This window comes from Peromyscus maniculatus, chromosome 5, assembly GCF_049852395.1.
Source record: "Peromyscus maniculatus bairdii isolate BWxNUB_F1_BW_parent chromosome 5, HU_Pman_BW_mat_3.1, whole genome shotgun sequence".
Taxonomy (NCBI): Eukaryota; Metazoa; Chordata; class Mammalia; order Rodentia; family Cricetidae; genus Peromyscus; species Peromyscus maniculatus.
Genome location: NC_134856.1, coordinates 27,460,032 through 27,529,476, shown reverse-complemented (window position 1 = coordinate 27,529,476; position 69,445 = coordinate 27,460,032). Strand labels below are relative to the sequence as shown.

General features: G+C 44.3%; 1 protein-coding gene and 1 long non-coding RNA gene across 2 annotated transcripts; one reads left to right on the top strand and one right to left on the bottom strand.

Moving 5' to 3' along the window:
- Positions 1–19,247: 19,247 nt before the first annotated feature.
- On the bottom strand, positions 19,248–51,125 carry Reeld1 (reeler domain containing 1). Its single transcript, XM_076573593.1, is given in 9 exon segments — positions 19,248–19,520; positions 21,142–21,373; positions 21,714–21,958; positions 23,844–23,907; positions 24,341–24,673; positions 32,994–33,106; positions 38,470–38,480; positions 45,359–45,523; positions 45,526–51,125. Coding segments are annotated over 9 exon segments (1,467 nt in total). The 5' UTR covers positions 45,557–51,125.
- A 2,121-nt stretch (positions 51,126–53,246) lies between these two features.
- Positions 53,247–54,414, top strand: LOC121829377 (uncharacterized). The gene is made up of 2 exons (XR_006072165.2): positions 53,247–53,790; positions 54,162–54,414. It is a non-coding gene; the product is annotated as an uncharacterized LOC121829377 (long non-coding RNA).
- The last annotated feature ends 15,031 nt before the right edge of the window (positions 54,415–69,445 follow it).

Sequence of the window (69,445 nt, the reverse complement as noted above, 5' to 3'; positions counted from 1 at the left end):
GAAGTTGGAGCAGAGCCCCGCCTCATCTCACGAGTGAGAACCGTAGGGATGGCAGGGTTGACAGGAGGCCGGGGGAGGAAGTCCCTGAAGCCTTGTCACAGGGCCTGGCTCTGATTATTCAACAATGGACGGGGCCCGTGCAAATCCAGTTGTCTGTGTGCAGTGAGACCTGTGCGAGCCCACGTCGGTCTCCATGCTCGTGACTTCTGTCTATACAAGCAGTTTCTTATGGAGACTATCAAACATCACTGGAAGTCAGCAAGTGGCCGGGACACGAGTCTGTTTCCTTGGTTAATGAAGACACTGGGTGCTAAATTTTAAATGGCTGTATCCCCAGAGCACAGAAAGACAAGGACATAGTCCCAATCCTCCAGGCCCACCTGTGCTACTGGTCTTGTCTTTTCCTACCTACCCCAAACATCCCGAGTCTGGTAACAGAGGGAGCTGCCCTTACCAGTCCCATCAACACCTTTGGAGATGCCCCGAGCGGTAAATGGCAACTGCCCTCTCTGAGGGCTGCTCCGTGAGTGCCAACTAAAATGTCCCTTCTCCATGAGGTCTCATACTCACCCAGCACTGATTTGGCTTCATCCTTCACAGTCCCCTCTAATGTTGTCATTTCCAGGGATCTGTGTCGTAGATTTTTCTCTCTACCCATCTTTGGGAGCTTCAAGGCCAATATCAGTCAACTGTCCTGCTCCAAGCAGGAACAGCCAAATCAGGAGTTCTGGTCTGCTATTGCCAGTTGCATTATGGGTATCCCTCCATGGACGTCTCCAAGCATCTCTGATTCCACATGCCCAGATGAAACTCAGTAACCTCTTTTCTTCCCTGCTGTGGGATGTTTTGTGTGCGGTGAACATGTGTTGCTCTAATTAGTTGATAAATAAAACGATGATTGGCCAGGAGCCAGGCAGGAAGTATAGGTGGGATAAGCAGATGAGGAGAATTCTGGAAAGAGGAAGGCTGAGTCAGGAGACGCTGCCAGACGCTGCCAGGAGAGGCAAAATATAAAAGTGCCGGTAAGCCACAAGCCATGTGGCAAAGTATAGATTTACAGAAATGGGTTAGTTTAAGATATAAGAGCTAGCTAGTGAGAAGCCTGAGCCAGTAGGCCATATCATTTATAAATAATATAAGCCTCTGTGTATTTATTTGGGCCCGAGTGGCTGTGGGACTGGTGGGTGAGAGAGATTTGTCCTGACTGCGGGCCAGGCGGGACACAGGAAAACTTCAGCTACACTTCCCTCACTCCATCCTCCCCGTCAGGTTCCCGTTGGCATAGCAACCATCTGATTCTCTTCCCCTGCAACCTTCACAACCCACTTTCTGTACTCAGAAAGTTTTCTATTGATTTCATCTACAAAACCGCCCTTTGCCTCCACCTCCCTCCACGGCCTCTGTCACAGTCTCAAAATACGTTTCCTGAGCTGCTCTTTCTCCTTCAGGAGCACCTGGCAGCCTGTGACACACTGCTGACATCATCTCTCTACCATATGTTAGGCATTCCACTAAACACACACTACAAAGGAGTTACACCATTTTCCTCCTCACACTACAAAGGAGTTACACCATTTTCCTCCTCACACTACAAAGGAGTTACACCATTTTCCTCTTCACACTACAAAGGAGTTACACCATTTTCCTCTTCACACTACAAAGGAGTTACACCATTTTCCTCTTCACACTACAAAGGAGTTACACCATTTTCCTCTTCACACTACAAAGGAGTTACACCATTTTCCTCCTCACACTACAAAGGAGTTACACCATTTTCCTCTTCACAATTTTGACACTGGTGCAATGATTCCCATTTTACAGATAGAAGAGAGAGGCCCATGCAGCTGAATACCAAGCTCCATGGCTTGTAAGTGGCAAAACACAGATTTCCCTGGGTCTTGGATATGGCCAACCCTCATGCTTCCAAACCCGAGTCTACACAACTTCTTTCCCTGTGGAGTCATCCATCAGTGTGTACTACTCAGTCCTCAATTCTCCCTCTGAATGATGGATTTCAGTGGGACCTTACTTGTATATGTCTTAGGAACTCTGATTAACAGCAGAATGCCTGATCCGTTGGCCTTTTTTTATTTTGGAGTTTTAGATTATGAAACAGTATCTTTGGGAGGTGGCATGAGATCCAGTCAACAATCAGTGTCCAGAGTCACTGCACTGGTCAATATGCAAAAGCTCGCAAAGCCTCCCCCACTTTTTTTTAAAATAACAATCCAGGTTGAGGAGATTGCTCAGTTGGAAATAAACTTGCCACACAGCGTGAGGACCTGAGTCTGAGCCCCAGATCCGACACAAAAAGCAGGATGGGTAAAAATCCGAGCACTGGAGAGGCAGAGGCAGGAGGATCCCTGGGACTCAATGACAGGCCACCTACCTGTAACCACCAAGCTCCAGGTCTATGAGAGACCCTTTTCTAAAAATAGTGAAGTGGATATCTCCTAGTGAATGACACAGAGGTTGTTCTCTGGCCTCCACGTCAACACACACATATGCACACACACACATTTAGTACCAGTGATGATGCAATCAACCCAGAATTGATGAGACCCCACAAACTCCCTCCAGACCCATGTTCCTTATGCCCTTGGCTGGTCTATAAACATGCAAAGATCCTGGGAAGACTCAAGCATCCATCTTGGGAGGAGCTATAGCTTCTGGCCCTTCCTCTGCTCTCCATTTCCTAGCCCCCAGGACATGAACCACTGGGCCCAGTGCTAAATTAGGGTCTAACCAAAATTTATGTGTGTGAGGAGGAAGCAGAGGCAGGCACTGCACAGATCTGAGTTGGGCATAACAACCCCTTTACCTCTGGGTCACGGGTTCAAATCCAGCCAAGCCTAGCCTGACAGAAAATCATTACCAGCTCAGTGTCAAGCCCCTTGACAGATGGGAAGTGAATTTCCGTCTCCATCCAGCAGGCAAGTGTCCACACCACACTCGGCACTAGGTCATTCTCAGCTCTGGAGACAGAGTGGAAGTCATGTGTCGTTACCCGGTGACAGGCCGGGCGCTGAGGTCAGGCAGACCCTGCCTTTTTGTGTCTGCCAGGACCTTGACAGAGCCCCCTCCTTGGCCCTCTCATGAGCGCTTGATTAACTCGCTGGCTTTTCTTTGCCCCTGACAGTGTTAGCAAGCCATCTGAAGTAATGGAACAATTGAGAAAATCCCATCTTGAGCATCAAAACAAAGGCAGCCCAAGTCACAACAGAAAATATCGGGAATGCATTTTCATCCCAGTCCTGAATTGAGTTCAATCACTTGGCAGCCTCAAAAATTACACATTTTAGTAATAAAGGAAAACTATTTCCTTGTTCCTTCTTGGTTTGACCAACACCACACTTTTATTCGGGGACATGGAGGGCCTCGAGTCTGGCTTGCCGACTGCAGTCTGTCCACTCCCACCAGGGCTCGGACTCCTCAGCAATCACAGCCAGCATCACGGGAGGGAATGGTGGTGGGGGGCGGGGAGATGCAGGGCTCAAACACAGGGTCCGAGAGCTGGGGAGCAGTGAGGAAGGCATGTCATGTCATGAGGAGCCTGAACCAGGGCTGTTCTGGGGATCCTCTCAGACTCCACACTGGCCCCCTGTCTGAGCTCACCCCTCCACAGCCTGCAGAAATCTCAGCTTGGCAGGGCTGGGTTGAGCTGGGCTGGATTCCCGCACACATGTCCCTGTGAAAGGCTTGGGGCTACTGAGCGGTGCAGGGCAAACATGGCAAGGCCTAGGAGCTTCATGGTTAAGCTCTCTGAGTGAGTGCCGCTGGAGATAACTCCCTCTGAGGTATCATGTGAGCCAGCTTCCCAAACTTAAAAATATCCGAGATAGATCAGCTTATAAGGAAAAAGGTTTATCTTAACCAACAGCGTTAGACGTTCCAGTCCACGGTCAGCTCCCCACTGCTTTTGGAGCTGTGGCTGTACAGCACCTCCCAGCAGGGGCGTATGGAGGAGACTGCTCGCTCATGGTGGTCAGGAAAGGACCTAACGTCCTTCAGTAAGACCCCATGCCCTAAGGGTCCACCTACCTCCTCATAGCACCAGAGGCTGAGTGCTAAACCTCAACACACCCTTCCCAGAGTCCTCTGATCCAGCAGCCTAGAGGGACTTCAAGTCCAGAAAGAGACCTCTTCCTGTTGCTAGCTGATGTTGCTCTTTGGCGGCCCTGCCACCCCGCTCCCAAATAAATCACACACAGAGGTTTGGTCTTAATTATAAATGCCCGACCTTAGCTTGGCTTGCTTCTTGACAGCTTTGCTTAACCTTAATTATCCCATCTACCTTTTGCTCTGGGCTTCTCCCTTTTTCTATTTCTGTATATCTTTCTTTCTTACTTACTCTGTGGCTGCTGTGTAGCTGGGTGGCTGGCCCCTGGTATCCTCCTCCTTCTCTCACTCCTTTCTTCCTCCAGATTTCTCCTTCTATTTATTCTCTCTTCCTGCAAGTCCTGCCTATCCTTTTTCCTGCCTCACTATTGGCTGTTCAGCTCTTTATTAGACCAATCAGGTGTTTTAGACCAGCACAGTAACATAGCTTCACAGACTTAAACAAATGCAACATAAAAGAATGCAACACATCTTTGCATCATTGAACAAATGTTCTACAGCATAAACAAATGTAACACACCTTAAAATAATATTTCACATCTTCCCTTGCTGGGCACACACAGGTCCTGGAAAACCTGCCAAAGGATATTTTCCCATGCACACACATTGCACTTTTCTTTACACACCTAGTGGGGGGAACTTCCCTAGCCAGTATTGTTCTGGTAAAAGCAGAGCATGAATTGACCTGGTTCCATATGTCCAGATCTCCTTAACCTCTCCCAGAACTGAGAGACCTGACAGCACCGTACAGTGGCAGTCTGGGCCTCGGAGCAGCACAGCAGAGCAGCTCACCTGGTGCCTGAAACCTGCCTGGTGTGTCCTGGGACCTTCTGACCAGCTGCTAAGAGCAAGCAAACTAGGAACCTATGAGCAGCCGTCACAGGAAGTCTTCTCTTCCTCACCACCCCTCAGCTCTGGTTGTTAGGACAGCAATGGTTGGTCAGCTGAGCAGGACTCATCTCGCACCTCGGGTTCGGTAGCTGTTTCCTTCTGCCCAGCCCCCCTACCCCCACCCCAGGAGGCCCATGTGACTCAGGAAGTAAACCAAACTTACAGGGCTCATGGAACCTCCTGAGGAAGATTCTCGGGGACGTTCCCCACGGTTATGAAAGAGGTACGGTGTTACTCGGCAGAGAGGACTGACCTCCGGGCAGCCGGCAGCTTGTGCTGGGACCTTCAGGGCTGTAGCATTCGTGAGGCTGTAGCTCTGGTGATTTGGTGCTGGAGTGCACTTTCTGTGATACAGCAGCCTTTGAACTGCTAGAATCCCATAAATCCCACGCTTCTGTGTGATTACTAGTGCACTAAGCTAGACTTGAACCGAATGCTTTCTTTGGTGCCTTATCTGGGGTGAATAATTGTAACACTTAGATTGGAAGAGAAAGACCAGAGTACAGGAGGAGGTGAGAGATTATTCCCAGGAGAACTTGCAACATCTGGGGTTATCTTACCCCATTGTTCAGTCTCTGGAAGCAATACAGCGGAAGGAGGGTCCCATTCCTAGTATGCTCTGACCCTCCCTCCACCAGACACCTGGTATTACTAACTAGAAACAAGCCTTGTAGCTGCTGCTTACACATGCCAGAAGTTTAGAACGCAGCTTTCCTGTTGGACCTCAATTTCTAAGGAAAAGGCGGCTCTAACCTCACGTGCGGGCACCATGGTGACATCCTTTCTGATACAAGTGGCTCCCGCCAGTATGGAACAGACTCAATGGAGTGAGGAGCAGGGTGTTGTAGAAGCAACCTCTGACCCCTGAGCATGGAGAAGAGCATGGCCCCAGGGTTCTCTCCTCACTATTTCGTCTTCAACTGTCTCTGCCACCAGTGCCTTGAGGCCCCCTTTTCTGGCCCCACTTTTCTCCTCCAAACCCCCAGCCTACCTTTCAAAGCCACTTTTCTGGAGCTGCTCCCTGCCTACATGTAAAGGCCCACAGGGGGGAAAGGTGGGCAGGGGATGACCCTGCGGAAGGGTAGGACCATGAACAGGCTGTGGTTCTGAGCACTTGATGCTGTGGATATTGCTCTGTATTTAAAATAAAATGCTGATTGGCCAGTAGCCAGGCAGGAAGTATAGACAGGACAAGCAAAGAAGAGAATTCTGGGAACAGGAAGCCTGAGTCAGGAGACGCTGGCAGCCGCCGCCATGAGTACCAACATGTAAATTACCGGCAAGCCACAAGCCACGTGGCAAGGTATAGATTTATAGAAATGGGTTAATTTAAGTTGTAAGAACTAGATAGCTAGAAGCCTGAGCCATTAGGCCAAACAGTTTAAATAATATAAGAGACTGCGTGTTTATTTTATAAGTGGGCTGTGGGGGCTTGGCGGGACCGGGGAGAAGCTCTCCAGCTACAATTTGAAGCAGCCCTGACCTTCTAGCAGGCTGCAATGCTCCCAGAAAGGGGCACACCCAGCTGGCCCAGCCCCAGCAAACACCAGGGAATTGCCCGCGCCAACAAAGGGAAGCAGTGCTGTGTGCTAGGCTTCCCCTTTCTAGCCTGGATCCCGGAGGAACCATCAAGGACTTGCCTTGACATTGCTACAGTCTGCTTCTGGGGTCAATGAAGGAGTAGCATCCTAGTGACACCCAGCCACCCTGGCACGGGCAGATGCTCAGAACGGAAATGAATGGCTGACTTCCAGCCTGAGTTGTAGCGCATGGCTGGCTGTGAGGCCGCTCAGATCACTGCCTGGCCTGGCTTCTGTCTGTGTCTCTAAGCAGGGGAGCATGGTGATGACACCCACCCTAGGTGCAGGAGGAAATGGGGCTGCACAGGATGACGCAGCTGGGAGACTTGAAGGCTCCAGAAATAGGTTTAGTGGCTGAAGAGCAACTTTATCATTTATTGCTATTCAGTTCACTGATGAAGAAACGTGGTAAGAATAAACTTGTCTTCCATCTCTCCTAGCCATGGCATTCAATGGAGATGTTCTCTTTTGGGATGGAGATATATATATATATATATATATATATATATATATATATATATATATAGATAGATAGAATGTGTCTATATATATATATAGATAGATAGATAGATAGATAGATAGATAGATAGATAGATAGATAGATAGAATGTGTGGGTGTGTGTTCCCCTAAATTATACAGTGTAGGGGTGGGGTGGGTGCTTTCCACCAACCTATAAACCCTGACTCCATGAAATGTACCCAGGATCCTTCCAGACTCAGACTTGGTCTGTCTTATTTACACGTATTTACCCATGGAGTGAAATACCCATGGCTGCCTGCCTGGGAACTATTTTTGGTTGTTTGGACTCTGGCTTCCCCTATGATCCTTCCTGGTTCTTTTCTGAGGATTTCCGGCCACTGCTTTCTTGGGAGAGAAGGGCTGAAGCTGAGTCTCAGTGGAGGACCCCACACACACACAAAATCAGGGCTTCACAGCTCTTCTGGGGTGATCCTTGTCCACCAGGACAGCCGGTGTTGGGGGAGGGTTCTGCACCCCCCCTTCCCATGTACAGGAGGACCAGGCGGTGACAGCGTCTTGCTTGGCCTCTTTCTCTAGCTATGCTCATGGAAGGATGAGACAAATGCCTGCCCTGAAATTTTAGACCGGCTCTTTTCTTTAAAACAAAACAAAACAGCACTATTTCCTAGACAGAGCAATAAAATATATATTTATAAATATTTTCCAAGACTGCCCTCTAGTGGAAATCTACGTGCAATAACACATCTTAAAAATTAGCACTTGGGATCCCAAACTTCTCAGTAAAAACAAGCATTGAAGGGAGACCTTCACACGTGCTCTGAAAGCTTATCACACTTCCTTTGTGCCTAGAGGGGTGCCGGGATTTCACTGAACAGTGCCTTGTTTCTATCAACACACACACACACACACACACACAACTGTCTTAAGTCTTTAAAAAGAAACCCTGCGTAAGCTGGGAATCGTGTTATAAGGATATTTTAAAACTGGAAGTGCAGGGACATGTCGGGAAGGACAATGGCAGAATGTGCCCGTTGTGTCCCTAGGCAGTGCGGGTTTGACTGGCTGGTGCTTTTATTTTGGCTGAGGCGGAAGCCAAGGCTGCAGGCGCGTCCAGCCCCGCAGGCCACACACACTGCTGGGATTTCACCTTGGAGGATGTGGGACAATGAGTCATTTGTGCCTCTTCCTGGCTGTTCCTGGCCAAGGTCAGCTTTCCCACTGGAGCCCAGCAGCCTGGCCCAGTGCCCAAGCTGTCTGGAGCCTTTCAGTGGTGCAGAGGCCAGGGAGAGGGTTGGGCTCCGGGCTCTCCCAGCCCCACTCTCCCCGCCCCTCAGCCCCAGGGCCCCAGTTCAGGCTCCGAGGCAGCCTGGTCCACGTCATAAAACCTCATTCACTCTGCTCCATTTGGCAGGAAAGGCCTCCTCTTGGAGGCCTGAGGAAGTGGGTTGTCCTGTAGAAAGGGTCCCAGCTGAGTTCTGTGAGAAGACATGAGTAGTTCCTGACCCAGCTCTCCTTTGCTGGTGAGCTCCCTGAGGACAAATAATTCTTGCCTGTTTGGACTGGTTCTGACACCTTGTAAACCACTGTCACATAGAACAGTATTAGCCAACTGGGGTTTTCATGGGTTTGTCCATTTGACAAACACACCCTGAGCAGGGCCTCCGTACGAGGCACTGTCTGGACTCTGACCAGCAAGATGGACAGGGGCCCTGACCTGGGGAAATTGCAGTCGAGTGAGGATAGACAACTTGTGAGCACCTAAATTACTTCAAGGGCTGTGAAGGAAGCAGAGTAATAATGAAGAGCCAAGAGACACCTACGGGGATGCAGTATTCAGACGGGCTTTCTCTGAAGGTTACGCTTAAGCACCTACTGTGTGCCCAACAGTCATTATATTTGGACCCAGAAAACAGCCTGTGCTTTCTGAGGTTTCAGGACGTAGGAGTGAGATGCTGATTGTGTATGGTACCAAGGCTGAGCGCCCAGACCCACTGTGGCTCACAGTAAATCTGCCAAGTAGATTATGGCATCTGTCCTGTACAGAAGTGAAAACTGGGTTTAAGGGATAGGAAAATTCAAACCTGTTGATTTCATCCACAGCATCACAAAGGTTTGAATTCAGTCGTATTTTGTTCCCGTGTGTGGTGTGTGTGTGGGGTGGGGGTGGACTGGTAGAAACAAGGTACAACTCAGTGAAACTCCAACCCCCTCGGGGCACAAAGGTTTTGTGTAGCTCCTACACAACCTCAAGCAGGTTAACAGGACACTGCTTCACCTGTTCCTGAGCACCTGCATAAGCTCCTGCTGGAGCAGAGGGGGAGGGGGAGATACCACACTGGCTCTGTACCCAACCAGATGTGTCGTCATTTTACTAGCTCTTGGAAGTGGCGCACACATCTAGCAGTTGATTTCAGAGTCTACAGCACAAGTCCTGAGGGCATGGCCAGTCTCCTCCAGAGCTAATTCAGATCTAAGTCCATACCAGGGGCTCTCTTTAGTTCTCTTTCAAGTGAATGGATCTCTTGACTCTGGGAAGAAGACACTCTACTTAACGATACTCGTCACTAACCTGACCCTGAGCAGGAACAGAGAGGAAGGAAAGGCCATCAGATGTGACCTTTTACTCCCTTGGCCACTGGTAGAGAAAGACACAGCCTAGAGCAGGCTGTGTGCAGAGGTCTCTCCCCTGAAGGCAGTACCCTCAGCCCACCTGGCCTGGCTGTCACGCCATCGACTTCTGGAGCGACAGGTTGTTGACTTGGTGCTGACTGAAAACCTGAATGGGGTTTTCAGAGAACAGGGTGCTCTGAACACAGTATTCAACCTGGGGTCTCGGACTCCTGGACTTCAGGGGGGACATGCTCTGGAGAATGGCAATGAAGAATGAGGGCCAGTAAAGGGCAGGTGAGCAGCTGCCTTTGAGGAAGGATCTACTTGGACCTGCCTTAGGTGCGGGTTTCCGTCAAGAGCTGGTCCCTTCTGAGGAAGCACTCTGTCAGCAGCTCACTCACTCCTTAAGGCAGGGTCTGGGTTTTATTGTCCTTAGCCTCAGTACGATCATGTCACATCGTAGCTGTGCACTGTTGACCTACGTGACCCAAAGAAACTCAGGACGAACAGCTGAGCTGTCTATTAACATGTCAGAGTGGACGCTGGCCACTAGGCTCTCTCAGCTTGTCATATCATATTCTCTCAGTACCTGCTGCAGTCTCAGCACTTCCCACCCTGCCCGCACCCTAAACCTGTCCAGTCTCCAGCCTCGCTTCCCTTCCTCTGCTGCTGGTCCTGTATCACCCCGCCAGCGTTCTCTTGGTTCCTCTCGGTCCTCGGCTCCTCTCTTGTCTGCTTCCCTCCTCTTCCCTCTCTCTTTTCCTCTCTCACTGCCCACCTCCCTGCCACCCTCATCTCCCCTCATGGCTTGGTCTATCCTGCTGGCCGTGTTCAGTCTGGACCCTTCTCTCTCATATCCACAATAACAACCTCTCAGCCATACCTAGGGACGGTCCTGTTCTCGTTCTCACTGGGTTGTCTGGATCCTTTCAGTGGTGACCACAGTGGCTTTCTTCCACCTAAGCACCCGCTTTTCACTGCTTTATTTCTTGATGTGCAGCCTCGCCATGGTATTGCCAACCAACTCAGGGAAGGCCGGGCAAAAGGTCTTCAGCTTCAGGAAGTTCTTCCCATGGACAGAGCAGCCTCCATGGGTCCAAGACAACTGTTGTTTTCTTTCCTTTTAAAATGTTTACACTAACTTTTTTAGAATTTTATACATGCGCATTGTATTTTGATCATATCCACTCCCGATCCTTTCCTAACTCTTCCTAGATGTGCCCCCACCTACTTACTCTCTCCACTTCATGCTCCCCTATTGTAGAGTATCATTTTAAGTAGGCAAAGACGTGTTGCATTTGTTTATGCTGCAGAATATTACTTTAACTGTGTAAAGATGTGTTGCATTTGTTCGTGCTGCATGTGTTTAATGATGTAAAGCTGTGGTGCTGTTTCAACCTTGCCTGCCTAAGGCACCTGATTGGCCTAATAAAGAGTTTAACGGCCAATAGCTAGGCAGGAGAAAGGATAGGCAGGGCTGGAAGGCAGAGGGAATTAATAGGAGAACTCTAGGCTCAAAGGAAAGAGAAGAACAAGAGAAGGCGGTGAGAATGAGGGGCACACCCAGGGCCAGAAGCCAGGCAGATGACAGACAGACAGACAGACAGACGGCAGACACAGAGAAGCAGCGAAAGTAACATACGCAGAAGTAAGAAAGGTAATAAGCCCCAAGGCAAAGGGTAGAGGAAGAGAAACAGCTTAATTCGAGTTAAAAGAGCTAGCCAGAAATGTGCCTAAGCTACGCCGAGCATTCAAAACTAATGTTAAGTTTCTGTGTCATGATTTGGAAGCTGGTTGGTGGCCTAAAGAACAAGCCTGGTACATTCTCCACTTAGTCCAATATGTGCTGTCCATGGACTCACTGAGTCACGGCTGACCTACCAGGGACCACACTCTTAAAGCAAACAGACCCTCCGTCCCTCAGAAGTCACCAGATGTCAATAAGTCTTAACCCAAGAGGTTCGTGTTCCCCCCAACCCCAGCCCCCCCCCCATAATGAACTGGGCTGACTGTGCAGGTGGCCACAGCTGAAGCGAGTCTGTGAGGGCAGAGGTCCTGTCTTCACTCTGGTCTTCTCTGACCTCCGGCGCTAACCATCTTTCAGCACTCCCACTCTGTAATGGTCCCTGAGCTCTGCCGGAGACGTGTGGTGGAGTTGTCCACGTGTGCACGGACACTCTAGATACACGTGGACCAGCGTGTTTCTGTGTTAACCACCCCCCTGCACAGACACTTCTCTAGCGAGGTCCGAGAGCCACACTAACCTGCGGGTATAGAGACGTGAACGTAGAACCATACTATGTCCACTTAGCAAAACAAGACAATTGCCCTCTTCACAGCCATGACTTCTCTATACCCAGGAAGAACTGGGAGAATGTGGGTGTTGATAACGTGGCTGCTGGAGCCCTCGAGGGCAGCTCTCCACGGATGTCTCTAATGGTCTAATTCTTAGCCAGAAGGCAGAGAAGCAATTGACTTGTTCCTGTTACGGAGCTCGCTCACACACTGTCCCTCCCTAGCAGAAGCGGAATCTGTTCAACTCCTGTCCGGCTCACTGTCCGTAGCAGAAGTTAATTCAGCTTCCTGTTTGTGACACACACTGTCCTGGATTCTGGGAGAGAGCAAACATACCGAGAACCTTGTTCTCATGAAGTTCACTGTAAGCTGAAGCGGCGGTGTTTAGAGCATCTGGAAAATCAAATTTAAAATATGTGAGTACAGACGCCAGTCCCGAAACATCAGATTTGCTTGTGCTGAGACCTTGATAGCAATGATGTGTTGGGGTGGTTTAGAGTCTGTGAGGGAAGCCCTGAGGGTCTACAGACACTCCTCCTCTGTCATTTATGAATGTTGGAGCCATCTCCTCTGTTTCAGCCCGCTTTCTGTTACTATACCAAACACCCTAGATAAAACACTTACGAAGAAGAAAGGTTCACGGTCTGTTTGACTGGCCCCGTGGATCTCCTGCACAGTGGTTGCCTGTGGTAGAGCAAGCTGCCTACCTCAAGCAGCTCAGAAGCAAAGAGGAAGCAGAAGGGACCGGGTTCCACCATCCCCTCCAACGGTACACCCCACAATTCAAGATCTCCCACTGGACCCCACCACCTAAAGGTCCCCTGTCTCTGATGAAGCCACACTGAGCACCAGACTGTTACCCACAGACCCTTCGGGGAGGTGTGTTCGTGATCTCAACTAGAGGTCCCCAGTTCCAGGCTGAGGGAAAGTTTGCTGCTGGCTTTTCTTTGCTTCTAGAATCGCACTACAGTGTACTGTTGTACTTTTCTCTTCTGAAGACAGTCCCTGCCGACTGAGGTCAAGCAATCTGGTTTCCAGATGCTCAGTCTTTGCCCTGCACCTCCCCGGGCTGCTAACTGCCTACCTGCCTGCCTGCCTGCCTGACTGCCTGCATGACTGACTGCTTGACTGACTGCATGACTGACTGCATGACTGACTGCCTGACTGACTGACTGCCTGCATGACTGACTGCATGACTGACTGCCTGACTGACTGACTGACTGACTGCCTGCCTACCTACCTGCCTGCCTGCCTGCCTGCCTGCCTGCCTGACTGACTGCCTGCCTGCCTGCATGACTGACTGACTGACTGACTGACTGACTGACTGACTGACTGACTGACTGACTGCCTGGCCCCTCTTTTCACAGCAGCCTCTTTGCTGTCTGGCTTTTCTCGATGGTTCTGATAACAACGACCCATGGGTGGGACAGAAGACATGTCCCCTCCAAAGCGCCCTCCCTCCTTCATAGCCCACAGCTTCTCTTCTTCCTGTTCCCCCCTCACCATTCTTCACCTCCATTCTTTAAGCTTCACTTCCTCATGGGAGAGGGGCCAGGCTACCACTGAGTACCGGAGACAGAAATTAGGCTTCATAAAACTCTTACCATCTTTACCCAGGTATGGCAGACAGTGAGATCTGAAAAATGCCCCCATGTGGGGCGTTTACCAACCACCCCCACAGCTTCCCAGAGTTTTCTTGAGTGCAATCAGCAGGAAATATTAGATAGAAGGCTTTATAGCGGAGAATATCGCAGAGATAAACAGATAAAAAATAAAGGACAGCCTCGAGAGGGCCTGGAACCTATGCCAACGGGCCCCGACTGTCTCTGGCCCAGGGTTTTTATAGAGACGCCAAGGGGTGGAGCAAAAGACCTCCTCCCCCAGCACAGCCAAGTGCAGAGCATCTTAGACACCTGCACTCAGGCCCGTGGTCCTGATCATCCTCTATTCGGACCTGCTGGGTAAAGCCATGAGGAACCCGAGAATGGGCTCCCACACCCCCACCCACGGGTGTTAAGGAGAGGAACACGTGTTGGTTTCTTTGTTTGCCTGTTTGACATAATAGGAAGAGTTGATGTTCAGCCCCAGAAAGGCTGGGCAAGCAGAGACACAGCTTAACCAGAGGGCTTGTGCTTACACACGCCCTACAAGTAATAATAACAACATAATAGTAATAGTGCTTGGGCTACATTTGGAGCTTGAAATGATCGCTGACATTTCCCTGATGAGGTTAAACAGCCTGGCTCAGGAGGCTGCACATTTGCATAATAAAGATCAGAAGACACTGCCTTCCACATCTCTCAGTACCAGTAGCCTGGTGTCCTTGATTTGGGGACACCACAACCTGCTGTACCTCCATATGCAGTCCTGGGCAGTGATTCCAATCTTTGCCTTGCATGTGAAATGTCAGTATTTTTTTTCTTCTGGTCTGGGAGAACAACCAATTATGTCTCTAAATGAGAAGGTGCTGTCTGTAATGATAGTGTCATCTGAAAATGCAGAGGCACTGTCTGTGACCCATGGTGCTAACCCAGGGAAAACATCACTCTAGATAGAATAATTAATCATTAGTCAACAGAGATATCCCTATTGGTTCCCTGCCTCTCAAGCAACCTTGCCTTGTCTGTCTATAAATCAAAGAAATGCATTCCTTAATATCCCATAGAATATATTTCCAGGCAGCCTCTTTCCTCTATAAAGTAACAAAACACTTTGCAAAAAAAAAAAAAATCTGTTATCAGCCAGGAGAGGAAGATGCTCCCACGGTTCCATTTGAAGGAAGGAAGACGTGGGGCCCAGAGAGAGGAAGGTAGTGGGGTGGCAGAGTAGGCCACTGAAGGATGTCTTGTGGAAGTGTCCCTCAGCTGCATAGTGGGGTGACAGTGGCCATCACCTGTCATGTGGACACACTGACCCATCCCTTTGTTCTCTCTTCAACTCATGGCCTGCTACAAGTGTCTGTCCCCCAAATCCCAGCACCCTGATAGGTCTCACGGCAGCTGTAGGTGAATCACATCAGCCCATATTTCTACTCCGTTCCAGACTTTCCAGAGCCACAGAAATATTCGCGGCATCCAGCAGACTCACCAAACAAATGAGCCACCAAGTTTGGTGCAAAAACACACAGGTCTCGGAGTCAGGGACAAGGGAAGAAATCAGAAGACCAGCCCAGACCCCAGTCTCAGTGGCCGTGTTCTCACCCGTGAAGAGGTGCTAGTTGCTCTATGCCAAGAGTTGATTTTCACAGTACAGACAGTGGGCATCTTCACCCGTTAAACACATGGTCATTGACGACTCGCTGTGTATTAGGAAAAACGCAGTAGGGACTCTGCATGGGGACACGGCAGTGAACAAAACACACCCGCATCTCTGCACAGGGACACGGCAGTGAACAAAACACACCCGCGTCTCTGCACAGGGACACGGCGGTGAACAAAACACACCCGCGTCCCTGTGAAGCGCGCGAGTCTGCGGGGTGCTGAGAAGACACTCAGGTAGTAAGTCAGGGCCCAGACTGTCCTAAAGTGGGACAGAGACACAGAGTAACTGGGAGGTGGCTGTAGACAAAGGGATCTTCTAATGAGGCAACATAACAAGATTCTGAAGGTTTGGGCTAAGGGGAATTCCAGACAGGGATTCAAGATCCAGAGAAACAGAGTCCTGAGGTCTCATGGGTACCATGGCCGCTCTGGGACTGTGTGGAAATCGGCAACAGGCACGGTTGGCAGCCAGGTGTCCGAGGACCTGATTAACCCTACCAGATGCTCACGTCTGATTCTGAGAGGGAGAGAAATCCATTAGGGATGTCAAAGACTGTGACATTTGGAAGTGAGTTTTCCTGGCATCTCTAACCATCGTTGTCAACTGAAAAGGAGTTTCCCAAAATATCTAACATTTTCCTTTTGCATTTAGAAAACCGGATAACCAGAGCCTGGGGAGATGTAGCATAAGGGCCAGAGCCCAGTCCCCAGCAGTATGTGGAAAGCCTGGTGTAGTGCTGTAGTGCACACACTTTAAATCCGAAAGCTGGGATGCTGTGGGATGTTCTGTAGGTCCTGTGGGAGCCCTTCTTGGGTTCCTTGTGGCGTTACCCAGCAGGTCCGCATAGAGGATGATTAGGACCATGGGCCTGAGTGCAGGTGTCTGAGATGGTCTGTACTTGGCTGTGCTGGGGGATGGTCTGTATGTCAAGTTGCTCTGATTGGTCAATAAATAAAACCTGATTGGTCGTGGCTAGGCAGGAAGTATAGGCGGGACTAACAGAGGAGAAATAAAAGAACAGGAAGGCAGAAGGAGACGCTGCCAGCCACTGCCAGGACAAGCAGCATGTGAAGATGCTGGTAAGCCACGAGCCGCGTGGCAAGGTATAGATTTGTAGAAATGCGTTACTTTAAGATATAGGAACAGTTAACAGGAGGCCTGCCATGGCCATACAGTTTGTAAGCAATATAAGTCTCTGTGTTTGCTTGGTTGGGTCTGAGCGGCTGTGGGACTGGCGGGTGACAGATTTGTCCTGACTGTGGGCAAGGCAGGAAAACTCTTGCTACACTGGGAGGCCCAGACAGGAGGACCCCTAGGGCTCACTGGCCAGCCAGCCTTGTCTGACCAGCAAGCTCCAGGCCAGTGAGACCTCAAAATAAGTGACAACACTGGAGGTTGTTCTCTGGCCTCCACATACATGCATTCACACACAAGCACACACATGTACCACACAAACACTTGTGCATGCACACATGCATGCACACATCCACACATGCACACATCCATGCATGCACACATACCATATCCACATATGTGCATACATGCACACACATCCACATGCATATCCACACATATCCACTATACACCACACACACACACACACACACACACACACACACACACACACACACATACACACAAGCATGCACATACACATGCTCCAGTGCACAGGATAACCAAAGCACTCATGCATTAAACTCTGTGCTCCATGAAGAGCCTCCTGTTGCAAGGAGAGCTGGCTGCTGGGACACCGCAGGCCCTGTGGCCAGGCAGAGCAGAGTAAGTTCATCTTTGGAAGAGTACTGTTCTCAGGTTTCATGCTCTCCACTTGAATTAAAGACGTTCCCATCATGTACCACTTTCAGGACAGGGATAAGCTGGGGTGAAGTCACATTAAAACATCTACATCCCAGAAAGTCTGGTTAGAACCAAGCAGTCCAAGCCAGGAAGAAGGACTAGCCATCGTCTGCAATTCACTCATAAATCGCCAGCACGCCCCAGACAACCTTCAAGTGAACCAGGGCACTTGTTTAAACAGTTATTGGCTCCAGCCACAGATGAGCAAAGTTTTATAGTACACGGCTGCGATTCACCAAAACTGTATCCACAAAGGCACAACTAACTAATTAGAAATGTCAGAAATAGCTTCTGATTGAAAAAGAAATTTCAGGTCCACCCTGACCCCTGAGCTGTGGCCATTAAATCAAGACAATAGATATAAAAACATTTGCTCAAAATAGTTCTCAGCAACTGGTGTTCCAGGATTCTTCCTGAAATGTGTGTTTAGCCCCGAACCTCCTTTCTTCTAAGAAACAGTTGGCTGAACGATCCTATGGCTGTTCTTACAAGACAAAAAAAAAAAGCTATTTTAAGACGTTGCATTTGAACCCTTTGCCTTTTTTTTTTTTTTTTAACTTTTAATGGCTTTGTGCGTTAGTAATAACCTTCAGATTAAGTGAGCACTTCCTACCCCTCCCCTCAAGGGTTTCTCTGAACCACGTGAAGAGGACCTTCAAAATCACAGTAACCAAGGGCTTCCTGATGTTCTACAGGCGTAGTGGACTCCAGCCCTCCTCAAAAGAGAGTTTAGTTAAAATGCCTCAGCAAAACTATCTGCTCCATGGCAAGCATGACACCAATGGCTACCATGAAGACTAGCATGGCATGATGGCCTCAAGGGACAGGGAAGAGGGGCTGAGTGTGGGCTGCTGGAAAGCGTCACTTTACATGGGGTACTCTTTTTAATGTGCTCGTTCCTGTGTGTGAGTGCAAGTGTGTGTCGGGTGTGTGTGTGTGTGTGGATGTGCACATTTGCATGCATGGACATGTGGGGACCAGAGGAAAATCTCGGGTGTCATCTCAGAAAAGTCATCTACCTCCTTTGAGACAAGGCCTCTCATTGGTCTGGAGTATACCCATTTGGCTGGCTAGAAAATCCTGGGGATCCATCTGTCTCCTCCCTGGCACTGAGATTACAAGATTATGCCACTATATCTGGTGTTTCTTCATGGGTTCTGGGGATCACACTCAGGTACCCCACTTACAGAGGCAAGTACTTTACCAATTAAGCTATCTGGCCAATCCCATAATAATATTAATAATTAGGGAGTAGTCATGGGAAGGGAATGGCATTTGTGTGTGTGACCAAAGAATGAAGTAGATTTAAAGACAGTGGCTTCTGTAGGATGTCACTGAGATTAGAAGCATGTCAGGTTAGTGAGCTGTTTATAGTCAGGCATCTAAGTACTGTACACATTAATTCTGCTAATATTGAAAGGATACTTTGTGACCCACCATTCTGGGGTGATACTGAGCCTCAAAGATCTGCCATAACTATTCTACATCAAACCTAATGTACCTGGAGAGGAGACTGCCTAACCTTGTGTGTTAATTCCTCTTCCTGTTGCTGGGACTGAATGCCTGATAATTAAAACCTATGGGAAGGAAGATTTATTTTGGCTTACAGTTGTGGAGGAATTTCAGGCCATCTCTCTCTCTCTCTCTCTCTCTCTCTCGCGCGCGCGCGGGGGGGGGGGGGGGGGGGCAGGTCAGAGGCATGGTCAAATCATGGTCAATTAAAACTTTGATGGCTCTCCTCTAGAGATCTACTTGTACCATCAAGGCCCCATTTTTAAAGACTCCAAAATAGTGTCACAAGCTGGGGGCAAGCTTTGAAAACAGGAAGCCCTGAGAGACATCTGAGATCCTAAATTTTAGCACCCTGAAATCCAGGGATTTCTCTTGCTTCTTGGCTGCTCTGCAGGGGAGTTGAGCCCAGGCATTCCCCAGGGAAAGTAATGCCTGCCTGTGTTGTCACATAGGTCCTCACAGTAGAGGGGCAGTCTAGTTGGAAGGTGCGATGAATTAAAGATATCTATAAAACCGCTGCTTCGTGTCCCATGAAAAGAGAAATCTGTGGTCCACCCCTCTGAATGGGGCTGGTCCTGGGCTTACCGTGACCAAGAGCAGCAGTGGCAGAAGAAAAACTGTGCGACGCCCAAGGCCACGTCTTAGGAGAGCTGGGACTTCTGGTTTTGTGACTCGGAACCCTCCTTCTGAGAAAAGAGCTGTGTAAGAAGCCGCAGCAAGGAAGCAGCTGCTCCCACCTTCATCGGCAGCTCCGGGTCAGCAGCCAACAGATGCTCTCTGGGGAGTACTGGCAGACGCTGCAGCCCCTTCACAATAAAAGAAGAACTTCCCAGCTCCCCCCAGGTGGCCCCAGAATCCTGAGAGCTGTAAGTGATGGGGCCAGACATAAGGGCCTGCAGCTGTAATCCTAGAACCTGGGGAAGTGAGGCAGGATTGTTACAAGTTTGAGATGAGCCTAGACTACCTAAGTGATTCCAGGACAGCAGAGTGAGACTCCACCTGAAAAAGAAACAGGAAATTAGTAGTGCTGCTGGTTGTCTTAACTTAGCTCATTTTGGGTTACTTTGTTCCATATCAATGGATAAGAAGCGCTAGAGCATTTTATTTACAACACACACACACACACACACACACACACACACACTCACTCCCTCTTGCACAGGAAGATCTCAAAGGTTTTCATGCATGGTACACCTGGTGTGATGTGGCTAGGCGGGGGTCTACCACTAGTGAGATCTTTGTCTTCATTTTCGGGAAGAGAGCTATATATGTCTTTTTGTTAGATGTTTAGAGGGAATATTTGTGGCCCTCATGGAACACAGTAAGTTTGTTTCTTGCCACAGTTCTCTTGGAACATATTCGCTTGTGAACATACAATTTGCCTAGGTTTTCATGTACCTAATGATCCAAGGATGCGGGAAGGCAGAGTCTGTCAGTTAGTACCCAATGAGCTAAAGTCAGCGGGGAAACCCCAGAAGCAATACCTTTCTCACATCCAGTGTACACAAAGTGTCTTTGCAGGTGAACAGGGCACACTGAGTGTTCTTAGAACCCCTGAGCCTTTCCCTTCCACATTAGTGGAGTGCTGAGTGCGATACCATGAAGTTTCTATCACCTCACTTTAGGACTTAGGTGGAAGGCAAATACTTTGTCCACTGGTGGGTTTTATGTCTCCATATTCACACGGATGGTCATTCTGCAATGGGTTTATCTGGAAAGGCAGCTAATCCTACTACGTTCTCACACACGGATACCAATGTATGTGGTCTCGAAGCCATTGTTTGGGTACCAGGCCATGCCTGCACAGCCCTTGCTAGACCAAATGAGCTTCCTAAAGTTAGGAGAGCAAATGGTCTTCATGCATGATGCTTTCTTCCTGACATCCTCTGATAAGCAGGTAACAGCTGTTCTTCAAGCTGGTCAGGTCGTTTTTAGCCTCACCTTTTGCAAAGGGCAGCATAGCTTCAAGGTGCTGGGAAATGTAAGTCCTTCATCAAGCATAGAGGCTGAGAAGCCCCACATCCATTGCACCTGATGGAAAGGTTTCTTACTCTACTCTGGGGCTCATGGCCCGGGGCTGTGTGGATACATTCCTCAAGAGTGCTCCATTAGCTCTCTAAAACTGTGTTTGCTCTGGATGTGCACCCACAGATCCCAGGACCCTGTGCTTCAGGCAGACAGGCTGCCCTCACTACAGCCGCTCCACTGAATCAGACCTCCAACTAGTTCTGGAACTCTAGCTTTGAAAAGGACACTCGTTTCCGGGTGGTTCAGAGGGGCGCGGTGAGGGTATAGCTCTTTCTTTCTTGCAAGAGCTAAAGCCCAACCCGACTTTTTCAAAGGGTTAGAGGAGATGAGTCTCAGACACCTCGGAGGACAGAATGTCTATTTCTGCAGGTTCCTTAAGGCAACAGAGGAAGCTCCTCGGCCACAGGAGTCGAGTTAATGAGCAGGTTATACAATATTCATTGTGTTGAGTTTAACTCTTCAAACAGAACGTCTAATTGCAAGAAGGAACAAAAGGAGCGCAATTACAGGCGTTAAGACAACAAAGCTGAAGGAGGACCCCTCTGTTGATAACCTGCCTGTCCGCTGCTTCCTGCGCCAACTGCACGCTGACAGAAGGCGCAGTGCATCCCTGGCCTCATCAGGAATTCTTATTAGCTCGGTGGTGACTAAGACACTCTGTGATGCCTCTGAGGGGACGGTTTTCTTGTCCCCTGCAGAAAGAGAGATTCGGGAAGATTCCACTTGAACCAAGACATAGCTGTTCACCTGTCTTCTTCTTCTTCTTCTTCTTCTTCTTCTTCTTCTTCTTCTTCTTCTTCTTCTTCTTCTTCTTCTTCTCCTCCTCCTCCTCCTCCTCCTCCTCCTCCTCCTCCTCCTTCTTCTTCTTCTTCTTCTTCTTCGTTTTTTTCGAGACAGGGTTTCTCCATTTAGCTTTGGAGCCTGTCCTGGGTCTCACTCTGTAGACCAGCCTGGCCTTGAACTCACAGAGTTCGGGAGCCTCTGCCTCCCGAGTGCTGGGATTAAAGGTGTGTACCATTGCCCAGCTCACCTGTCTTCTAGACATGCACTCTCCCCTCCGTCATCCCTGGCAACAGCACCTGCGGTACGTCCACCAAAGGACCCTTTCTGTCCACTTGTGGCAATACCGGCAATACAGATAGCAAAGTCCAGCAGCCAGGGTCAGAGCCAGGGTGATTGACAGACAAATCAGGGTTCTTACCTGAGGAGTCCTGAGCTGGGTCTCCAGGTGGGCCCTGGTTTCCTCTAGCTTCACTCCAGGTCTTATGCTGGTCTTGCTAAGGTATCCCATACCACTGCAGTTTCCTCCTCCAGTCCGTATTCCCTGTGCTCATATCAGAAGCTGACTGAGGGTCTAGATGCACATCTGATGGGCTCCTGGATGTGCCGAGGGGATGGAAGTAGGGGTTGGATTGGCTACCTTAGCCCCATTCCCAATGAAGGTTCAGGAGACCAGAAATGCTGAGGCTTGGAAATATAAGCAGTGTACAGAGCGGGCCCTGTCATGGACCTATTAGAGACTGTCATATTGGCCTGCAAAAGAAAAGTGAAGTCAAAGGAGCTGGTCTTCGCCTGATTCACAACTAGACTTGCAACTCGAGTCCCATAAAGACTCCCAGTAGCAGTTGAAAAGCTAGCCTCCTGCTTGCTGTAGAAGAATCAGAGTACAGGACTAAGTGGGTGAGTATGCATCTGTAATTGACAGGGATGCGGTAGCTGTGGAGAGCCCACTAGCATAGGGGCTACTTGCAAGGACAAATTTGGATCTTTTAAGAGGCTTCCAAACCCAAACAGAGGGTTATATCATTTCTGGTGACTATGAGCACTGAAGATACCTGCTGTGGTAGACCTCAGCAGGGAGGACTGTTTATCCTTACCGTAGGTTCCAGGAACATTAAGTGAGAATATTATGCCATGTTTTAGTTTGAGACATTTGACCTCTGAGATGGCAAAGGGGAAGTAAGTCATGGGGTGTGTGCTTTACATTGACCATTGATCTGGTACCACACACAGTGTTTGGAGGCCAGTGTTATAAAAAAGGGAAGGAGGAGGTGGGGGGGAAAGAAATTATTAAGCGAAGCTAAGTGGGAAAACAAAACACTGAAACCATCAATTTTCTACAATCGCCAATAACTTCAGAGACACTGCAGACGCTGGAAAGGCTGGTATTGATCAGGATGAGGACACTCTGCATCCTACACTTGCTTTCTCTCTGGCTTCAGCTGCTCATCCATTAACCCTTTCCCAGCCAACACTTCCAGATCTGGGGCTAAGTTACCAGGCCTTGTTCCCCGCCCGCCATGCTCACTCTTTTTTTTTTTAATTTTATAATTAATTTAATTTTGCATATAAGCCACGGATTCACTTGTCCTCTCTTTGCACCCCCTCCTCGCCCTCCCCCCAGTCCACCCCCCCATTCCCATCTCCTCCAAGGCAAAGACTCCCCTGGGGATTCAGCTCAACCTGGTAGATTCAGTTGAGGCAGGTCCAGTCCCCTCCTCCCTTCACCCAGGCTGAGCAAAATGTCTCAGCATAGGCCCTAGGTTCCAAAAAGCCAGCTCATACACCAAGGACAGGTCCCAGTCCCACTGCCCAGGGGCTTCCTAAATAGTTCAAGCTAATTGACTGTCTCACTTATCCAGAGGGCCTGATCCAGTTCCATGGGTGCTCCTCAGCTATTGGTTCATATTTCATGTGTTTCCACTAGTTTGGCTATTTGTCCCTGTGCTTTTGATATCTTTTGCTTATATAATCCCTCTTCTCTCTCACCGATTGGACTCCTGGAGCTCCACCTGGGGTTTGGCTGTGGATCTCTGCATCTGCTTCCACCAGTCACTGGATGAGAGTTCTGTCATGACAGTGAGAGTGTTCAGCCATCCGATCACCAGAGCAGGTCAGCTCGGGCTTTCTCTTGACCACTGCCAGTAGTCTATTGTGGAGGTATCTTTGTGGATTTCTGGGGACCTCTCTAGCACTTTGCTTCTTCCTATTCCTATGGGGTCTTCATTTGTCATGGTATCTCTTTCCTTGTTCTCCCTCTCTGTTCTTGATCCAGCTGGGATCTCCTGCTTCCCTAAGCTCTCTTTCCCCCACCCTTGCCCTTCATTACCCCCCCCCCCACATCCAGTTTGCTCATGTAGATCTCATCCATTTCTCTGTTGTTGGGTGATCCCTGTGTCTTTCTTAGGGTCCTCCATGCTCACTCTTACCTGTTCATCCTTAACCAAGGGCAGGCAAGTTTCTGAAGAATCAAAGCTTAGATCATCCTGAGCCCTAAAGGGGGACTTGAAGGGATGAAAGGGGTCATAACATATCTGAAGTGGAAAGCTGTTTTCTCTTGCTGTTGTGTGCTTTAATGGAAGGAGATTTCCTTGGAATAAATCCCAAGTTACCAGAAAGGAGATCTGGGGGAAAGGCATGAGAGAGTAGCAAAGAACTCATGAGTCCTGCCTTTTGTTTAGTACATTTACATTTGAAATTAAAAGTATATTTAGATAGTAAGTGTATTTTATGTATTGCACACATCTCAGCATTCTTTTCCCCAAGTTATTATCATACCTAGCTTTTCTAACCAACAGCTCTGCTTCTATGAAAATACATCATACACCTAAGGGAAAATTTGGCCACCATCTTTTTTTTTTCAGACTCCTAAACATCCAAGTGATTAGTCCTGTCCAACTCAGTGGCTCACTCCATCAGCTTTTACCTATGGTGGGTGCTTGGGATGGAAACAAAGCTGTACAGGGAGCCTTCTCTGAGGGTCACAAGCCTCTCTAACCTGTGGATATCCAGGGACAGTTATAAGGTTGGGTTGCTCCATCTTCTGGGTTGCTGGCCACTGCTGCTTCCAGTAGATGTGTGTGAAGATGACTGAGACAGATTCTCTGCATCCCCAGGGAACATTGTCACTCTAATGCTGGCAGCAGCAGTGTCTAGGATGCTCTCATCTTCAGCTCTTGTAAGGACAAAAGCAAGACTTCTGAGAATGTCTGTATTAGGGATAAAGGGGCACTGGGGATCAAACAGAGAATTGAAGATACTCTGGAGAGACAGAGAGGGCATTTTGTCTGGTATTGGCTGGTACAAACAACCATGATAACAGGGTATAGTGGAGACTCTAATGTGCTTTCAGGATTTTCATGAATGAGAATCATTAAGAAGTGTCAACATTCAAACAATTGGCACATTAACATAAACCCTGACAAGGTACCAAAGTACCTATTTCTTACATCTTTTTAAGAGGAAGTCTCTTGCCTTTCTGGACTTGTACCATTGTGCAGGGAATACAGGGACCATTGGACCACTCCCTACCAAGACCCTCACAGCAAGGTACTGAAAATCTGACTGGGCAGGAAGGGATAAAGAAAGAACAGACACAGGACACATGAACAGAACAGCTGAGGTCAGGTGGGCTGTGTTCCCTCTGACGGAGGGCACCAACCTCAGAACATGTATTACGTGCAGCGCAGGGTGAGAAATTTAGCTGGTCTCTGAAAACAGCAGGGCGAAGGTGGATATACATGCTAGTTTTGCACACATTGCTCAATGTTCATAAACATTTGTTTTTGCACACCACCATCAACAGTGACATTCCAACCATGTCTAACAATACACATTCACTCAAGGCTTTCTCAGCTCCCCACAATTCCCCATGAATTAGGAAAAAGTAGAACCCTGAAAATCAGATTTAAAAAAAAGGTTAGCACTTTCTGCCATAATATTAACACTGAGTTCCCCTTGTGGCAATAATGACTTCAGCATCTCACTTGTGTAGAGACAAAATCACTCCCTTCTACTGTCTGACTTCCCATTGGCATCTAGCTAATGCTGTTGGGCAAATGGAGAGTTACTGGGTACCCTTTCAAATGTGAGGGCCCAGAGCAACAGAAACAGGGCAGGGAGTGTGCAAGAACACACTGCAGACAGAGAGTATTGTCTGGATTCAAGCTCCATGCAGCCCTTCCTGAACTTGGACAAGTATCCTCAACAACTACTTGTTTTTCTTTGCTTTATTTAAAAAGACTTCTTTCATTCAAGTGCATGTATGTGTGTAGGAGAGTTATATGCACATGCGTGCTGGTGCCTGGTGAGTCCAGAGGTGGGTGATGGATCCCCTGGATCCTGGAGACAGAGTTAGAAGGGGTAGTGGGGGCTAGAAACCAAACCTGTCTTCTGCAAGAGCCGCACACACTCCTCACTGCTGAACCATATCTCTAGCCCTGATCATTAGTTTCTTTATTTGCAAAATGGAGCCAGTAACAGCAGCATTTGAGGAGTAAAGTCAGATTAAAGATGTTGAAGCAAAAGAGAAGCATGGTTCTTGGCACACAGGAAGCAGGCACGGAAGGTCAACTGCAGTGATGACAAGCAGTGTTCTCACAGTGTTGGTACAAGTGTCTTGGGCATTGCACAGCACTCTGAAAGATGAGGAAAACAGCATCCTAGCCCAGACACATAGTAAATGGACAGTCTGGAATTCCTGCCTGGACGCTTGTGCACAGGATATTTCCCATAGGCCCACTACACAATACAATTGCTGTGGTGGCTAGAGACACAGAAATGAGCAGATCTAGGATTGTCTCTAAACCCACAATCTAGGAAGAGAAATCCTTGTGTAACCAACCTTAGAAATTTGATAGGATGAATGCTGGGCAGCGGTGGTGCACACTATTAATCCCAGCACTCGGGAGGCAGAGCCAGGTGGATCTCTGTGAGTTCGAGGCCAGCCTGATCTACAGAGCAAGATCCCAGATAGGCACCAAAACTACACAGAGAAACCCTGTCTCGAAAAAACCAAGAGAAAAAATTAATAGGATGAGCAGAGCTCAGGAACAATTAGCCTTCCTGCTGCAATAGTGTGAACAAACCCCTGTTGTTGATGGTCTTTTGCTCTTTTGGGAGCCTACCACCCAGCTCCCAAATAAATCACACACAGAGACTTATTATTACTTATAAATGCCCAGCCTTAGCTTGGCTTGTTTCTTGCCAGCTTTTCTTAACTTTAAATTATCCCATCTACCTTTTGCCTCTGGGCTTTTACCTTTCTTTATTTTTGTACACCTTTCTTTGTTTCTTACTCTTTGTCCATGTAGCTGGGTGGCTAGCCCCTGATGTCCTCTTCCTTCTCTTCCTCTGTCTTCTTTTTTCCCATATTTCTCCTTCTATATATTCTCTCTGCCTGCCAACCCTGCCTATCCTTTCTCCTGCCTTGCTATTAGCCAGTTCTTTATTAGACCATCAGGTGTTTTAGACAGGCAAACTAACACAGCTTCACAGACTTAAACAAATGCACCATAAGCAAAAGTAACACACCTTAAAATAATATTCCCCAATATTTCCCCCCTTTTGTCTAAATAAAAAGGTTTTAACTTTAACATAATAAAACTATATATAACAAAAACAGTTATCAAATAAAAATTAATTTACAATATTCTATTTGTAGTTAGCATACTCAGAGAAAATAATGCATTATCTATCCTATCTTCATGAATCAAAATTTTTACACACTTAATTTACTCTCTATCATAACTAAGGAAAATGGCAGCTGTAACTATCTAGTCCTCAACTCCAGCAAAGACCAGAAGGATGTAACATTGTCTTACAACAGAGACATTTGGCTGCCTGGACAGTCAAAGTTCCTCTGCAGCATTGGGGCATCCATTTTCAGTCTACAGGCCCAGAATATCTGGCAGACTCTTCTGTGAAGCAGGAATTTTGAAGGACTGTCCTGCCTTGTTTGGGCAAAGTTTGTCAGTCACTTTCCTCTGTGTCCTGCAGAATGTCTGGCAGACTCTTATGTGAAGCAGGAACCCTGAAGGACTGTCCTGGCTTGTTTTGTCAAAGTTCATCAGTCTTTTTCCTGTGTGTCCTGCATGTCCAGTCTGCACAGCACATTGTCGGCAGTCAAAGATAAGAGTAGTTTCATTGCCCAGTGGCTAATCTTGCCACAATAAAAGCAAATTCCATAAAGAGTTTATTCAGTGCCCATCTTCTCTGAAGTAAATTAGTGCTGTCAGGAGCAGATGTGTCTCATTGTCATGAAAAACCTTAAGTTATCCAAACATTTTAAATGCCATATTCTATAGGTCTTTAAAGTATTTGAAAACCATCTATCTAAAATATATCTATTTAACCTAGAAAACATACTTAACATATCTATAAATTTGATTATTATAAATGACTAACTGCTGACCTATGTTAATTGATTGACCTATATAGTTTATAATAATAGCTCTCAAAAACTAGAACTTTACCTTACATTTTTAAATGAATGACAAAAATTTAATACCTTAAACAAGAGTAGAAACATATAGATAATATGTTGTAACAAAAACAACCTTAAATTTGTATCAATACACAAAAAATCCTTAAAACAAGAGTAGAAACATATATACAGTGTAACAAAAATAACTAAATGTGTATCAATACACTATATTCCCCTAAATGATAACAAACATCCATAACCCACCAAATAACCAAAAGCCTCCCACACCCCTCTTGGGAATGTGGACATTGTGTTCTCCAAACTGCTTCCTGCTGTCTGTGGAAGTATCTTTAGGGTCTCAGACAGAAAATTGTGAGATAATGGCCAAGTCCTGGGAGGACCAGCAGTAACTTTTGCTGATAGATATCACCTCTCAAGTTTCAGGAGGTCTCACTTGATCCATATTAACTCTGAAGGAATCCACAGCCTCTCATCTCCTGTGGGGATAAAACTCAAAAGCATTTTTTATTTCCATTTGACAAATACATTTTTTTACTTTTTACAGGTTAAGGCATTCCTAAAGTATATAGGCTGATTTATTTCAACAGTCCCTCTTTCAATTTCAGGTCTCTTTGCACCTGTCTTTTGCTTTTTTAACAATCAAAAAATTAAAATCAACTCAATAACATACAGGATCCAGACTCCCTGTATATTTCCCATCTTACACGGCTTTTTCTTTTGTATTACTTTTACTCTCTCAAAGACTTTATTATTATTTTTAAACTATTCATTTCTTTCTATGACTATACCCTTTTTCTTTTCTTAAGTCTACACACATTGGTAAACACACTGTAACCTGTTTAGAGGTTTTTCTGTCTGGACCTCTTTTATTGTGTATCTTCAGCCTTTTTTGACCATATGAGCAAACTTTGAGCTGCTAACCTACACCTGGATCCTACACACGCAGCTCTCAGCTGGCTCCACCTGCTTCTTGGGTTGTGAAAAAAAAACAATTCTGAAACTGGAGGCCAGTCAGAGGTTTGTCTGACCAGGAACTGCACTCAATCTTCCTAGAGCTCCAGAATGCCAGTGCTTGTACTGTGGCAGGCATTTTTACTTAGTTTTTTGTTCCTACTTAACATATTGGCTGCTCAAGGGCTTGCTAGCAGGCAGAAACTCTTAAATAAGCCATACTGTCTTTTTTTTTCCTTCAAGCTTTCTCAAGCCCTACAGAAATTCAAGCACCATGCTGGTATGCCAATATGATGTTGGTTGTTTGGGGGGACCTGTGACCCAGCTCCCCAAAAAATCATAGAGAGAGACTTATAAATGCCCAGCCTTAGCTTGGCTTCTTTCTAGCCAGATTTCCTTAACTTTAAATTATCACATCTATTTTTTTGCCTCTGGGCTTTTTCCTTTCTTTATTTCTGTACACCTTTGTTTCTTATTCCATGGCTGGCTGTGTAGCTGGGTGGCTGGCCCCTGATGTCCTCCTCCTACTCTTGTTCCTTCTTTTTTCTCAGATTTCTCCTTCTCTTTATTCTTTCTGCCTGACAGCCCAGCCTATGCTTTCTCCTGCCTGGCTATTGATCTTCAGTTCTTTATGAGACCATCAGGAGTTTTAGACAGGCAAAGTAACACAGCTTCACAGACTTAAACAAATGCAACATAAACAAAAGTAACACACCTTAAAATAATATTCTTCAACACACCCCACCTCTCCAGCTCAATAGGAGTAAGAGGTGGAGCCAGTAGGTGGTAGGTGAGTCCCCCAGGGATTCATGCCCTTATGAAAGAGGTCTGGGTAAGTGAGTTTACTCCTTCTTCATCCATGGGAGGATGTGTAGAAGGACCTATCTGGCCCTTACCAGACATGGAAGTGATCTTGGACCTCTCAGCCTCTAGAACTGTGAGAAATACCCTTCTGTTGTTTATAAATTACCCAGAATGAGGTATTGTGCTGTAGAAGCCTGAATGGACTATGGCATTTGCCTACCAAGAAGAATAGGAAAGTTTCACCAAAGAGCCATTTGAAATCCACCTCAGAAGTCATACAGATCTTTCAGAAAGCAGCCTAATTAGTGGTTGTCAGAGGGAAGGCATAACACACAATGTTGATCATAGCCAATGGGGAAGGACAGGCCCCCAAAGTGTCCTGGGGGGCTGTGTGGGCAGATATGTTTCAGAAACACATCCACTCTTTCCCAGTTTAAACAAGTTATAAATTTTACCTACTAAAATCTTATTAAAGAATTTGTTTCACTTATACCTGCTAGCACACCCACGCACACAGTCCTTTGTCTTGGAAGTCACTAGATGCAGGACTATGGGTGGGGGATGGTGGCACCAAGTCACCCTGTTGACTGCTCAGGCTGGCACTTGACACTACAGCGTAGTACCAGTCTGCCAGCATGTCAGGCAGACACCCAAGGGGGCAGGATTCCCACATGGAGGTGTGGTGTTTCTTCTAAAGTCTCTCACTTTGTCCCCGTTAAAGCAGACCTGGTTAGGTTACAAGTTGTTATTGGTAATAGTCAGGAAAAATACTGAACAAATGAGATTAGATTCAGGGATCTTGTTCTGAGAAAATGGAGGAGGGATATAAAAATATGATAAAAGGGTAGATTGTTGAATCTAATTTAATCCAAAAAAGCAACTATTAATCTTACATATTTTACATCGGTATGGATTTTTATATATTGATACAAATTTAGGGTTATTTTTGTTATACTGTGTATATGTTTCTATTTCTGTTTAAGATATTTTTGTATATCTTATAGTTATGTTAGTTATGTTTTCTAGCTATACAGAGATATATTTCAGATAGATAAATGGTCTTCAAACACTTCAAAGACCTACAGAATATAGCATTTAATATGTTTAATAACCTAAGGCTTTTTATGACAGTGAGACATGTCTGCTCCTGTCAGCACTGATCTACTTCAGAGAAGATGATAAGTATCAAAGAACCTCCATATGGTTTTTGCTTTCTTTCTTGCAAAAGCTAGCCACTGGGCAAAGAAACTTCCCTTGCCTCAATTGCTGACAATATACCATCCAAACTGGATTAGCAAGATGCAAGAAAAGTGACTGCTGAACTTTGCTAATGCAAGGTAGGACAGTCCTTCAGAATTCCCTGCTTCACAGCAAAGTCTGTCAGATATAATAAGTCTGTAGGCCAGAGCTGGATGCCCCAATATTACAGAAAAACCTAGGGTAACTGTCCAGGTAGCCAGATGTCTCTGTTGTTGGGTAACATTTTACCTTCTGGGGTCTTTGATCAAGTTAAAGACTAAATAGTTAAATTTATAGTTTTTCTTAGTTATGATAAAAAGTAAATTAGGTATAAAACTTTAGACTCACAAAGATAAGATTGGTAATAGAGTATTTTCTCTAAAATTTCCAAATGCAAATGGACTGGATATTGTATTGTATAATTCTTACTTAATAACTGTTTCATTGTATATGATTTTACTATGTTAAAGTTAAAACCTTCCTTTTTATTAGACAAAAAGGGGCAATGATGTGGAATAATCTTTCTGTACACTGTAAATATGTATTGCCCGAATTGTGAATAAAAAGCTAATTGGCCAACAGCTGGGCAAGATGAGATTGAGTGAGACATCCTGAGACAGAGAAAATCCTAGAATGAAGAAGGGCAGCATCAGAGGTGTCAAGAGCAGATGCAGGGAGAAACAAGATCAGTGTGCTGTACTGAGAAAAGGTACCAAGCCACGTGACAAAGCATAGATAAGAAATATGGGTTAATTTAAATCTAAGAGTTGCCTAGTAACAAGCCTGAGCTATTGGCCAAGTATTTATAATTCATATTCAGCCTCTGAGTTGGTTATTTGAGAACTGGTGGACAGGAAAACTGCCTACATGGTTATATTTGGAACTGGAATGTAACATTTGCCTGACTTGTTGAATAAGATATGCCATTTTAGAGAGGTCAGGTTTGCAGGGTTTGCTCTAGCAAATGCTCTGAGTGTGTGGTCTTTGTTCTGTTTTTAGGAGTGTCATGTTGGGAAAAGCTGGAGGAGCTGTGCTGATCAGCAAAATCAGAAAGGTTTGGGGGCAAAAACAGGGAAAGGAGGATTGGCTGCTACTGATATTGTTAGGGTTTGTGAGAAGTGCCATAAAAGACCACCAGTTACATATGCAATCAACAAGAGCATTTAATAAAAAAAAATTCAAAAAAATTTCAGCATGCAGGGGTCAATCATCTGACGAAGGTGACCTGAGAGAACCTCACAGGCTCCTTTTAAGCATAGCTAAGGGAACTCCAGCTGTGGTTAAGTGTACTTTGAAGTGATTGGATATAGATCCTTACTGGTACAGGAATCATTTTATGATTGGCTCATGACATCTGGTCAGCAACTGTGGTTGCAGTGTCAACAGGGTCTATTTGACTGAAAAATAGCAAGAACAGTTCCTGCTTGTGGCCAGGTAGGACCCTGCTTGGCTACCAGACTGGATGTACTTCCTGAGGGTCTGACTGAAGCCAGACATGAATCAACATAGGATGGTGGGGTAATATGGGGCTGAGCAGTTTCTCCATCCCTGTTTTCTTTTTCAGATGGGGCATTGCTGTTGCACTATAGCTGAGCCCAAACTCCTGGCCTCAGCAATCCTCCTGCCATAGCCACCTAGTAGGTGGGACCACAGCTGAATGCCACCCTACCCACCTTGTTCTGCCAACCTGCTAGAGAATATGGCACTGGGAGTGGGGACAGGAAAGTGACTGTCCATCTGCCTCTGCTCCTTCACTCTGTCTATCCCCTTCTCCTTTGCTACCCACACTTTTACAGAGGCCAGCTAAGATTGATGTGCATCACGAAGAAGGGGAATATCACATTCCAGGACTGAGGATGATGGCCCAGGGAGGCTGGGGACAGGATTCTGCTCTGGCTACTCTCTCCACAGGCTTCCTAGGGTATAGTCAGTCATGGGGACCCAGCACCTGTTCTAAAATGCAGATGGGGGAAGAGGAATCTGAAAGGGGACTCTGCTTGGTTACTGAAGAGGTACACTGTGCTCTCTTACAGAAATCTAATGCCCCCACAGGCTGGGCAGGGGGCTTTCCACATGAAAAGAGCTTCCTTTTTGGGAACTTGTCAGTGAGTGACAGTGTCTGCTCTTCAGAACAGCTCACCAGTTTAGAACGGCGAGGAGTGGAGACAAAGGAGCGGAGACAAAGGAGCCAGCGGTCTGGCCACCCGCCACTGTGCGTGCTTGCAGAAGAAACGCCATGAAGTCTTGACTGTTCTCGCACACACTGCACCAGAAAGCAACAGTTCAGTGTGGCAGGCTCCACTCAGTCCCACTGCTACTTCAAGACTAGGAGTGCAAGTCCACATCTCTCCTTAAGAACCAGCAGCTCATTAGTGGGGAAGACTGAACTCTTATTTCATGCCAAAATAAATTCCATTTGCATAAAAAGGTGTATAAAGGGCTGGAGAGATGACTCAGTGGTTAAGGACAATTGCTGCTCTTTTGGCAGGGGTTCCCTTCCCAACACTCATGTCAAGCAGCTTAAAACAGCCTGTAACTCCAGTTGCAGGGGATCTGATGGCCTCTCTGGACTCATGGGCACCTGTAAACATGGGGTATACACACACACACACACACTCACACACACACACACAGAGACAGACAGACACACACACACTCACTCACACACATAGAGACAGACAGACACACACACACACTCACACACACACACACAGACACACACATAGACAGACACACACAGAGGAGGGGGAGAGAGGAGGGGGAGGGAGAGAAATGTCTTTAAAAAGCATGTAAAAATACACTAAAACCCCCTACACACATTAGTTTTGGTTTCTTTTTAAAGAATATTGAAGTTAAGAATCTCTTTAAGCAAAACTCATTTGCCATAACAGAAAAGCAAAATAAAACAGGGTGTTTTGTTCTGTTTTTTTTTTCCAGAATGATTTGGTTTTCATTTATTTATTTATTTATTTATTTATTTATTTATTTATTTTTTTTTTTTTTTTGGTTTTTCGAGACAGGGTTTCTCTGTGTAGCTTTGCGCCGTTCCTGGAGCTCACTTGGTAGCCCAGGCTGGCCTCGAACTCACAGAGATCCGCCTGGTTCTGCCTCCCGAGTGCTGGGATTAAAGGCGTGCGCCACCAACGCCCGGCTTATTTATTTTTTTAATCACTTTCTTGTAATGAACCCACACATGAAGACACCACCCAGCTAGTTAAAGGAAGTCATTGATACAGACACTTGTCTAGTACCACACTCTGCATCTCAGCAAAGTTCTATACAGTGAGATCAGCCATTCTAATGCCATAGAACTTAGCCTGGGGTTTTAAACTTTAACTATCAATTTATTATGTTTTATGCACACACAAAAAGGAAAAAAATATGACATAGATCAAACTAGAAAACCAAGGAGAATAAAGTTTGTTATATTAAAAAATGAATGTAGATGAAATCAAAAGATAAATGATGGGCTAAGAAAACTCTTTGTAACATGTAAGGCAGATAATGTATAGGAAATAGCTGAAGACATATCTCAGAGGTAGAGTCTTTGCCTGGCTCATGATATGTATAGAGGGAGAGTGATTACAGTTGCTATACTTAAGCAAATTAATATACATATATGAGTATAAATATACAAAGTTTAATCTCCCCAAAATGATGAAATGGTGTAAACAGAAAATATAATAAGCTCAGTCACCATTTAAATATATTTATGGGCCAAGAAGATGGCTCAGCAAATAAAGGTGCTTGCTGCTAAGCCTGATGACCTAAGTTTGACCCCTAGAACCTAAATGGTGGAAGAACCCACTCCTGCAAGTTGTCCTCTGACCTTCATACTCACACATGCATGCACTTAGACACACACACAAATGTAATAAAAAAGTATTTATAAACAAGGTGCTAGTTTTATCTATTATATTAGCAAATACTAAAATTGTGATTTTTAAACTAAGAATGGTAAGACTATGGAAAACTACAGTACTTGTTCATACACACTAGACCTCTAGAGGTTTTAACTCTCTACAGGTGAACTAAAGACATCCTCCATACTTAAAATGAAGTTCTCTTTGATGCATGCTAGAACATCAACAGCCCTGAAAACAGAACTGAAGAAAGCCAGAAGCAAAAATGACATGTTATGTGATTTCACCATGTGAGATACCTGGCCTACCCAAACTGAAGGACAAAAGGAAAGATCCAAGGTTATCAGGAGCTCTTTTGCTTGTTAGTTAGTTAGTCAGTCAGTCAGTTAGTTAGTTTTGAGAAGGCCAGGCAAATACCATGATAGGCTCCTAAAAATTCAGTTAAAAGTAGGCCTTGGCCAGGCGGTGGTGATGCACGCCTTTAATCTCAGCACTCAGGAGGCAGAGCCAGGCGGATCTCTGTGAGTTCGAGGCCAGCCTGGTCTACAGAGTGAGGTCCAGGACAGGCACCAAAACTACACAGAGAAACCCTGTCTCAGAAAAAAGAAGAAGAAGAAGAAGAAGAAGAAGAAGAAGAAGAAGAAGAAGAAGAAGAAGAAGAAGAAGAAGGCGGCCTCATTTCCTGCCTCTTGAAACTGAACAAGTAGTTTCTGAGGAAGCCATAAGCCTAGTCCAAATTACTCAGGTTCAGAGAATCTGAGTTTGCTTTACCCAGCAGGGCTGCATAAGGAGATGATTTGGCCATGGGTGGGTTTACCAGGTGTTTGGAAGGGTCTACACTTGGCTGTATGATGTGTTTTGATCTTGCAAGGGGAAGGTCTTTTGCTCCACCCCTTGGCATTGTTATAAAAAGCCTTTTCAATAAAGGATGAGGCTGTTGGGTATTGATCTAGGCCCTACCAGAGCTATCCTGCGTTTCTGTCTTTCTTCTCGTTTTCTAGGTCTTTCTTTCTAGCTGATATTTTCTTATCCCTCTCTCATCCACCTAATAACCCTTCAATAGGTGTGGGTAGGTCAGAGCTGGTCACTCAGCAGTCTCACACAGATGGTGCCCAATGTGGCTTAGGTACAGAGGATAGAAGAGAGGGGGCACCACGGGTTGAGGGGGCATTCCCAGTAATGAATTAAAGGAGGCAGTGATATTCTGTTCTTCAGGAGTAAAATTGTAAATATAAAGCACAGTGGTTAAAATTAAGCTGCAGTAAGTAGTTAAAGTTAGGTTACAGCAAGTATCTCTCTCTGTGTGTCTCTGTTTCTCTCTCTCTCAATCTCTATCTATCTACTAAATTAGGTCTAAAAATAGTAGTATAAGTAAGTTATAAAAGTTTTGTAAAGTTTAGTTTGAGAAATGTAGGCTTAGGTATATTAGGGTAGAATAGGCTTTAGGCGTAGGGATATTGTGAAGACTTCTGTATAACAGAAACTTAGGGTAGAGTAGTTTTTCCTCTGAGCCCAGATGGGATCTGGGACACAGAAAGTAGCATCCAGGACTGAGCAGACACTGTGAATCTGGCAGTCAGAGAATGAAGCCACTTCAGAGACTGCCAGCTTTAGAAAGTAAGCAGCAGCAGAGTGTGGGCAACTGCAGCAGCCGGGGGTCATCATCTCAGAGGCAGCAGATAGCTGCCAGTAGCCAGTGTAGGCCAAGGGGTTCTTCATGCTTTCTGCCATGGTGGGGCCATGGCAAGGAGAGCACAGTCAGCCAGGGTGCTTGTGAGAGCCCTGGAGAGACATGGCTTGATGCTACACTCAACCTTGACAAGCTGAAATGCCACAACTTGAGAGGTAAATGGCAGGCAGTGGTGGCAGCTTGGAATGTAGCAGAGACTTTAGACCCCAGTGGCCTTGGAGCCCAGCAGAGATGCTGCAGGAGAGGCAATCTCGGTGAACAGTGGAAATCCTGCAGAGACAAGGCTGCATCAGTGACTGGAGCAGAGGCAGCAGCTGGATGAGCAGCTGAGATGTATCCCTGTGTGGAAAGGCAGGCACACAAACTGCTGAGATGAGACAAAGCTGAGCTCCAGGCTGAACTGTAGAGACACTGGAAGCCAAGAGCAGCCTGAGCTCCCATCGGTAGGATATGGCTGAGCATGGAATTGTCATGGGGGCATTATCTGGCCATGAAGGGCAGTATGCAGAGGACCCCCAGAAAAGCAGGTAATGGAGGTGAGGTACAGTGGCCACTACTGGCCGAGGCTGGGTTTCATCCCAGACCTGAGGTGCTGCTTTAAAGCTGTAGGTGGCATTCAGCTGTGCAGTGTGAAGTGCAAGAGAACCCTCAGGGCCTCAGGACACCGGGGTCCTGGGCAGATGGGCTGGTTATGGGAGGCACAGGAAGACTGGGACTGTGGAAGCTGAATGGAGCCATCAGCAAAAACTGCAGTTTGTTTGCTGGTGATTCATGCTGGCTGTATGAAGATGTTTTCCCCAGCTAGTTGGCAGCTTTTTTCCTGGAGCAGCTTTTGCCTAGGGGAAGGCTAACTGAAAGAGTCTCTGTAGCTGAGAGTGAGGCTTCAGAGATGCTGGTTTGAACTGAATTGTTGCAGTCAATGGAACTTTAAGACTGGTATCATAACTGAATTTTTGAACTTTTCATACTTAAGAAATGGGATAGACATGAGTGATTCAATTGCAATGGGATGATTTTGATTTCACCTATGCATATAGTATATATACATTATTAACTATGACAACTTATAAACTCTTTTGTGTATGCATATATGCTTTATTAATTGTGGTGACTCACAAACTGTTTGGTGTAGAAATGGAACTGTATGTGTAGAAATGAAAATGTTTTGTGTAGAAATGAAGAAATTTGTTTTTTCTCAAGATGCAGCATAAAAAATTATAAAGAAAAGGGGAGTTAATATTCCTCAGTCCCTTTAATTAAAAAAATATATAAACATTTTCTTGTTCTTTGAATGGGTTAATGTTAGCCTGTATTAATGTAACCCATGTTTTGTTAGCAAGAAATGCAAAAGGTTCTATTAAGAAATTGCTTTTGGATGTTTGCTAAAGTTTGTAAAGTGTAAATAGTTCTATTAAGAGTTTACTTTTGAATGTCAGTTTGTGAGAATTGTAATTATGTATAGTAATATTCATGTTAGAATTATTATGTTAACCTGTTAATGGTGGTGCTAAGGAGTCCTTAGATTTGATATGGTTGCATGTGGAGCGTTTACCCACCACCCCCACAGCTTCCCAGAGTTTTCTTGAGTGCGAGCAGCAGGAAATATTAGATAGAAGGATTTATAGCAGAGAATCTTGCGGAGATAAACAGATAGAAAATAAAGGATAGCCTCGAGAGGGCCTGGAACCTATTCCAATGGGCCCCGACTGTCTCTGGTCCAGGGTTTTTATAGAGACGCCAAGGGGTGGAGCAAAAGACCTCCTCCCCCAGCACAGCCAAGTGCAGACCATCTCAGACACCTGCACTCAGGCCCGTGGTCCTGATCATCCTCTATTCGGACCTGCTGGGTAAAGCCACGAGGAACCTGAGAACGGGCTCCCACAGGTCCCCCCTTCTTAATATATAAAAAAAAAATAACTATTAATGGCTTACAGCAATCTCCATAGCTGTTACACCTCCCCAGTATGGGAGTAGAGGATAATATAGATGGCATTTCTCTTTTGAATTAGGTCCAAGGTGATCACAGCAGTCTTAGCTGCCTCAAGCCCTTTCTAAACCAAAACTCTTAAGGCGACTACAAACTTAAAGAATCCCTTAGCTTCATCATTACCATTAACAGGTTAACATAAATATTGCTATACATAGTCACAATTCTCTCAATCTTACAACTCAAAGCAAACTCTTAACAGAACCATTAGAATTAGCATATATGGTGCTATATATAGTTAACAATTTTCTCCGTCTTACAACTTTAACTCAGTCATTTGAATTTTCTTGTTAACAGAACATAGGAAAAACTTCGATGTATTCACATCAACTTAAACATTTCCTCAATTCCACAAAGTCAGGGTGCATTAATATCAATAGGTTTCTGCGAACATAATTCAATCTCATAGCTCCTCCTTTTCTTTATAATTTTTTAAGCAAAAACTCTCAAGCCTAGTTAGAAAACCCAAACTTTTCTGTTTAAACAGTTCCATTTGTAACACAAAACCAGTTCCATAAGTAATTCCATTTTTACATAAACAGTTCCACAAAACAATTCATAAATCTCCAGTTAGTAAAACATATATGCATACACAAAATTGCATCTTGATTCTAAGTAGAAATAGATTTCTTCATTTAAACAGTTCCATTTTGAACCCAATTCCAGAAAACTGTTCCTAGGTTATTACTATAAGTAAGCTCAAAATTGTCCCATTGCAATGAAATCTCTATTGTTCATTTCATTTAAGTACCAAAATTCAAATGATAAATATTGGTACTAGCCTTCCAAATTTGAAGAAATCCATAACCAAAATGTTTTTGTAATTTTATCTCATTTTAAGTTCTAAAAGTTCAAACAAGAAATAAATTCTGGTATCAGGCTTTCACTTCCAAATATGAAGAGACGTTTTTCAACCAAAACTTTTTGCAGTTAATTTTTGTTCAAACAAGCATCTCTGCAACTTTTGTTCTCACAGACAGACCTTTTTAGTTATAGTAATATTTTAAACTGCACCGTTTTTGCTGTTAGCTCAGGTTTTTCTGTGCTGCGTTATTCCACGGATCTCAGCTGTGGATGCCTTGTGCTGGTTCTGGCATCCACCATTCTTAGCTTCGTAGCTGCTTCTGGAGCTTTTGAAACCATTCAGACTGCCTACTTTGCAGTCTATTAGGACACTATCTCCTATGTCTCAGGTGTTTTCACCATTTACATTAATAGACTCACACTTAACATTTACATACACTTTTTCACAAACTCACATATAACATTTTTTGCCTTGCAAAGCATTTAGACTCATATTCAACATTTACACGTTTTTACAAACTCACATACAACATTAACATCTACTTATTTATACTTTATAGAACTACTTTAGCAAATATATTTCCTATTAATTCTCATGTACTTATATTCATTCCATCTTATTTCTTATTTAAACTTACATTTACAACTAGCATCTTACAAGCTTATTACTACGTCTTAAGACTACCTTAGCTATTTCTTGCAAGCTTATATTCTTAAAGGAACTCTATAGATCTATTTTACAAACTTATATAGGCTACCATTAGCATATATCTAACTTAGCAAACACCTAAAGATTTCTTAACACAGATCTAACAAGACAGAATTTTTACAAACTCACCTATCTTATATTCGTCTTTCTACTTCTTACTCTTAATTATCATCACCATCTCTATCAGAAAGATTCTCTTAACTAGACAGGAAGTACGTACATCATTTCTCAAGTTTACAGTTTATAGTTAGCTTTGTTATAAAGCACTGGGGTTTAGTGAGTGTTGTCATTATAGAGTTGTGATACTTGTTGCTAGGGTACTGTAACATTCTCCGGACAAAGCCACACCCCAAAGTTGCCAGTTCTCTCAGCCGTTCCGGACCGGCAGAGATGCACTGTCAGCGGTAGACAGTTTTTAACTAGAGGCTGTCCCTTCACCCAGATTCATAGTAGTTCCCCTAAATGCTTCATTTCATACAAACGTTTCTATCACAGCAGTACTTTTGGTTTGTTCTACTGAAAAACTTTACGCTGAGGGTGAAATTATCATATTTAGCTGCTGTAAAGCTCTTCACCAAAAACTGCACAGCTATTAGGTGGTATTTTAAGGATTTTAAAGTGACTTGTTTGCTCTTATAGGTAGCTTTTTGTCATCCAACTGCCGTAAAAACTTTGCACAGCTATTAGGGTAAATAAGGCATTTTACCAACGGAGCCCCAAACCACGAAGCACCTAGTTCCGTATCCTTTCAATTTGTTATTGGAACTGACATTTAAACCCTTAGATGGTTTTCCTCCTTATTCTTTTTAAAGCTATATTTTAATTTTAGAGCTGACAAAAAAGTGTTTCAGGGCAATGTCGCCATCTTTAGCAGAAAAACTACCTTTCCCAGAATGCATTTCCCTTATATCAGTCCATAATAATATCAGTCCCTTATATCATTTCCCATAGTTCTTTTTGGGTCTGAGAGTCAACTGGTTCTCTTTTACCAGACTTGCTTACAAATTCTTGCCCGGGAGGTTTGAACAAAGTTTTTTTGCTTTTGCAATGGGAGTGAACAAGCACTTTACATTTTCAGCTATGGAACATTGGGAGGTTTCTATTCTCCTCAGCTGGCTTTAACAGGTGTTTCAACTTCATCAGACACTGGCCCCCGAATCAGAACCACACCTGCCTCGTTGGCCGGCATTGAGGCTGGCATTTCGGATAACAACTTTCCTCGGGGCTTGTGCTTGCTTGCCTTAGCCAGCCAGTGAAAAACAAGATCATTTGCAACAGAGCTTTTCCATAGCTCCTTCAGAGATTTTCTCCCACTGATTTATCTCATTTTGCTTGTTCGTTCCCCCCCAGATGCAGAGCTTCAGGTATCTGTCTGTGGCTCTGTACCTCTGCTAGCTGCCTTTGGAGGTAGGGGCTTTTTTTTTTTCTCCTCCTGAATCTGCCCCAAACTCTAGCAGCTTTGTCAGGTCATGCATTTTCTGGTGAGGAATCTGTCTGCTCTGTTTCTTCAGAGTCTTTCCTCCCAGACAGTATCCAGTTTGGTCTCAGTTTATCCCCTCTACCCCAGAAACAGTTTCCGACACTACAGCGGCGGCTTTCCCTGCTACTGAAGGTAGGAGCTTTAGTCCGTTTCTGTTTTCAGGGTCTGCGTGGTTTGCGAACAGACTAATAATCTAACAAGGGAGGTTTTTGCCATTTCTAAACTCCCATTAGGACGGGTGTTTTGCCTCTTCAGGCCTTCACCTGGCCCAGTCCCCCAATGGGTTGTCTTTGCTTGTCTGAGTGCTCAGAGGCAATCACCCCTCAGGGCTGCACTCCCTCATCTCATAGGGAGTCAGTTGAAACAAAGCTTTTCTCAAAGAGGTGCTTTCTCTGACAGAAAAGAAAGCTTCACTCCTGGTCAGTTCCGCTCCGCCCTGGCTCCCTCCCCAGACAGCGTTCTGACCCAGCAGCACAACTACCTCAGACACAGTTCAGCTCCACTGTGTTCCCAGAAAGGTCCCTACTCTGATAGGAAAGCTTTTTCTCAGATTTCTTTTTGCAGTTGTGGACCTATCAACCCGGGACTTGTAGGAAAGTGGACAACTGTGCTGCTCCCACTGGCTTGAGCTTTGTTTGTTCATTAGCAATCTTCCCCTGGGTCCTGCACTTTCCTGCCTCAGCTCTGTGCTCCAGGAAGTTTATAATTGCAGGAACCCTAGTATCCCCGAAATGCACCCCAACTCAGAGACGCTGGCCAGTCACCTCTGGGTTTTTGGTCAGAAGTGAGGATACAATGCTAACAGTTTGCATTGCTTCAGGGGATCTTTGCTTTAGGAAGATTAGGAGCACCTTTTCATTCTGAAATGCTCACTTAGACAAAACCCTTGTTGCCTCAGCTCGGCTGTAACTGAAAAGCTTGGCTTTTTGCTTTTCTCAGGTAAAGTTTCCTGCCCTTTTGGGCTCTCTGTAGCTCTTCACCCACACTCTCCCAAGCGTTTCCCTCAGGGTACTCTGACCCCCTGTCTTTTACTAGCTTGAAGTGACAGAGCTTAAAAGAGGTTTTTAGAAACTTGTTCCTGCCTCCTGCATTGCAGGGAGGATTTTTAAAGCTTGAAAACTTAGAGAGGTTTTGCTGTCTTAAATTTGTTGTTTTCCCTTAGAGCTAATCACAGGTGATCCCCATACTAATATCTTCAGGTGATTCTACTCTCCTCTGAGAGAGGTTAGAGGCTTTAGTTTTTAAGTTTCTTAAGAGAGAAAGATTAAGGCTTTTTAGAGAGATTTTCTCCCCAAATTTTCCAAGAAAAGCTTTAGAGTTTAAGAGAAAGATTTTTTTTTCCCCAGGAGAAAGACCAACTTTTCCCAAAACTTCCCAACTTTAAACTTTGACTTCTTACATCCCCATTTTTGCCTCAGGGAGAAATTACTTTCTCCTGCCGCTTGGATTTGGCATTTCAGCTGTCCCCAGGTCAAAAGCTTCCATAGGAAACTTTTTCTTCCCCATAAGCTCAAAGAAGAGCTTTTTTACTTCCCATAAAGCCCAAAGAAAGATTTTTTCCCCCAGTTTGCTTTCAAAGCCCCCAAAGTTAGAAAATTGAAGAGTTTTTCTGTCTAGTTGCCTTACTTATTTTTTCCTACACAATCTTACACTTCTAAGTTTTTCCTAAACTATATTACTACCCTATACCTTATACTTATCACAGATAGAAATTGAGAAAGGGATAGAAGATAGAAAATTTTGACAGAAGAGAATTTCGCTGCAGCATCGGACATCCTTCCAGTCCGCTTTCCTTTTCTCTCGAGGATAAAACCCCTGCCTCACCAAAAAAATATATATATATATAATATATATATTTTTTTTCATAACACCGGCATGCCTTTCCACTGGCAGGGCTGACTCAGCACTTTCAACAAAAACTCTGTAATAAAACTATTATTTTCCTTTATCTTTAGTCCCTATTACTTTGTCTTTAGTCCCTGTTCATTTGTCTTTAGTCCCCCCTTTTTTTTAGTCCCTTTTTCTTCAGTCCCTTTTTTTTCTTTTTTCTTTAGTCCCTGTTCACGGCGCCATTCTGTGGGGCGTTTACCCACCACCCCCACAGCTTCCCAGAGTTTTCTTGAGTGCGAGCAGCAGGAAATATTAGATAGAAGGATTTATAGCAGAGAATCTTGCGGAGATAAACAGATAGAAAATAAAGGATAGCCTCGAGAGGGCCTGGAACCTATTCCAATGGGCCCCGACTGTCTCTGGTCCAGGGTTTTTATAGAGACGCCAAGGAGTGGAGCAAAAGACCTCCTCCCCCAGCACAGCCAAGTGCAGACCATCTCAGACACCTGCACTCAGGCCCGTGGTCCTGATCATCCTCTATTCGGACGTGCTGGGTAAAGCCACGAGGAACCTGAGAACGGGCTCCCACAGTTGCATCAGGAGTTTATTGGTTTTTGAAAAAGGGCTTGGTGCAACTAAGACTGCTATAGATATCTTAGACCCATTCAAAAAGGCCATTCTGTCTTTATCATTCTCTACTCCTTTACTAGGAGGCCTAGCAGCTATAAGGAGCAGGAGTATTGCTATAATTATTACAGTTATTTGCAAGCTCTTAGAGGAAAAGTAGCTTCAGAGTTGCACATAGTTAAGCTCTATACCCTCACTTTAAAAATGTATTTTATTAATAAGGGGGAGCCTAAATTACTCAGGGTCAGAGAATCTGAGCTTGCTTTACCCAGCAGGGCTGCATAAGGAGATGATTTGGCCACAGTCAGGTTTACCAGGTGTTTATGGGAGAGGTCTTTTGTATCTCCCCTTGGCATATTATAAAAGCCCTTTTCAATAAAGGACAAGGCTGTTGGGTATTGACCCAGCTCCTCCTGAAGCTATCTTATGTTTCTGTCTTTCTTCTCACCATCTAGGTCTCTCTTTCTATCTGATATTTTCTTATCCCTTTCTCCTCCACCTAAGAACTCTTCAAAAGGTGGGAGTAGGTCAGAGATGGACTCCCACAGACTCCCACATCCAATGTCCCTAACAACAAGGATGAGGGGAACTGCACGTATCAGGCCTGAGCCAGTCCCCACAGACAGGAGCTCAAGGTAATAACTAAATAAGGATGGAGCCTGGGACTTGTCCAGGCTTGCCCCCAAATGGGAAAACTGTAGGTTTAAAGAGCCCCTGCTAACCCTAGCCAATTAAAATGTACTAATATGATTGCCACTCATATAAGCCAATCGTATCTGGGATGACCTAACTGTTCCTGAAACTCCCCTTAGCTGTGTATAAAACACCCTGCAAACTTCTCTTGAGGTCACCCTTTTGCCTTTGTGTGAGATGTGTGGCCCCAGCATGCTGGTACCATTATTATCAAGATAATAAACACTCTTGTTGATTGCATATGTGGATGGTGGTCTTTTGTGGGACTTTTCTAGGACCATAACAAGTTTGTTTATTTATGCTGGAGATTGAACTCAAGGCCTCCTTGATGCTAGGAGTATTTTATTTTTAATTGTTTTTACTGCAGCTATCTACAGTATGGACCTAATATTATGGTATACATAAAGAAATAGTTACTATACTTAAATAAAATAACACTTTCATCTACTGGAGGATTCATTAATGAATCGATTTTAGTGAAAAGTGAGAAAAAGCATATTTACATACACATGATACATAAAGATTGTTCAGAGTCAACACACTAGTTATCTATGATAAGATATATTTGTTCTTACAGAAATGACCAATAATCTTTTGTAATGTCAGTCAATTGTGGTCTTTTCTCTAATAATGATTACTGTCAATACAGAATTAGTCATTGTGTGGTTTCCATGATACAAAAACTGCATGCTTTCTTTTAGCCAAATAATTGTTTCCTGGGACTCAGCCACACTGTAATCAGGAAGCCCCTTCTTGGGGAAACACACTTGGTACTTTCCAGTAGGACTCAGCTCCTGTGAGTCCTTGTGGAAACACACATACCGGGAATCTTGTTTCCTGGCAAGTAGGAAGCCCTGCTGGAGTGGATGGTAACATGGTGGGTGCTAGGTGCTAGGTGCACATGTGTCTGTGCCATGTCTTCACAGGCCATGATGCTGGCACTATGGAAAAAGGCAGCTGAGCAGGAAGCTAGGAAGAGGGTAGCCAAGCCCAGCTAGTGAAGGCAGCTAGGATTCTCATCCTGCCCTTTTCTGAAATGTGACAAATAATGGTCTTAGTCCCTATCCTATTGAAGAAAATGGTGTGAGGTTCCCAGACATGGCTGGCCTGAATCCTAGGATCTCTTAGCTGCCGAGGTAATTTTAGTATTGCTTCTCCAGGACAATATCAAAAGTATAAGCCTGGCTATGGGAAATATTTCATTTCTAAACACTTGAAATTTTTTTCTTGTTTTTGTTTGTTTGTGTGTGTGTGTGTGTGTGTGTGTGTGTGTGTGTGTGTATGGTGTATTTATACTTGTGTGTCCACATCTGTACACACAAGTACATGTATAGAGACCAAATGTCAACATGAAGCAACTTTCACTAATTCTTCCTCACCTTTCCTTTTTAATACCTCTCACTCATCCCCAAAGCTCCCAGATTGCCTAAAATGGCTGACTTGCACACTTTTCGGATTGACCTGGGCCTCCCCTTCTGTTACAGTTTCCTCTGAGATCAAAACATTCCATCCTGCAGAAAGTTCCTTAAGCACAAAGGTAAACAACTCAGAAAGTAAGTCCTTGAAACCGACCAGATTCACTAGGCCCCACCCTGCCAGAGTGAGCAATAAAAGCTGAGAGTCCCTCTCAGATGTGAGGGAAGCTGAATCGCAAAGACATTCACAGGAGAAAAGTTAAAAGAAGATGAGACCAGACCAGCTGCTGGGAAGAGGTTAGACCAGCTGAGCCACCTGGAAAGGGCACTTCCCGCCTATCGTGCTGCCTGCAGGCTGTGCAGTGTGCTCCAGGTTCCAGGTCTGTGAGCTGACACCCGTGCTGTGGTGGACTGTGGGGATGCAGCTGTCTGTGAGTCATTTCTGCTCCTGTCAGTAACCTCTCACCCATATTCCTATAAGTAGCCCCAACAAAACTCATTGGTTCACCAAGGTCGTCTGTTGTAGGTTCCCTATTTGGGGGGATTGATGTGCGTGTTGAGTCTCACCAGTGAAAGTTTTGTCACATACTACTTCCACCCACACTAGCTCTGCATTTACAGGGGTTCTAGAATATTCAGGGCAATCTTTGGCATTAAAACACACTTTTTACTTTTTGATAGCCCCATGCCTGTTGCTGGGTCCTAACAGCTCCTCCGGGGAGGGGGGTGAGAAGGCGCAGTGTCGATAACACAGACACCAGGAGTCAGGTGAGGGCAAACAGCAGACTCTTTTATTCAGTAATGGGGAAGGCCTCCCAGTACTCAGGCTGTGTTCCAATCTCGTGGCGTTCCAATCTGACCAATTTAGTGGTCATCCCTCATTGGCTGGCATGATCAGGATCTCTGGGTGCCTGTTGCTAGGCCCTCAAGTAGACTCCAGGTTGGCTCTTAAGGAAGTACGTCATGTGTATGCCTTGGCAACCGGTTTGAGCCAATTTCCTCGACCCTATGAGCCTGTCCTACTACACATGCCCAGGCATTGTTAAAGTTTGGCTATTATTTTCAATGAAAGGCAATGGCCTCCCCTTTAATAAGTAGGTCAAAAGGCAAAAACACATTCTAAAAAACTAGAGATCTAGCTATGACAATAGTAGATGAAGAAAGCAATCATATCCTGTATTGTTCATGCAGTCACCTCCAGGATCAGGACTAAGGTGAGTGCAGCAGACAAGAAAGTGACCCCCTCACTCATCTTGAGCCCTTCAGGCAGCACCTTTTCTTGACAGCCTTGTTCCCCACCAGGTTCTATCAGTTAAAACCTCTGATCCCCAAGGGACATGGCCCGAGCTTGCTAGGAATTATCGGAGAGTGCCTAGTAGATGAAGGAGCAGTCTCAGGGGAGGTACCCAAAACATTGGCCACCTTCTGTCATCAAGTCCCCTGGAGAATGTCTAGATCCCTTGTTGGCAGCAGAGTTTTCTTTCAAAAAGCTTACAAAGAGAATAAAGGACACTCCTAGGCCTAGCCACATACTCATACTTCCAGCCTTAGATCTAGAAAGCATGTCTAATCATCTGTTTCCACGAACCTTGAGAAACCATGCCTCACCTGGGCACACACTGCTCTTCAGGCTGGGCGGGGCAGCTCCCAGGTGGAGTTGCACAGACACACCCTATAAAGTCCTTTTCCCCTCCCCCAGTCTTTCCTCAACAGGGAGCCCAGCAGCTGTGATCATTAATCCTTAGTGCCAACAGGAACCATTCTTCTGTGTCTAGATCCAACCTAAATCCCATGACTTTTCTCTAAAAGCACATTCAGACCCTCAGTTTCTAACCATGGCATCACTCAAGACTGGGAGAGGAGCTAGAAAGAGCTGGAGCTAGTTTTATACATACCTGGTGTGTCGTTTATTTTGGTAGATGTCTCCATCTTGGCTTGTCCACCAAAGAGAGGATGTTTGAATCTAACACACAGCAATGTTCTCTGCTTCCTGAGTCAATGTGGAGGTGAACAAGTTACTTCTGGGACTAACACCCAACAGCAAAGCTTGGCCCTAAAAAAAAATCTCACATAGAGTATTCTTTCCACATCTATTATACTAGAACTGGAGTTCACAAACTTTAGAAATTGCCTGAGCTGGCCATAGTGGTTCATGCCTGTAACCCAAGCATTCAATAGGCTGTAGTAGAAAGATGTCTAGTTAGAGGCCAGTGTGGGCTACCTTGCAGGACTGACTGCCTCAAAAAACAACACAAAACAAGCTGGGTTTTTAAAACACACTTTTAATCCCAGCACTCAGGAGAAGGAGGAGGGTAGATTTCTGAGTTTGAGGCCAGCCTGGTCTACACAGTGAGTTCCAGAACAGCCAGGGCTATATAGAAACCCTATCTCAAAACCAAAACCAAAACCAAACCAAACAAAACAAAAAATAACAACCAAAACCAACCCAGAATCATCTCCAGTAATAGCATGGAGCCTTAGCTTAGTAGTTCTCAAAATGGGTTCCTGGGGCAACACAAGTACCAGCATCGTCATTGCAGCTCTGAGAGAGGATGAAGAGTGACCGGCGTGTTGGGAGGTAGCCGTGGTAGGATTTGGTATTTCACGGACTGTAGGGTGTCACTGGGAGAATCCTGGGATTGATGGTAAGAGTGACATGGAGTGGGAGACTTGCTCCAGAGAGTGACCGTCTCATCACCAGGCATCTAGTCTCCACCTCAGAAAGTTTTAAGAGACTATAAACACTCAGGGATTTGACCTTCTGTGACCTAGGACTGCAGGACTTCTACATGGAAACCAAATACCTCAAATGCAGGGCCTCTGAGTTTCTGTCCCACAAGGATGGAGGAAATCTCAGTCCTTGCTAAATCATGAGAAAATTGAAGAGGTCTAGAAAGTTCAGGGAAGAGCCTTCCCATCACCGCTATTCGCCCTCTTTTCTAAGTTCATGTGGTCACCTGGAGACTGCATAAAGGCTCCTGTGTCAAATGGAGCCTAAAGTCTGTAGCCCATTCTTCATTCAGGTGATACTTCATCTCACCATTCACTCAGGTGACTTTTCTTTAGAAACTAGAAGATTACCTCTAGACACCGCTCATGATGCCTGCCATTTCCACCCCTTTGCACCGGCTGACAACAAACAAACATAGAAAGCAACTCTACAAGAATGCTGAAAAGAAAGGGAATGAAGGCACATGTACAACAAATTTGCCTATGTGTCTTGTAAAAACTAAAATTTATAAAACTAATGCCACTCATTTGAGGGTATCTATGTACTGACTATGTTAGAACTAGTTCATATGCACCCAGTGCAAAATATTAGCAAGATATTTTGTACTTTTTACATAGTAGTCTTTGACATTTCAGTATCGAATATCTTTTTTTAAAAAAAGATGTTTTTATGTGTATGAGAGTTTTGCCTACATGTATATGTGTGTACTACATTCATGAAGTCTCATGGAGCCTGAACTCCTAGAGCTGGAGTTAAAAGGAGCTGTGAGCTGCCATGTGGGCGCTGGGAACTGAACTCCAACCCTCTTCAAGAAGCAAATGCTCTTAACCACTGAGTCACCTATCCAGGTCCTCACTCTGTATCTCTTACTTGTAACACATCTCAGTTCAGACTAGCCGAATGTCAAGTGCTCAGGAACCACACTTGGTAGGTGATAGCACCAGTGTGTGCCAGAGAGAGTGGGTAAGCACTGGTGTAGAGTCGGGTCTGATGCTGCAAGATCCCGTATGCAAGATGTGTAAGGTGAGGAACTGTGTCCGAAGACTAAAACAGGTAAGGTAACAGTACGTGTGTGCAGTGCTTACCTGGAGCAAAAACTAGTCCAGAGAGAAGCTAATCCGTCACCTCACTGAAGCAACAGCCGATAATGCAATGCTGCCACTTCATTCCTAGGGGTCCTGACTTCCAGTCCTCCCACATCTTGCCCCAAATTCAGAACTTTTAAGCTACGGCACTTCGGGTTTCTCAGGGCAGCTTGGCTTCTGAGCAGCATTGCAGACTCATCTATAGAATGAAAATAGAGGCAATTCTATACTCGTACACCAAGATGCTTATGACATGGCAGTGATGTGGAAAGCAATAGAGTTAGCACGTGACCCGGGGAGTGGGAGGGAGACGGGGCCTGTGCTCAGCAGAGGCACCCTGCAGTCCCCAGGAGCCAGTGGAGTGTGACAGACAGCAAAGGAGCAAGAGTGAAGTCTGCAGCAAGAGAAAGGGCTGTGAGCAGGGCCCCTGCCGCGTATTCCACAGAGGAAGAAAGCATCGCTTTCCTTTCCCCAATACGGTGGAGGTCATTTCATACTAGCAGTTTGGCTGGACTTGACACATTACCTGGACAAAATCCATCACATTGTCATCCCTCGGCCCTGACCAGAACAGTTATATTAATGCTACACACAGGGAAGTCTTGTGACGAGTTCTGTGATTATAAATCAGACATTTTGTGTTCTTCGGCAAATCTCTTACCTTCTCTGGGTTGCTCTGGGTATAAAATAAAATGTATGAATTGAATAATCCCTTAGATTTCTTCCAGTGAGGGAACTATACATATGCCTAATGCTTTATTTAGACACAAAAACAGAAGAATGCGCTGCTCTTAAGATATCTTTACATGGATTCAGGTCTGGTGAATGGACACCCACATCACTCCTGGTTTGAGAGCATCCTCAGACAGCACGATGGTGCTGAGGTCACAGTTCCAGGCTGGCTCTGGACCTGTTCTTCACAGTCCCAGAAAAGCACCTGTAAGGACTCCTAAGACATTTTTTCTCTTCATTCTGTGGTCATGAACTTCCATTGAAACTGGTCAGTGTTTTCACATGGATATTGCTGACTCTGGTACCTTTAATACAATGAACAGTTTAATCTTTTCATAGATTAAAATGGAAGTAAATAAAAATTCTTACAAATTTCTAAAGTGCTCAGATTGTCACTAAGAAAGAAATTTTCACATTTCTCTTCAAGCCCAACTCTAACTTTGCCTGTGTTCCATGCAAACATTCTTATCCTTTCTACCATTAAAAGCCAGAATAATGTAGTGCAATTGCGTTCACTCGGCCTCTCCTCCTTCACTCTCAGATAAACAGCGTCTACACTACATGGGGTCTTTTTCTTTTCTCTTACCCTTCCTTCCTTCCTTCCTTCCTTCCTTCCTTCCTTCCTTCCTTCCTTCCTTCCTTCCTTCCTTCCTTCCTTCCTCCCTCCCTCCCTCCCTCCCTCCCTCCCTCCCTCCCTCCCTTCCTTCCTGCCTTCCTCCCTCCCTCCCTCCTTCCATCCCTTCCTCCCTCCCTCTCCTTTTATTTCTTCCTTTTCATTGGTATGCTGAGGCCCAACCCCCAGGCCTAGTGAAATACTAGACAGACACTCTACACTAAGCAATAGTCCCTGCCTACCATTCACATTTGAATGGCTATCATGGACATACAATGTTGATATAAGAAACTACCAACAGGACTTCTCTAGAAGGTGACACTTTGAGGTGAAGTATGGAACTCTGGCCAGGTATGGCACATACTTACCATTAGAAAGCACTCTCCTAGGAGGTCGAGGCAGGATGCTGGGTAGTTTGAGACCAGATCAGGTTACATGAGTGAGTTCAAGGTAAATACAGGCAACATAATGAAATTCTCTCTCTCTTTCCTTCTCTCTTTCTTTCTCATACACACACACCGAGTTCTGAAGTTAGGCAGCAAATGTCAACTACATGACCTTGGGCAAGTTCATACCGAAGAGCCCCAGTTTTCCCATCTGTAAAATAGGGCAAGAATTTGCTTTCTCTCAAGGATGTAGTAAGGACTAGGCACTGTAGCAGTGACTAGAAGCTATTGTCAGAAGAAAGATAAAAATCAGGGTCTGAGATGTCAGAACAACTCAATTAAAAGCAAGAGAAATTGGCCAAATCTTGGAGTTTGGATAAATAGGGAAGGATGGACAGACCAGCAGAGGGGAGTTGGAAGGAGGTTATAATGGTGGGAGGGTCAGCACTTTGTTGCAACTATCCAGAAATAAAATGATACTCCCAATACCCCTAACTGAGTTGCTAATAAAGGAAACAGATGTAGAAGGAAGAATCCACAAAGTTTGGAAACTGTTAAGGAGGCTAAAGAGGGGTCTGAAATGACTGGCATTCAGAAAGCTTGGAAAAATAACACAATCAATACAGCATCTGAAAGGGGCACTAGTGGCAGTCCGTGTTATAATGGTGGGAATGTGGTCTGAGCATCCATTCTCCAGCCAGCCTTTACCAAATGCCGACAAGTGCAGGTCAAGTGCTGGAGGCCATACAGATGAAACAGCGCACTGTCTCTCCAGGGCTGATAATGGAGACCAGTGTAACAGGAGAAAATTACAAACAATGAGGTAAGTGACCAGGAGGGATGCAACCATGTGCTGTTACAGCAGCACACAAAGAGAAGATCCTGGGGTGTGGAGAGAATTTTCTGTTCCCTTTGAACAGGAAAAAGCACTCATTGGCATTGTTGAGGAACTCTGGTGATCGTCTCTGACTGTGACATCACACTGCTATGTGTGCACTTGATCCCCCTGTAGGCACTTGGCCTACCACTGCCCTGAACTGCAGCTCATCAGCTCTAGGTCTGCTGTCTTTTCTGGAAACCTATCTCTAAGCCCCTAGTGAGTAGGAACCATCTTATAACTGCCTAGTCCCAGTGCATTAGTACCATAGTATATTTGGGTCCTGGAGAAGTCCCACAAAAGTCCCACCATACACATATATAATCAGCAAGTGTTGGTTATTCCGTCATGCTGGGGCCATCCATTCCACACAATGGCAAAATGGTGACAACCTTGAAAGGAGCTCACAGGCTCCATTAAGTACAGCTGAAGGGGAGGTCCTAAGGCAGCTAGATCATTTTAGATATGATTGGCTTTAAGCAAGTGGCAATCGTATTAGTATGTTCTAATTGGCCAGGGCTAGTAGGGGCTGGCTAAGGCTACAGTTTTTCCCATCTGGGGGCAGGCAAGTCTCAAGCTCTGTCCTTATTTGGTTATCACCTTGAGCTGCTGACTATGGATCAGGCCTGGCCTGGCCTGATACTGCATATACCAGGCCTCTTCATCCTTGCTATGTTGGAGATTGACTGTCCTTTGTTCATGGCTCCCTCAGAAACTGCTTACTCAGTCTCAGGAAGCTGAAAGTGAGGCCTGATCTCTGAGAGACGACTGAATAACCTGTTGTGGCGTCTGCTCTGTCCTCTCAAGTACAGCACCAAGCATGCTGTAAATCATGTTAAACAATTTAGCAGAGGGCTGGGAAGATGGTTAAATGGATAAGAGCACTTGCTACACAGAAATAAGGACCCAGTTTGGATCCCCAGCACCTATGCAAAAGCCAGATGTTGTAGCACACACCTGTAACCCCAGAACCATAGAGGGTGGGGATGGGAGAGTCACCGGGCCTAGCTGGCTGATGGTGTAGTCCAGAGTCACTGAGAGCCCTGTCTCAAGGAAATAGAATGAAGAGTGATAGAAAAGAGACACCCGGCATCCTTTGGATTCCATGCAGGCACAGGCATGTGCACTCATGCACATATACCTCATACACAATAATTTAACTAGAGGCACAAGCTAACCAAGATATATGCATCTCTCTGTTCAGAAGTCCATGATCTTCATGGACTCGCATGGACAGCACTTTGGTATAATTCACCACTGCCCTATAAAATGTTCTGATCAGGAAACCGAGGAACAGAAAGGTTGACTTGTCTGACGTCAAAGGAAGTCCAGACTCCTGCAGAACAGCTCTGGGCCACCCTCCTGACCTCTACACAGTCCAAAGGCTCATCATGTGGTCAAGAAAAGAGGGCATGGTGAGTCTTGAGGGCTTCTCTAAGCATGGCAAAGGTCTGGAGAAAACCTGGAACTTTCTCTCACTGAAGACCTGACATTCTAAACCTGTAAGTTCACTATCAACTGGTAAACTGACTATGGAACATTTGCTCCCCGTGTGTATAGGTAAAAACTACTAACCATAACTTCACTAGTCCCCGAGTCCTCGTCATGGTACTAGACATTACTTGTGTCCTCCCTTCCTTCTCTCAAGGGCAATTTCTCAGAGAATGCTTTGAAATGATAAATTTTTTTTGTTGTCTCTTGGTTAAAATTAATGTAGCACTTATGTTTGAGACTCTAAATATTATCCTCTATTCTCATTTCTTCTACCCTGCCATTTCTCACCCAGAACAATGCAGTCACAGCATCAAAGAGGTGGTCCAGGGCTGGGGATAAGGCCAGGATAGAGTGAGTGCTTGGCATACGTGAGGTCCTGGATCCAATCTCCAGCAAAGAAAGAAGGAAAGGAAACATGGAGGAAGCACAAAGGGGAGGGAGAGCTAAGCTTCCTATCTGCAGTGGAAAGAAATAAATGGGTTCATCCCCTATCCTGCTTGATGATGGAGAATACCAAAATTAAAATGTCAAAGCCCTGTCTCAGACTTTTACATTTTCTTCCTTCAAAAATATTTTTCAACACAGGCCACACCCACCAAAAACCAGGTAAGGCTGCCCACAGACCTCTCTCTCTCTCTTTCTGTTCCCAGACTCATTTCTAGCATTGTAACAGAACACTAGCTACAGCCTTCCCTCACCCCTGCTCACATCTCCTGTGGATCCCACAAACCACCCCCTTCTAACCTCCCTTACCCCGCTTTTGGCTGTGTCCCAGACCTCAACTCCAGCAGGCACCCCTTGCTAATCCAAGGGCAGCTCCTCCATGAGCAACAAGTAGGCTGAAGGTGGACCCACACCTCTCCTTCTGCTCCTGAGACCCAACCACCAATCACATCCCCAGCTCTGTAGCAGGAAGCCTTCTGTGCCCTCCCTTCCCTCTCTGACCCCATCCCCAACAGATCACAAAGACCTTCTCCCCCAACCCCTCTTCCCCCAACTCAACCCAGTGTCCCAGCCTCCAACAGGAGCAGGCATTCCCTCTAAACACACCAGCTCAACAGGCTGGAAAAACAGACAACACACAGCCTTCACACGCTCTGAAAATCCAGAGAGGAAACAGAAACCAAGGAACAAAACATCCACCCAACAAAGACAAGACCAGAAATTAGCACCTAGACCTTTAATCATCCCAAACCCAGATGCTGAAACACCAGCTTAAAAACAGAATCAACAACATCTAGGGCAATATGTCTTTATTAGAACCCAGCTATTTTATCACAGCAGGCCCTGAATATTCCAACATAGCTGAAGCACAAGAAAAAGACCATAAAACTAACTGTATGAAGATGATAGAGGTGCGTAAAGAGGAAGTGAATAAATCCTTTAAAGGAACCCAAGAAAACAAAAACAAACAATTGGAGGAAATGAATAAATCCCTTAAAGAAAGCCAAGAAAAAAACAAACTGAAGGAAACTAATAAAACTGTTCAAGACCTGAAAATGTAAATAGAAGCAATAAAAAAAACAAAAAACAAAAAACAAAACCAACCTGAGGGAATTCTGGAAATGAAAAATTTAGGAATTCAAACAGGAACTACAGAGGCAAGCTTCCCCCAACAGAATATGAGACGGAAAAGAGAATCTCAAGTGTTGAAGATATGATAGAAGAAATGGATACATTGGTCAAAGAAAACGTTAAATCTAAAAAACTCCTGACATAAATCATCCAGGAAATCTAGGACACTATGAAAAGACCAAACCTAAGACTAAAAGGAATAGAGAAAGAAGAAGAATCTCAGCTCAAAGGCCCAGAAAAATGTTTTCAACAAAATCATAGAAGAAAAATTTCCTAACTTAGAGAAGGACATGCCTATAAAGGTACAAGAAGTTTACAGAACACCAAATAGACTGGACCAGAAAAGTCCCCTTTCCACACAATAATCAAAACACAAAACACACAGAACAAAGAAATAACATAAAATAAAAGCTGCAAAGGAAAAAGACCAAATAATATTTAAAGCCAGACCTGTTAGAATTACACCTGACTTGTCAGTGGAAATTGTAAAATCCAGAAGGGCCTGGACAGATGTGCTGCAGACTCTAAGAGACCACAGATGCCAGCCCAGACTAACTTTCAATCTGGAAAAAAAAAAAACCAAAAAACCAAAAAAACAAAAAACTTTCAATCACCATAGAAGGATAAAATAAGATATTCCATGATAAAGTTAAATGTAAATACCTATCCACAAATCCAGCCCTACAGAAAGTGCTAGAAGGAAAACTCCAACCTAAGGAGGTTAACGCAATATGAAAATACATGAAATAATCTCACACCAGCAAAATCAAAAGAAAGGAAACACACACACACACACACACACACACACACACAACCACTACCACCACCACCAACAACAAAGTAACAGGAATCAATAATCATTGATCATTGATATCTCTCAATACCAATGGACTCCACTAAAAAAAAAAAAAAAAAAAAAAAAAAAAAAAAAGACAAAGACTAACAGAAGGTATGTAAAAACAGGATCCATCCTTCTGCTACATCCAAGAAACACACCTCAACATCAAAGACAGACATTATCTAAGAGTAAGGTTTGGAAAGAGATATTCCAATCAAATGGACCTAAGAAGCAAGCTGATATAGCTAGTCATTTTATCTAACAAAATAGACTTCAAGCCAAAACTAATCAAAAGAAATAGGGAAGGACATTACATACTCATCAAAGAAAAATCCACCAAGATAACATTTCAATTCTTAACATCTATGCCTTAAACACAAGGGCACCCAAGTTTGTAAAAGAAATACTACTAAAGCTTAAATAACATATTGACCCTTACACACTGGTAGTGGGAGACTTCAATACCCACTCTCACCAATGGACAGGGCATCCAGACAGAAAAATAACAGAGAATACTGGAGCTAATAGACATTATAAACCAAATGGACCTAACAGATATTTACAGACCATTTCACCCAAACACAAAATATACCTTCTTCTCTGAACTTCACAGCACTTTCTCCAAAATCAACTACATACTCAGACACAAAGCAAGTCTCAACAGATACAAGAAAATTGAAATAACTGCCTACATTCTATCAGACCATCCCAGATTAAAGCTGGAAATCAACAACAGAAACAACAGAAAGCTTACAAACTCATTGTGGTGGTTTGGAAGAAAATAGTCCCCATAGGGGCTGACATTATTAAGAGGTGTGGCTTTCCTGGGTAGGTGTGGACTTGTTGGAGGAAGTGTGTCACTGTGGGGGTGGGCTTTGAGGTCTCCTTTGCTCAGGCTATGGCTAGTGTGGGACACAGACTCCTTCTGCTTCCTGCAGATCAAGATGTAGAACTCTTAGCTCATTGCCCACCATTATGTCTGCCTGCATGCCACTCTCTCCATGACAATAATGGACTAAACTTCTGAGCTGTAAGTTAGCCCCAATTAAATGTTTTCCTTTATAATAGTTGTAGTCATGGTGTTTCTTCACAGCAATAGAAACCCTAACTAACACACTCATGGAAAATGAACAACTCTCTACTGAATGAAAAATGGGTCAAGACAGAAATAAAGAAATTAAAGATATTCTAGAATTCAATGAAAATGAATACACAGCATACCCAACTTATGGGAAACAATGGAAATGGTGCTAAGAGGAAACATTATGTAGGCCTACATTAAAAAATATTGGAGAGATCTCATACTAGTAACTTAACAGTACACCTGAAAGCTCTAGAAAAAAATAAGTAATCATACCTAAGAGGAGCAGATGGCAAGAAATAATCAGAGGGCTGAAATCAATAAAATATAAAAAAAGAGTCAATGAAACAAAGAGTTGGTTCTTTGAGAAAATCAACAAACCTTTATCCAAACTAATTAAAAGGCAAAGAGAATATCCAAATTAACAAAACCAGAAATAAAAAGAAGGACACGAACAAATCTAGAGAATCATAAGTACATACTTTAAAAACCTGTACTCAATCAAATTGTAGGAACTTTTTAAAAATGGATAATTTTCTCAATAGATATCACTTACCAAAGTTAAATCAAGATCAGATAAGTAACTTAAATAGACCTATAACTCCTAAGGAAACAGAAGCAGTCATTAAAAGTTTCCCAACCAAAAAAAGCCCCTGGCCAGGCAGTTTTAGCACTGAATTCTACCAGAATTTCAAAGAAAAGTTAATGCCAATACTCCTCAAATTATTCCACAAAAAAACGTAACAGAAGGAACATTGCCCAATTCATTTTATAAGGCCACAGTTACCCTGATACCTAAACTTCATAAACACACAACAAAGAAGTGAATTATAGACCAATTTCTCTTATGAATATACATGCAAAAATACTCAATAAAATACTCACAAACAAAATCCAAGAACACATCAAAAAGATGATTCACCATGATCAAGTAGGCCACATCTCAGAGATGTAGGGATGGTTCAATATATGAAAATCAGACAATGCAATCCACCATATAAACAGTCGAAAGAAAAAAAAATACACGATCATCTCATTAGCTTCAGAAAAGGTCTTTGACAAACTCCAACACTCCTTTATAATAAAAGTCCTGGAGAGGTGAGGGATATAAGCGACATATCTCAACATAATAAAAGCAATTTACTGCAAGCTCATAGCCAACATCAACTTAAATGGAGGGAAACTCAAAGCAATCCCACTAAAATCAGAACAAGACAAGGCTGTCTTGACTACTTTCACCATATCTATTCAATATAGTACTTGAAGTTCTAGCTAGAGCAGTAAGACAACTAAAGGAGATCAAGGGGAAACAAATTGGAAAGGAAGAAGTCAAAGTATTGCTATTTGCCGAGAATATATTATACATAAGTGACCAAAAAAATTCTACCAGGGAACTCCTACACTGATACATACCTTCAGCTAAGTGGCTAAAATCAATATGGTGGCTTCTCAGAAAATCAGGAGTCTATCTACCTCAAGACCCAGCCATATCATTCCTGGGCTGGACACAGGGCTGGTGGCCTAAAAAGAGTGTTGAATTTTTGCTGCAGTATCACTCTCTGCTTAAAAATGCAGAGTGATGGTTGAAAAGATGGCGGAGACAAGCAGACGCAGGTAGGCCTGTGGCAGCGGCCCGCAGAGGTAGACGAGTCTGGCGGCAGCGGCCGACAGGGACATTTAGGCCCAGCGGCAGCTGGCGGAGACATTCAGGCCCGGTGGAGACATTCAGGCCCAGCGGCGGTCCACAGAGGTGGACAGGCCCTGCAGCGGAGATAAGCAGACGGAGGTGGACGGGCCCTGCGGCGGCGGCGGCGGCGGCCGACAGAGACATTCAGGCCCGGCGGCGGCGGCCCACAGAAGTAGACAGGCCCGGGGATGGAGAGGAGCGGACACAGCTTGGAACGGGGACACCCCTAGCCCCAACACCTGGGGAAGAGGCTATCTCCGTGGGTCAGAACCAGGGCGAGTCTGGGCACTCTGTCTGGGGACAACCCAGGGCCCAACTGCTGATCCTGTGAAACCCAACAACTTGGAGGTGTTGGTGAGACTACCCTGCTCAGCTGAAACCCATCTGGGAGAGGATTCAGATGCCTACAGTTTGAAGTCTGAAGAAACAAGATCAGCTGAGGAGTTGACAAATGAACAAAACGTGACCTGGGAACACAGAAGAAGGCGCTACCCAGCCACTAAACCAGATCACCAGAATCATAAGTATATAATTCACTGACTGAAATCAGCTGTCCCTGAAGAAACAGCCCAATAGCACCAATTTAACCAAGAACCCCTACTAAACCAAGACTAAAAATTAGAACAAGAGAGGCACTCTCAGACACAGACACCACCTGCACCGCACAGAGGAAAAGATGAGTAGACGCCAGCGCAAAAATACAGGCAACAACATAAAGACCTATATGGCAACATCAGAACCTAGTGATTCTACACCTGCAAGACCTAAACATACCATGACAGAAGAAACAGAAGAAATCAACCCTAAAAATGACTTTTAAGAAGATGATAGAGGCCCTTAAAGAAGAAATAAAACATTCTCTCAATGAGGAAATAAAAACTTTCCTTAAAGAGGAAATGAAAAACTACCTTAAAGAGGAAATAAAAACTTTCCTTAAAGAGGAAATGAAAAACTCTCTTAAAGAGGAAATAAAAACTTCCCTTAAAGAGGAAATGAAAAACTCCATTAAAGAGGAAATAAAAAACTCCCTTAAAGAAATGGAAGAAAAAACGAACAAAAAATGGGAAGAAATCAAATCAAGCCAAGAAAAAGCAATTAAACAGATGAAAGAAACATTTCAAGATCTGAAAAATGAATTTGAGACAATAAAGAAAACACATGCTGAGGGAATGCTGGAAATAGGAATCCTGACTAAACGAACAGGAACTACAGAAACAAGCATAACCAACCGATTGCAAGAGATGGAACAGAGAATCTCTGACACTGAAGACACGATAGAGAAAATAGATTCGTCAGTCAAAGTAAACACTAAAGACAAAAAAGTCGTAACACAAAACATCCAGGAAATTTGGGACACCATGAAAAGACCAAACCTAAGAATAATAGGGATAGAAGAAGGAGAAGAATACCAACTCAAAGGCACAGAAAATATATTCAACAAAATCATAGAAGAAAACTTTCCTAACCTAAAGAAAGAAAGAAATATGAAGATACAAGAAGCTTACAGAACACCGAATAGGCTGGATCCAAAAAAAAAGTCCCCTCGCCACATAATAATCAAAACACTAAACACACAGAACAAAGAAAAAATATTAAGAGCCGCAAAGGAAAAAGACCAAGTAACATATAAAGGTAAACCCATCAGAATAACACCAGACTACTCAATAGAGACTATGAAAGCTAGAAGATCATGGACAAATCTCATGCAGACACTAAGAGACCACGGATGCCAACCCAGACTATTATACCCAGCAAAACTCTTAATCACCATAGGCGGAGTAAAAAAAATATTCCAGGATAAAACCAGATTTAATCAATACCTGTCTACAAACCCAGCCCTACAGAAAGCACTAGAAGGGAAAATTCAACCCAAAGAAGCTAAACACATCCATGAAAAATCAAGCAATAGATAATCCCACACCAACATACACCACAGAAGGACAACACAACACAACCACAAAAAATAACAGGAATTAACAATCACTGGTCATTAATATCCATCAATATCAATAGTCTCAACTCACCTATAAAAAGACATAGGCTAACAGAATGGATAAGAAAACAGAACCCATCCATCTGCTGCATACAAGAAACACACCTTAACTTCAAAGATAGACACTACCTCCGAGTAAAGGGCTGGGAAAAGGCTTTCCAAGCAAATGGACCTAAGAAACAAGCTGGTGTAGCTATCCTAATATCTAGAGAAAAAGGATGTTTCAAAAGAGAAGAAGTCTTGTGGCTTCTCAATGGTCCGGGTAATTACCAGAACTCGGAAATCCCCGACGGAGACTAAGGCAGCAGAGATCTAGAGTGGAGTGCTGAGTTCTGGCAAACAGCTGCATCTTTCTTCCAGTAAGTACCTGAACAGGGCTGATGTGAATTATGTACAGTCCAGATTTTAAGAATCATACTCTCTCAGGGATCTCCACAAACTAGTGGGTGTCCTCTCTCACTGCCCCTGTGAGACAGTCTCTGTACGGGAGAGGCCTCACGTGACTTTGTCTCTGGTGTTCCTCTGGGGACACCTGTGTGAGAAACTGTATGCTCCAGAACCAGCTCTCATGTCCTTTGGCCAATGCCGGAGTGTGAAATAGTCCAACGTGGGAAACAAAAGATGATCCCAATCGGGAATCGTGACATTTTTTTTTTTTTTTTTTTTTTTGGATGATGGTCATGTTCTGTTTTGAAATAACCTCTGTATATTTCATTTATTTTCTTTTACCTGGTGATCTCTGAGCAGGCTTCAGATTTTGACAGTTGATGAAAGATACGACAAGCATTAATGTGTGAGTGAAATTCTGAGTGAAGTTTTAGTTAAAGTTGGTTGAACTTGGGATTGACTGGGAGGCCAAAGATTTAAAAAGCAGAAGATTCTCTCAAGACACAGTTGTGTGATAATAGTGTGTTTTGTGTGTGTGAATGAGAATTTGTAAATGTTGAATTCTAGGCTTCGACAATCATTGTCAGTGCAGATCAAGCTGCAAGTATTTATGTTTTAAAACTTAAATTATAAAGCTAGTTACGTCTTTCTAACAACTAGTTTTAATGTTTATGAACATATTTTACCTACATTACCTTTTCAGGATGTTGAGAAAGATGCATCACAAGCACAGACTGGAGGCTGGGGGCAAGATGGTTTTGAGGAAGAGGTCTTGGTGGACTCTGGGAAATGAGCTAAGTTTTAACCTAGTCTTTAAGATTAGAAGTCAAAAACAAAAATATTAAGGAAAGGAAAACCTGATTGATCTTTGAAGTATTGTTATGTGGAATTGAGTGGGACTTTTGAGGCCTTTCTTCCAGAAAACAAGGACTTGGTTGTCAGGCCTATATTAGGCCTAAACCTTGGTGCCATGTAGTTGTACTTAAATCATTTCAATGGAAAGTGTCTTAGTGATTGGAACTTCTAGTGCAGTTTGGAGTTCTTCCATTTGAAAAATGTGATATTTGCATGGGATTGTTTGAATCTTGTTTTCTAGTCCCTCCCCATCACCACCCTCATAGTCTGAAGGTAGATTTTTCTCTTGATAAAGGAACAAAAAAAGTGAACATCTTGTTTGTAAATAGGTATCTAGTAACTAGTGGTAAACTTGAAATGGTAGAATTCTTTAAAGCCTAATTCTAGGTAGCCTTAAGAAAATGTATCTTAATTATTTTTGAACCTGTATTCACCTTGTTTTTTTCAAATATCTTAAGTTATATTTTCTTTTTCAGAGCTGCTTCTTATTTGGGGCTACTTTTTTTTTTTTTAATTGAGGCGTAATTCATAAAAGGGTATATTGTTTTGATGAGACTTTTTATAACTGTGGCTGGATGTCTTTCTTTAGTCTTCCAAGAAAGGCCATTTTACTTTTTTAGAGTTACTTTTTAAAGTCATGAGGTCAACAACTTGGACTACTATGCATGTAAGTGCTAATGCAAATTAAAACCCAAGTTGACCTCCAGCAGCAGTTCATTCTATGTTGACAGTGAGAGAACACTTTGCCTGTTAGGATACTGTTACTCGTGGACTGAAATGCTGAAGAAACCCCTCCCCCTATTTTGTTTTTTGCAAAAATCAAGGTATATTCTAGGGTTTCCTGGTTGACCTCAACAGATAAACTGAGATGATAGTCTTAGTTCAGAAATGATCTGAATGTAGATTTACAGTCTACGTGTACAGCTGGCTAAGTGAGATCGCTTTCACAGTTCTGCATGTATCCCATCAGCTCCCCATTAGTCAGTGAACTCTTAAAACTGGTATTGTAACATTATTACAATGTTTTGCGCCAATTTTATAAACTTTACAGTGCAATATGTGTTCCTTTTCTGAGGCAAACCAAAGGTATATTTCTCAAGGTTCTGCTGCTAACAGCAGCGTTGATGGAGGCTTTTTTTATACATTTGTAATAGATAGAAATAAACCAGAAAAAAAGAAGAAAAAAAAGTGGTGGAGGAAAAGGTGAACACTGCAAGAATACTCAAAAGGGCTGAGAGTTGCAAACGCCAAGAATGGCTTTGCATAGTAAATGGAATAGAACAGCTCTGAACTATAGCTTACTTTTCCTGGTTTGGTCTGACAGAATGATTGAATGCTTTTGTACAAAAATCAGAGCCTTAAAAACAAGGATTTGGTGAGATTGTAAAATGGTGTGCCACTTTGGCAAAACAGTTTGGTGGTTGGTCAAAATGCAAAACATTGTTACTCTGTTACTCAACAATTCTACCCTTAGGAATATCCTCAAACTACTGAAAATGTGCACCTATGAAACATGTACATGAAAGTTTACAGCAGTGTGTTGCTAATAGTAAAAAAGTTAAAACACCTCAAATAGCTATCAAATACTGGAGAGAAATAAAATGTGGCTTATTCATACAATAGAATATTATTAAGACATAAAAATGAATGAGAAACTGACAGATTAAATGACTTTGGTGAACCTTCATAATTTCATTTGTAGATCTTTCCATTTCTAATTTATAAATACATTTGGGGTTATAAATTATAAATGTACTGCCTCCTGTCAACATTGTATACTTCTATTTGATGATTTCTGTGTCAAACATTATATGGAAATGTTTCCAAGTATTTTCTGTATTAACTGTGAATGAATAGAACAAAATAAATTGCCTGTGATTGGAAAAAAAAAATGCAGAGTGATGCTGAACTTCAGGGTTTAGATGTAGATTCTCCCGTCATTGAACACATCCAATGAACACAGCACCTGAGATGCGCCAACGGACTTACAGAGCTCATGGCTGTACATAACCTGTACATGAACTCCCCCTGCCACATCGAGATGATCCTCACTGAAAAGAAACAAACTGTTCCGAAGCCAGAAGAGGAGGTAGTGCAGAAGAAAAGATATCCGAGAAAAAACTGAAGAAACAAAAACTTATGGCATGGGAATAAATTCAGCATAAAATAAATGCACATAAAAGTAAAAAAAAATGACATCATGAAATTTACAGGCAAATGGATGGAACTATAAAAAATTATCCTGAGTGAGGTAACCCAGACCCAGAATGACAAATATGGTGTGTGCTCATTTATAAGGGGATATTAGCCATTACATAAATGAAAACCAAGCTATAATTTGTAGACCCAGAGATGTTAGGTAAAGAGGAGATATCTAGAGGGATGCAGGGATCTCCCTAGGAAAGGAAAATAGACTTTATGGGCAGATGGAGGAAGGCTGGGGGCATGGGTTAAGGGAGAGAGTGTGTAGAGAGAGACAGTTGGAATGGGACATGCATTTGGGGAGGTGGTGTGGAAACCTAGTACAGTGGAAACTTCCTGGAATCTATGAAGGTGATCCAAATAAGGACTCCTAGTAAGGGGGATATGTAGTCTTAACTGGCCATTTCTTATAGTCAAGTGAGGCTTCCAGTGGTGGGATAAGGGTGCATTCAATTGAACTGATGGCCCATGGGGGTCACATGGAAACCCCCAAACAATCTAGGCTGTTGCTAAGTTAAAAGCCTGCTCATTGTAAACTGACAAAAGACCCCACTGCCAAGGACAGCACCCACTGAACAAGAGCTGGTGCTTACATGGAGCCCTCACCCCTACATTCTATAGTCTCTTTGGTGCAGAACGGTACTCAGCAGGCTATAGAAAGAGAAATGTGGACACCAATCCATCCACAAAACCTTTGTGTAGTCTGAAGGTTTCTCCGGTCCTGCCTGGCTCCATGGTCCTGCAACCACTTATAAAATAATCACATAGAGGCTTAATATTATTTACAAATTGTATGGTCTATGGCAGGCCTCTTGCTAGCTAGCTCTTATATCTTAAATTAACCCATTTCTATTAATCTATGTTTTGCCACATGTTCTGTGGCTTACTGGTCTGCTGGCATGTTGTTCCTTAGGCAGCAGGCCAGAGTCTGTCTCTGTGGATTTCCCACCTGCCTCTACACTGCCTTGCCATAGGCCAAAGCAGCTTATTTATTAACCAGTGGGAACAACATATATTCACAGCATACAGAAAGACATCCCTCCAACACCTTTGACCTACAACCTGTCCTGCAAAATATGCCAGGGCAATTGTGGCACAGAGTAGCCAACCAATGTCTGATTTGATCTAAGGCCCACTCAATGAGAAGGAACCCAAACCTGACACTGCTTGGGTAATCAAGAACCAGAGATTAATCCAGAGATCTGGGGTAAAACCAAACACTATTGGTCTAAAAAAAAAAAAAAAAAGAAAGAAAGAAAAGAAAAAGAAAGAAAGAAAAAAGAAAAACCAATAATATTCTGCTATACTCATAGACCAGTGCCACATTCAGTCATCATCAGAGAGGCTTCTTCCAGCAGCAGATGGGAACAGATGCAGAGACACACAGCCAGAGATAAGCAGACCATCAAATCCCTCCCTCAGAGCTCGGAGAATCCCACTGAAGAGGAGGCTGAAGATGGAGGACACTAAGAGAATAAGGCCCTCTGAATCAACTAAGCAAGGTACATATGACCTAAAAGAGGTTGAAGGAATAAGCACAGGGACTACCTGGGTCTGCTCCAGGTCCTCTGTGTAAAATAGTTATAATAATAGCTATTAGCTTAGTATTTTTATGGGACTCCTGTGAGAATGAGTGAGTCTCCAACCCTTGTGCCTGCTCTTGGGACTCTTTTCTTCCTGTTGGGTTTCTTTGTCTAACTTTGTTGTGATAGTTTTTGCTTCATTTTATTATATTTTATCTGATCATGTTTGGTTGTTATCTCTTAGGAGCCTGTTAGTTGTCCTTAGTCATAATAAAAGATCAATTAGAAATAAAACTTTAGATTCACAAAGAAAGGATATAATTTTTTTTAATTTTGCAAAATACAAATAGACTAGATATTGTAACTGTAATTCTTGCTTGATAACTGTTTTGTTATATATAATTTTACTATGTTAACGTTAAAACCTCTGATTAGACAGAGAAGGGGAAGTGCTGTGGGATGTCTTTCTGTATGCTGTGAATATGTGTGGCTCCCATTGGATAATAAATACAACTGTTTTGGCCTATAGCAAGAAAGCTTACAGCCAGGCAGGAAATCCAAGCAGAGATACAGAGAGAAGGGCGAAGTTGAGAGAGACACCAGCCACCATCTAAGAAGCAACAAGATGCCAGCAGACTGGTAATGCCACAGCCACGTGGCAATGTATAGATTAATAAAAATGGGTTAATTTAAGATGAAAGAGTTAGCTAGTCAGAAGCTGAAGCCATAAGGCATAAAGTCTGTAATTAATATAAACCTTGGAGTGATTATTTTATAAGTGTCTTTGGGATCACGGGACCAGGCGGGACTGAGAAACATTCTGGCTACACTTTTCTAATGAGAGACAGAAAGGGAGTAGATCCAGAGGGGAGGGAAGATAGGAACTGGGTGGGGTAGAGGGGAAACTATAATCAGGATAGTATGAGAAAAGAATCTACTTTTCAATAAAGGAAAAAAGTGAAATATTTTTCTTTGTGATGTTTTTTTCTTGACGGGGTTTCACTATGTAGCTCTAGCTCTCCTGGAACTCACTCTGTAGACCAGGCTGGCCTTGAACTCACAGAGATCCACCTGCCTCTGCCTCCAAATGCTGGGATTAAAGGTGTGTACCACCACTGTGTGGCTGTAAAATACTTTTTCAAGGCATCTATGAAAAGCAAATTCCAAACAGTTCTCTGGTTCCCTTTCATAGGCTGTCTCCACAGGACAGATTCCTCCCTTTTGTTTTATGACCCTCAACTCCAGACCATAGTGACCCCAAACCAGCCTTAGATCTGCTATATCACAACTCTCCAGCCCACAGGCATTAACACTGGCAGGCCTCCTTGTCCAACTGGTGTGTAGCAGGTGGAGTGAGTCTCTGGGTAGTGCCTCAGCATCCTGAAATGCTGCACCTGCCTTTACTGCCAGCATCTCAGGCCTTTGACACTGAATTCCATGGGTCCTCTGAGCACACCACTAGCTCATTAGGATGGCCCATCTTCATGAGCTTGCTATACACACACACATCAGGAAATTAGGAGAAACAGACTCCTCACAGCTGCCCTATGTTCACACCAGCGCAGCAACCTTGAGGCTGTCTTCACAGACCACACCAGCAACACCGCCCTTGCGCCATGCCTCCTGTGGGCTTGCTCACAGGTGAAGGAGCAGCAGCACCCTCCAGTCAGCACACCTCGAGTTCTTCCACAGCCCACCTCACGTGTGCTGAAGGAGCTACAGTGAAGCAGGGAAATATTACCCCAAATTCAAATAGGGCAGCGCTAACCTGTGCTGTTTTTCTGTTAGGCACAAAGAAATAAGACTACTTGAAATAAAGACAGAGGGAGGTCCCAAGTTAAAACTTACTTCATATAGCCCAATTATTTAACGGTATATATAGTATGCAAATTATTTTTTCAAATTCTCCTGAAATTTTTGTCTTTGATCCACTCATTAACTATATTTTTTGGAGACAGGGTCCCACTCACTATATAGACTAGGCTGGCCTAGAAATTATGATCTTCCTGCCTCAGCCTCCCAAATGCTATCTATGATTACAGACAAAATCCTATACACAAACAGCAGGTTTTGTTGATTTTTAAAGCTTTTTTTTTTCATGTTTTTTTTCTTTTCTTTTCTTTTTTCTTTTTGTGAATTTGTGACGCTTGGGATGGTTAGGTAACTGATTAAGCATTATTTCTGGGTGTCTGGGACAGGGATTGGGAGAAGTGACTTTTGAATGGTGGCCCGAGAAAGCAGTGGTCCACCCTTGTGTGGGCAGGCATCATCCAAGCCCAGGTCCCTAAGGATCTGAGTAGGTAAAGAAGACAGCTAGCTGGGTTCGCTGACTGCTGGGGCACTAGTCCACCTTGGAAACATCTGTGTCATTCAATTCCAGTTCTTAAGCTTCCTTACAACTCCAGCACGGGAATGTCTCAGCTTCTACAATTGTGACAGCCACTAGCTTACAGTAAATCCTTCTCTGAAATCCGTATCATGTGGGTATATTTCTATCTTCTATTGGTTTTATGTCCCTGGAAAATCCTAATACATCACAGAGATCCATCTGCCTCTGTCGCTAGGATTAAAGGTGTGCATCACCACTGCCTGGCAATTTTAAGTATCTTTTAAAGATTGATTTATGTATGTATCTGTATGGACATGTGGAGGGGGGGGGATGTGTGGATATCTGTGTACACATGGAGGCCAGGAGAGGGCATTAGGTGTTCACTCCTCTCTCCACCTTTCCTGTGGAAATGCAGCATCTGACCCTGCTTCTCTCCACTGATTCCCAGTCCTCTGTCCTTGCCTGTTCCATAGCATGTGAAGAGTCCCTTATTACTGTTCCGAGAAAACTGATGAAGACCGTAAACTACTGAAGGAAGATGAAAGGCAGTCCACATTTGAACAGCTCTTCCAGCTGGTTCTGTAGCCAACCTTTCTTTTCTAAGCGGTTACTAATCTTCTGGTCACACTAACTACTCCTCCATTGCATTTTCTGCACTGAGGAATTCTGTTCAATGTCTTGTAAGCTCAAATCCAGCAGCTCATGCATACAAAATAAGCACCCAGCCAAATGAGATACACTTGAATATTTTAAATATACATGTTTCACCTTTTCTCCTCACATGGAAGTTAACAGAGCATTGGATCAGGGCTGTTCACACCTTTTGACATCCAGGAATTTCCCTCAGTTTACAAAGTTATCAGTTTCAATGAAAAAATTTCTATTTTAAATGTTTCCTGAGTGTTGTGCTAAACTGGAGAGAGAGAGAGAGAGAAAGAGAGAGAGAGACAGACAGACAGACAGACAGAGCAAAGAGAAACTTTAAAACACACAAGATAAGATGTACTTAACATGGAACACAACATGGCCTAGCTGAAGAGGACTGTACAAGTGAAAACATGTGGACAGGGTTGTAAGAGCAGAGCACTCTCTTGGTATGGGCATTA